This window comes from Aplidium turbinatum, chromosome 16, assembly GCF_918807975.1.
Source record: "Aplidium turbinatum chromosome 16, kaAplTurb1.1, whole genome shotgun sequence".
Lineage (NCBI taxonomy): Eukaryota > Metazoa > Chordata > Ascidiacea > Aplousobranchia > Polyclinidae > Aplidium > Aplidium turbinatum.
The window spans coordinates 8378914-8451002 of record NC_137487.1 but is presented as its reverse complement, the minus strand read 5'-3'; the positions used below and the strand labels follow the sequence as shown (position 1 = coordinate 8451002).

At 38.5% G+C, this 72089-nt stretch overlaps 2 protein-coding genes across 2 annotated transcripts; one reads left to right on the top strand and one right to left on the bottom strand.

Moving 5' to 3' along the window:
- Window positions 1–21877: 21877 nt before the first annotated feature.
- Window positions 21878–61577, top strand: LOC145785084 (tripeptidyl-peptidase 2-like). Its single transcript, XM_082596785.1, has 30 exons — window positions 21878–22069; window positions 22850–22981; window positions 31943–32038; window positions 34362–34466; window positions 35914–36038; window positions 36972–37135; window positions 37631–37785; window positions 38001–38077; window positions 45018–45145; window positions 46101–46200; window positions 46428–46576; window positions 46898–47013; window positions 48266–48356; window positions 48565–48648; window positions 49235–49350; window positions 49665–49783; window positions 49985–50091; window positions 50486–50640; window positions 51014–51130; window positions 51740–51934; window positions 52369–52506; window positions 52678–52922; window positions 55016–55094; window positions 56136–56299; window positions 56791–56887; window positions 57143–57273; window positions 57712–57872; window positions 58348–58469; window positions 59555–59674; window positions 60452–61577. Exons 1-30 carry the CDS (start codon window positions 21908–21910, stop codon window positions 60539–60541), a joined length of 3840 nt encoding a protein of 1279 aa, XP_082452911.1. The 5' UTR covers window positions 21878–21907; the 3' UTR covers window positions 60542–61577.
- A 684-nt stretch (window positions 61578–62261) lies between these two features.
- LOC145785085 (F-box only protein 36-like) lies at window positions 62262–65892 on the bottom strand. Its single transcript, XM_082596786.1, has 5 exons — window positions 65736–65892; window positions 65184–65298; window positions 64646–64818; window positions 63327–63428; window positions 62262–63108 (listed from the first exon to the last, which is right to left on the bottom strand). Exons 1-5 carry the CDS (start codon window positions 65832–65834, stop codon window positions 63028–63030), a joined length of 570 nt encoding a protein of 189 aa, XP_082452912.1. The 5' UTR covers window positions 65835–65892; the 3' UTR covers window positions 62262–63027.
- Between the last annotated feature and the right edge of the window lie 6197 nt (window positions 65893–72089).

The following is a 72089-nucleotide window of genomic DNA, read 5'->3' as shown; positions in this document are numbered from 1 at the left end:
ATTGTAAAAAATGAATTGCTGAGAATTGGTACAAAATAGTAAAGTTTAAGTTAGAAGTTAGCGCTACATAAATATAATGCATACTTTAGACTAGCAATTAATCCATTCGGGTAGATGAGGCATCATGCTTTCCAACGATGGTAAAATTGTTAGAATCCGAGCAGAAATGAGAAAGCTACAGCATATTTGGTGGAGGCACTATTTACCGATCACAGCAAACGAGGGGCGGCTTATGATGAACAATGATCGAATCGCTTTGGCAATTCATTCATTCGGGTAGATGAAGCATCGTGCTTTCCAACGATCTAAGCAGAAATGAGAAACCTGGAGGCACTATTCACCACAAACATTTAAAAATCAATAGCCATTCCGCTTTCAATTCTATTCCGTGTTTTTGCACCCTTCTCAAAAGTAGTTGCGTTTTTTTTTGCATGACGTCACACTTTTGCATGACGTCATTGACCAAGGCGGCCGACAAGGTTGCCAGGTCCGCGGTTTTCCCGCGGAATTGTGCTAGTTTGGTTGAAGAGTTGCGGGAAAAATAGAGCAGTCGCGGGTTTTTGGGCTTGTTTTTGTTTTTTACTGCGGGTTTTTGGGCTTGTTTTTGGAGCAATATTAAGCATAAAATAGCAAAAAATTACAACACTTTTCCCTGAAATTCTATAAATTTCGCTTTACAGTGAATGAATAAGAGTGAATTTTAAGTGAACTTTTTTTCTGTTAAACTGGATAAGCGCATTTAGCGCCTTAGCGGAAAAGTGATGGAAACGTCACGTGAAGGAGGAATGGTATGGCTGCTTGTTTGATCTATTAATTATTACCTGCTCTCCTTTAGGGGCGCTGGAAGCGGGGGGGGGGAGAACGAATGCCTGCCTGCCTTCAATTTTTCTGTAGATGGGGGGCAGGGGAGCAGTTGTGCCCTTTTAAGGTCATGTAAGCTACTGCACAATTTGCAATATAACAATTTCTGCTATTTGCTTTCAGCCTAATTATAATCTTTCATTTTTGCTTCGAAATAATATTCACGACACAAAATTCGGGATCACAGTAAATTAGGTCCACCCACATCATTATAACATAGCATGATGCCCTTCCATGCCATTGTTCTTTGTATACCGGACACTTCTATCATTACTCGATAGATGAGCATTATCGCTATATCTTATCTTAAAACTTAAAAAATGGCATTTCAGCAATAAAAGAGCCCTTTTTCATAATCCTGCCCCCCCCCCAGTCAAAAATCGCTCCGGCGCCCCTGCTCCCAGTGCTCTGTCTTACTGTCTACTAAAGTGTCTAGTAGAGTTATATACCGTAGGGGTCATACTCATATTGTTCACTGGCTTCCCACTATGGCTAGCGATTTTCTGCCCTACCACGGTATACTATAGATTAATGCTGTAAACCAGGTAGAACGCTTAGTAAGTTAATAAGATCTTTAATGATTGATCGTGTTTCGTCAATTTGGACTGATTTTGTGAACGAACTTTTCTCATTTTGGGCTAGTTTGTACAAGCAACAATATTGGGCTATTTTGGGCTGGTTTGAAATTGCTTTTGGGCTGGAAATTTTGAAAATATTTGGCAACCCTGGCGGCCGATTCTATAGGAGTCTCGTCCTGTTGCTCAACACAACAAACCGGTCCCACGAATTACCCATAAGCAGAGGTGGGCAGTAACTAGTTACAAAAGTAACTAGTTACTGTAACTAGTTACTTTTTGAGTAACTGTAACGGTAACTTCGTTACTATTTTCCAAAAGTAACGAAACGCGGTAACTAGTTCCTATTTTAGCACTTTTTCAACAGTTACAGTTACAAGTTACTTTTGTATTGAAATTTCAGTTTTTAATTGCCGTTTATTTCTCTGCACGTGTTTGTGTCTTGCTTAGTGCGTGTTTGCTGCGTTTTGCGCAATAATGCATTTTTCTCGCAGATGTATCGGCGCAGCACTGCGCATGCGCGGTTCTATTTTGTTTTGTGGTCTGGTGGAGAAGGGTTGCCATATTGGCGAATTTATCGCCAAAGTCCAGAAATCTGGCGATATTTTAAGACGTTTAGCTTCATATTTATGATTTGGCTCTTTTTTGGCGATTTTTGATAACTGATTTGGCTAAATTAATTGTTTTTGGCGATTAATCAATATGTACCAAAGACAGGCAAGACACAACAATACAACAGGGTTGAGCATTATAATAATATATTTTACATACTGTATTTACAAATGAGTTTAACAGTCAAACGTTTTCGGTTTAACTTAAGCCCTCATCAGGAACCTGAAAATATTTATAAAAATGCAGTAAATTTCAACTTCTTGAAGGTAACTAACTAACTGACTATAAGCATCAAGAAACACGCAGCGATTAAAAGCAATTTGTTGATGCTTATAGTCAGTTAGTTAGTTACCTTCAAGAAGTTGAAATTTATTGCATTTAGTGTAACGCTTGCAATGCCTCTGAAAAGATTGTCTGACATTAAAACCAGCAACAGCATTGCTGTTTGCTTGCCGTTGGTGGACGTTCTTGTGGAAGCAATACAAACCAGATTTGGTCCTTGGTTCGAGGACAGCGACTTTCAGCTTGCGACTGCATTCCACCCACAATTTAGACTTATCTGTGTTTAATGCCTGATCATTAGGCGACACTGCTGAATTGAAGACCAAAATAAAACAGAACATGCTTCAAGCAATTGAAGAAGCAAACTGCTCTGCTGAAGAGGGGAGTAGCAGCGACACTGAAGTGGATGGTGGTAGGTAGAGCCACGGAGGACTTTTTGCACCACTTTACGAAAAAACCAAGAAAAGAAAGCAATGCGCGTTGAATCTGTTACAGGAGTATTTGGAAGCGGAGCCCTGAGGACAAGTTAAGCGGATCCAGATTCACAATTGGACCGATGAAAAAACTGTTTTAAAAACATAACACTCCCATTCCGTCAAGTGCTGCAGTAAAAATATTGTTTTCATTGCAGCACTTGTTCATCACCAGACTTTATTCGTTCATCCCCGACGCCGACACACGTTCCATCGACCTGACACTACCAAGACAGGCATGGATGCGCCTCAACCGTCTCCATGCGGGCGTCGGGCTTTTCCGCTCAACCATGCACCAATGGGAAATGGCCTCTTCCTCCTCCTGTGAATGTGGTGCTGAGGAACAGACCGCAGACCACATCATTGATTGATTAACTGATTAAATCTTTATCCTCGGACTGGGAAAGCTTCTTGCAGAACTTAATCCTGGCAGTTTCGCATACTTGTAATTTTATGTTCAGATTTGTGAGTAACTGAAAGTAACTAGTAACTGTAACTAGTAACGGTAACTAGTTACTTTTTAAAATCGGTAACTGTAACGGTAACTCAGTTACTATTTTGGCCAAGTAACTGTAACTGTAACTCAGTTACTTTTGAAAGTAACTTTGCCCACCTATGCCCATAAGTACCCATAAGCCCCATAAGTCGCTGTACACTGGTACACTGTTTGTTGTGTTGAGCAACAGGACGAGACTAAAGATTAGAGACAGTCAACCGCTTCAAGTGGACAGTTTGCTGGGTGGTTCACTAAAAACAGAAAAGTTTTATTAGTCGATTCTTTAGGAGCACCGACTTTTGTAGTTAATAGTATATTTTTCGTCCGGACGCGTTAATGACGACAAATAAAACGATTGAATGATTGATGGTACGTTCAGACAGAAGCAACCCCTATTGGCTTTGAGTGCTTTATGAAATACAACATTTCATTCTATCTGGGGGGAAGAACAAGCACCTTCTCGTGGTCCCTCCCGTCAGTACCATATCTTTAAGAAAAAAGATATGCGAAGCGAAGCTTGTCACACTCGAGCAAACCAGGCCAAGGTTCAGCCCAGGGTGGATAGGGAAACGCCCTTCTCAAGGCGCGGCAGCTCCTCTGTCGAAAAGTACCGACGACCCACCGTACTGCAGCTGTACACAGAGGGCATTACGGCCAGCAAGCTCAGCATCATCGAGTATCTGGCTACAAAACATCAGGCCCTCGTTATTCTCTTCCAGGAGACCCACTGCACATCTGTGGATAAGTTGGTATTACCCAACTTCACACTCGCAGGCGCAACCATCAGCACGAAACACGGCCTCGCCACGTTTGTCCATGAGCAACTGTGCTGGACGCCAATAGACCAGTCCAGTGCCCAATCGGAGATAGAGTGGTTATGCATAGACATATCAGGCTATCATCATCATCAATGTCTATAAGCAGTGATGGGCATTATCGCCGATAATTTTCGGCGATAATTATTGGCGATAAATTTTTATCGCTTATCGTTATCGCTCAATTATTTTTTCAGTTATCGTTTATCGTTATCGCCAAAGGCAATATTTAATTATCGCCGATAATTAATCGCCGATAAATTTTATTTCGGATCAATACACAAGTGGAAAGACCATGAAAAGTAATATTTTTACTATAGCCACCTAGTTAATGAAACTAAAATTAAAACCAGTTCTTCTTCAGTGCCTGAAGTGTGTGTGCACAGGTCGTTGTCAGGGGAGGGGGCACGCCCCCCTGCAGCGACGGCCCTGACAACACAATAATTTTTAGAGTTGCAAATTGCAATGCAATGAAATGCATGCAACAACCCAGCAAACATTGATTGCTGGGCCAGCATTGGCTATATGCTGGGTATGTTGGCACAAGGTCGGCAATTTCGTCCAACATTTTGCCAACATTGCCAACAATACGCCAACAATTTCAATACTTCTTATTGAACGTTGAAAAAGGTCTCAAAGATTTTATTTCAGGTTTATTTGTTTTAAACTTGAAAAATACTAACACAAACCTCTTTTCATGTGGTATTGCTGCAAAACACTGTTGTGTGATTGGCCAACCTCGGTCAGAAGCATTGCCAACGTTGTGCCAATTCATAACAATTTTGGTGTTTTCTTTCAAATTAAGCAAATGTATACCATCATTTTGCTATGATTGTAATAATAGGCTATCAATGCTGTTATTCTTTTTATGATACCGTACAAATATAACTTACCGGTACTATGAATATTTAGGACCAGCGTTTTAGTTGGTTTATGTCAAACGAAGCAGAGATCTTGAAAATGGTAGGAGCAACAAAACGCGAGCGTGATAACGTGCTTGATGCCGAAACAGTTTAAAGTTTCCATTAGCCTACACGTTTCCACAAAATAAACAATTGTAAGGTTGGTTATTATATGCTTGATGTGTTAGCACTTCATTTCAGCACTTGTTTTATAATTTAAAAATACCAATAGCCTAAATGACTCTTTCATGTGGTTTAGTAGAAAAACATAGTTTTTCCAGCATATTCTGGCACCAACAACATTATGATATAAATCGTTTGTTCATATTCAATTGCTTCAGATAATTTAGTGCAAGAGATATCTTGTGATTCAGAGGGCACTTCCAGGAAGTTTACGCTTTGGCGCCACCAATATATTGTTAGCAACAGCTAACAAATAATAAAAATAAAAACGTGGTTGCAAATTCAAGTTGCCAGGTCTTCATTTTTTTTCCTGGAGTCAACAACAGCTTTATTAACTTTCACGTTTAACAATACTATAATGTGTTTTAATATTTTGTCAGGAGCAGTCATGTTGCGTCGAAATCTCTCCTCAATTTCTTGAAGCGAGATTTCACAAAACGATCGCTACTTTTACTTTCAACGATCCGGCAAATCGTTTTTTCTTCTCTCGCGGTGCATAGAACAATACTGCAGGCACAATAATTGTTGTGAAAACTCCATTATGACGTCACTACTTAAACTTTGACTGGGCAATATGACGCGTTGAAGTGAAATAGGCAACAAAGCTTTAGAATGCGGCGATGTGTTATATCAACGTGAGGAGACGCAATTTAGAAGAAGAACTTGTTTTTTTTTATGAAGGAAGACAAAGGCCATGACTTAATCCTTTGCTAAAGGGATTATGACGTCACTCGATTCACTTCGACTGTTCAAGCATGGCGGTTGTGCGCAATACACAATTACGTGGAGAGCCGAAAGCACAATGTTTATGTGAACAGCGCTAAGAGGAATTTTCGCTTCTTGCATCGAAAATATAAAAAAATCGAATTCAATTGAAATATTACGGCCGAAAGGAGTTTTAGAAATGATCAAAATGAAACTATAGGAATGACTTACTACAATGTTTATGAAAACCTGGTAAGTGAATGTCTTTTATTCATTGAACCTGAAATAATTGTGTAAAGTCGTTTTTGTCACTAGGCTACGTTTACTCAGTTTAAAGAAAGTTATAAAACTCAATGACCAATGGAAAACTTTCATATGAAATATTCTCGTGACAAATTTAGTGCCAGTGCTCTTAGATGAGTGCTAAGAGCATATCAGCAAAGTAGCAGAGCTTGTGATGCCCCACAACATGTGTTGTGTAGGGTTTTACTCAATCTTTGATTTTGCTGCTCCGGCGGTGTTTGCCTGACTGCTTGAATGTGTTCGTATTTTTATGTCGTGTGGATAGGTTTGTGATGGTTGTAGAGTATTTGCAAATGTAGCTTTCATTGCAGTCAGCTGAATAATAATAATAATAATATGTTTTATTTTGCGCCCATTGCGACAACATATAGACTACAGTAGCCTACACTGCGACCTACATACGCAACACAACAGACGACTGGAATCCCAAAATAAACTTTAAACGTTGATTGTCATTTGTAACAGTCGAAAATGTCTGTAACAAGTGCTGAAGCTTTTTAATATGATGGATGAAACCCCTGTCATTACATTCGATTTACATTTTGCAGGTCGCAAATTTAAGTCAAGTTGTTGGCAAAAATGCAAGCGATTGTATCAGTGAACTTATGTCAACTATTATTATCGAACACAACACAGTTCAAGTCATGTCGAGAACAAAGAAAGAAAAGAAAAAAACATCGTGAAGTCTAAGCACTCGTTTGATTGTTTAAAAAAGAATCTGAAAAAAGTTGTTCTTGGTGAGTACGGATAAATGTTTCTACTACGACTAAATGATTATGTCATAACTATGCCATTTTGCTCTTTTGATTAATGTATGATGTAATTGTGAAGAGTATTGAGTAATGTATGAAAATGTTTTAGTGGTGTACTCGCATTGATGTGAACAACGAACATGGTGGTTAGTAGGCTATGTCGGCATTTATACACTGATTTAACACTTCTTTTTTTACTTTCATGATTAGACATGGTGATGGCGCACGACAAAGCTGCTGCCGTGCAGCAAATTGATGAAGAGTTTCAGAGTGATTTCGAAATTGCAAGGACAGGCAATTGGTGGCCGAAAAGGGCAAAAACTAACTTTTGGTGAGCTTGTTATATGTTTGAAAGACAACAGCGAATGTGTTGCTTTAGTTGTTGAATAACTACTGTACACGCAATTAGAATGTATTGGAACTTGATTATTGCTCTGCGTGGCGCAGAATCGAATGATAAGTTTTTTGTCACGCACGTTGGAGAGAGGGATATTACATTGATATTGCAGATTGTCAATTAACTTCGTATTATCCTGGACGACAACTGATCAAAATCCTACACTGTTGCCAAACAGCCCTCTTGAATTAAATATTTTTGTTTCATTTGCAGGAATTCAGAATGATAAAGATACACAAGAAAAAGCTGCTGATGTGCAATGAATCTCCATCTATCAATACGATTTGATGTGGCTTGTTTCTAATAAATGTGAAAATATACGAAGCTCGGCTGTTACTTTGCTTTGTCACAAAGGGAGTAGTGTTGCTTATAAATCCCTGTTGCTGCTGTTCTTTCGCCCAAGGATTAGCTAGGTTCAACAATAAACTTTTGGTGATGAGCGAGGTTTAGGTACAGAGACGTTTGGCAAATGTAGATGCCAATGCTGTTCAGATGTTTTATGCACCAGCTTGCTTCGCATGTCCAACCTTGGTCAAAGCGCGGGCATCACAATAGTCAATAGGTCAGAAGCAGCATCATGGTGCATAAAAGTCAACCAGAATTTAGGCGCCAGATGAAGCAAAATGGTGCACAAGCCATCTTGCCAACGTTGGCCAGACACAGATGCCAACGTTGGCAAGATGAAGCAAAATGGTGCATAAAACATTTTGCCAACGTTGGCAAGATACAGAAGCCAACGTTGGCTAGATGCAGAAGTCGACGTTGGCTAAATGCAGACGCCAACGGTGGCAAGATGCAGACGCCAACGCTGGTCAGATGCATCCAAATGGTGCATAAAACATTTTGCCAATGTTGGCAAGATGCAGAAGCCAATGTTGGCAAGATGCAGAAGCCAACGTTGGCAAGATGCAGAAGCCAGCGTTGGCAAGATGCAGACGCCAACGCTGGCCAGATGCATCCAAATGGTGCATAAAACATTTTGCCAACGTTGGCAAGATGCAGAAGCCAACGTTGGCAAGATGCAAATGCCAGCGTTGGCAAGATGCATAATCCAATGTTGGCAAGATGCAGAAGCCAACGGCGGCAAGATGCAGACGCCAACGCTGGCCAGATGCATCCAAATGGTGCATAAAACATCTTGCCAGCGTTGGCGTCTGCATCTTGCCAATGTTGCGGCCAACTTCTTGCCAATGTTGCCCCAACAATCAATGTTTACTGGGAAGTCTCTTGTTGTTTTGCTGCAATCAGCAATCGCGAGGGAATTTTACAATTAAAATGTAAGCGCACAGGCGGTACAGATTCCTTTGAAGCGAAGCGAAAGAAATTGGCAAGTGGTTTGTGAAAGTGTCGCAATACGAGACCGCTTTTACATAGGAAACATGGTCTTTCGCGGCACCTCACGATCAACTATTTTATTCTTGTGTTTTCTTTTTTCGTTGGAAGTTTTAGTTTTTAGTAATTGTAGTAAAAAAATAAAATCTCTCTCGTCAAAACATGAAACTTACTGTTTTAAGCGCATTAAATCTTTTATAGATGAGTAGATTAACTAAAATTGCAAGAACTTGCCTTGAGACGTGCGGTTACGTCACAAACTCAGTTTAAAAGACAAAATTCACACACAATAACAACACAAGATCGGTTATAGACTGTAAGATCGATTTTTTTCTAGCTTGGCGATATAACTTTAATCCAAAAATAATAACCGAATGCATAAGTGCCATTTAACTTAAAAAGTTAACCCATTTGTGCCGAAAGTGAAAATAGGGCCTACTTAAAAAAAATTTCGGAAAATTTAAATATTGCATAATTATGACCTAAAAAATATATCACACTTATTTTTTTCCTAGTTATGTTTGTACTTTTTGAGAAAAAAGCCGTCCTATATAATAAGACGCTAGGCAAATCCGTTATCAAATTTCACAAGTTTCTTGTGCGTAATGCTTAAGCGTTATTACATTTTACTTATCAGTCAAAGTGATATATGGGAAATGTCTTGTCATGTCATTATTGTCATCAAGCATTTTATTGAAATGAAAGTTCAAAAAATATGAAGATGAAAATTAGCAAAGTAACACAACATCACTGAAACAAGTCATTGCGGAATATGATATTGCCTGAAGCATTTGACATGCAGACCGACATCACAGTTTTTGCATTTTGTAGTAGTTTTTGCATGACAATAGGCGCATCGAGTTGCGTGGTAAAATTATGCTAAATACAGTGTAACCTTTCTCATTTACCTATGCAACATAGCCTACCGGCTACCTCAATCATATATTTTTATTCTCACTAATACAGTGCCTATTCTTATCTCAACAACTCAGCGTTCTGCCATTGCTTTAATGGTGGTGTTCACAAAGAAAACAAAACAAAAATTATCTGAAATTATCAGTAAATTACGATAATTATGTTATTGTTCTTGAACAAACACGACTAATTTGACAAGCTTGATGGATTTCACAGTATGCACATTTTTACTACCAATCACGCTTAAGATTACTGATAAATTTTCAAGCATTTTGCGTTGTTTGGAATTTTTTCAATTATGGCTGACTTTGTTGTAAACAGCCCTTTAAGCAGAAAGCAAAATACAAATAAGTTTGGAATTTTTATGGTATTTTTATTTTGATAAAAACATCCAACTGGTATCTGAAGGTATAGGCTAATTATAAGCACGGCGGTTACCTCAGTAGTTTGATTCTGGATCAAGAGGTTGAAGATTCGATACCTACTGCCGCTGTTGCGATTCTATTCATAACTACAAAAAGTTTTGTCCCTTTACAATATATTATGTTCGATTTTTCGTCATGTTGATGAAAACAGTTCGTGCTGCATGGAATTGGACAATGGACAGCGCTAATCAAGAAAAAAAAAATTATTGTTATCGGACATTATCGGCGATAATTTATCGTTTATCGTTATCGCTTAACTTTTTTTTGATTTATCGTTTATCGTTATCGCTTTAGGCATTTTTCGTTTATCGATTATCGTCATCGCTTAACTGAAAAATGAGTTATCGCGCCCAACACTGTCTATAAGCCACCACCCTCACGCTTAACACCAACAGCCATCCCAGTGTTCCCCCAACGCAGCCTCTATGCTGGCAATTTTAATTGCCACCACGTTGACTGGGGCTACAACACCACCAACACCGACAGAGAAAGCCTGGCCTCATGGTCAGCCAATAATAACCTCACCCTACTGCACAATCCCAAGGGTGCAGCAAGCTTCTTCTCCAGACGCTGGAACACTGGTACAAACCCCGATCTGGCTTTCGCAAGTGATGACCCCGATAATTGCCAACCGGACAGACGTGTGCTAGAGAAGTTCCCCAGGTCCAAACATCGACCCTCGATTATCACGGCTCCAACGCTCATAATGCCTGTCCCGAGCAAGCCTGTTAATCGATGGAACTTCAGAATGGCTAACTGGGAGTACTATAGCCTCGTCACCAATGAAGCCACACAGTATCTCCCATCCCCTCACACCAACAACGTGGAAGAAGCCTACCAGGACTTTTGTGATGCAATAACATCAGCGGCAAAACAATCCATCTCCTGCGGCCGACGAAAGACCTACATACCGTGCTGGGATAAGGAGTGCGAAAGCCTCTACTCCGACTTCCTCCACGCCCCTCAGGGCAATGACACCAACAGCTCAGCCACAGCTCTGCTGGCAAGGCTGGACTTAAAGAGGAAGGAGCGCTGGACAGAAGCCGTTAAATCAATCGACTTCACGCACTCCAGTCGCATAGCATGGAGTACACTGAACAACCTAACTGGCAGATCACGTGCCTCTCGTCAACAATGTCCCGTTTCAGCAAATTCCATCGCCTCACAACTTGTGGAGAACGGGAAATACAAATCGAGAGACCGTGAATCAGATAGATCCGTCTTGCAAGAAATGACGGACCTCTGGAGGGTAACAACCCCAGACGGGGACAACATCTCGGGTGAGTTCACCCCGGAAGAATTTTCCGCCGCCCTCCAGCATATAAAGCCAGGTAAAGCCCCGGGCCCTGACCACATATGCCCAGAGTTGATACTCCATGCTGCTGCCTCTTTGAAGTCCTGGTTAAAAGACTTCCTTTCCTGCTGTTTGCGCCACCTGAGAATTCCCAGAATCTGGAGAAGAGCCCTTGTGGTTGCAGTCCCTAAGCCGAAGAAGCCCTCAGGGGACCCGAAGAGTTACCGTCCAATCTCACTGCTCTGCATCCCCTTCAAGATCCTCGAGAGACTCATCTACGCCCGTGTCGAACCAATAATAGATCCGCAGTTCCCCCGTGAACAAGCTGGTTTCCGACACGGACGATCAACCGTAGATCAGGTCACACTTATGACCCAAGACATTGAGGACAGCTTCTCGGCTAAGAAGAAGGCTGGCGCCGTGTTTGTTGATCACACGGCTGCCTATGACACCGTATGGCATAGCGGCCTTACCTGCAAATTACTCCGTCTGCTCCCTGACAGACACATGGTCCATATGATGATGGAACTTGTGCAAAACCGCAGTTTTACCCTCATAACCGGTAGCGGTCGTCGAAGCAGACTACGCCGACTTAAAAACGGCGTCCCACAGGGCTCAGTCTTGGCTCCTCTCCTGTTCAACATATACACCTACGACTTGCCTCCCCACCATCTCCAGGAAATATGCTTACGCTGACGACCTGGCACTCCTGCACTCAGCAGGAAACTGGCAGTCAGTGGAGAGGAACCTCAGCCAAGACATGCAAACACTATCAGCATACCTCCAGAAATGGAAGCTACAGCTCAGCAAGTCATAGACAGTGTCGGCGGCTTTCCACCTTAACAATCGGGAGGCACGGCGTGAGATAAACATCAAGATTGATGGGGAACGCCTGCCCTACTGTGCCGAACCTACATACCTCGGCACAACCCTGAACAGGTCACTCACGTACCGCCGGCACTTGAAGTCACTGCGCAAAAAACTATCTACACGCGTCGCACTTTTGAGGCGATTGGCGGGTTCCGGCTGGGGAACTGGTGCTAAAACTCTTCGTACAGCTACCCTAGCCCTTGTTCATTCTAGCGCTGAGTAGCCTACTGCGCGCCGGTCTGGTGTCGTAGTTCTCACACCCACCAGATTGATACCGCCATCAACGACGCACTGCATACTGTGACTGGATGCCTGCGTCCCACTCCAACGGACTGCCTACCCATCTTAGCAGGCATACAACCCGCTGAGCTACGTCGTAAAGAAGCCACGATTTCTCTCGCTCGCCGTGCTTTGGACCCGGACCATCTCCTCCATGCAACATTCAAGAGACCACCACCTATAAAGCAGCGGCTGAAATCAAGACGCCCCTTTGTGCCTGCCGCACAACAACTACTTAAGAACGCAGAAGAACTTGGTTTAAGTGCGCACACTGGACGAACCACATGTGGAACACGGAGTGGCAAAATCACACCTCCACGCTCCGTGACTTCATACTCGACGCCGATCCCCGTCCACCAGGAATGTCCCTCGCAAGGCTTGCGTGGGTCAGGCTTAACCGCCTGCGAACTGGCGTCGGCCGCTTTCGTTCGGACATGCACAAGTGGGGTCTGGCTCCTTCATCAGAATGCGAGTGTGGTGCCACGGAACAGACCGCAGACCGCAGACCATGTCATCCACCACTGCCTAACCCACCGGCCTCCACACGGTGCGCATGGTCTGAGAATCCTGGACAACGAGACTGCTGAGTGGCTGAAGATTTCCTGCCCTCCAATCTAGCCTGGAAAGATCGCTCATACGCCATCATCATCATTCCTTCTAGTGCTGCCATGGACAGATTTTTCTGTGTTAGAAATGACGTGATAAAGCGGCAAAACAAACCGATTCGCATTTTAAGTTTCTCATAATTTTGAAAGATGCGTAAATTGCCTGCCAAACATATTAAAAAAAAAACGCCAAAATTCTCGAATTTGTCGTTTTTTTTAATACGTTAATAGTTAAAAATGCTAATATGGCAACTCTGCAATCAATATGGTAACTTTGAGTAATTTGACCAAAATTGCCGGATGTTTTTAAAATTTCCGGCTTAATTGTTACTGAAAAGTAGCCCAATTGTCACACGTGATGAGGCAAGTCCAAAAGTAGCTCAAAATATGACAAATTTGCACAAAATATAGTAGAAATTCAAAAAAATTGTTAAAAAGGAAACGAAAATAACCTCGACTGCAAAAAATTTCTGGCGACTGTTAAAACTCTCTGAACTCCAAACAAAAACTAGCCCAATCCGCAAGAAAACCGAGGAACTGGCAACTCTTCATTTGAGTCTGAATGAGCATCAGTGTTGCCAGATATTTGAGAGTTGCCAGATTTTTATTTAATTTTTGTGTTTTTTAATTTCCAATAAATTTATTTTCACTTCTTGTGATTGAAATCTAAAGGCGACTTTCACAAAAACTGACAAGAACAAATAATTCTATTTTTAGTGAAGTTTTAGACCGCAATGCGTAGAACAAGAATCAATCAATCCTTTTATTTTTTTGTCATTAACGCGTCCGGAAAAAAAAGATAGGCTACTACAAAAGTCAAATACTCAAAATACCAGCATGTCAATGAACAGGAAAAAGTGGCAAAACCTTGAAAGATTTAAGACAGTGGTTCTTAACCTTTACTAACCTGCCGAACCCTTACGCTAATCTGCAAGGTTTCGTTGAACCCCAAATTTTTGCTGAATCAGAACAACAAGAATCTACCATATTTAGTAATAAGACTTCTGTTGTTGTTTTCCTGAGACCAATTCAATTAAATTTATTTTTTGCTGCTGGCGCAAACATGTACAAAACGGCAAAATAAACATACGAGTTTGACACCAACAAAAGGGAAAGATGGCAAAACCCTATGGCAAAACCCAAAAGTTTAAAATACACATTGATAAAACAGTGTTGCCACTATCTTAAAATTGCACAGCCACCAAACCTAGAAGCGAAATAGAAAAAAAAACTTAACTTTTTGGGAAAATAGTCCTACAATTACAATTAACACTTACAAGTGCGATTAATAGTGACCAATAGTGAGATTCGAGGCTTGTCTCGGAAACAGCAATTCTCATGTCACTTTCGTATGCAAGCCGGTTTCGTTTTTCTGTTTTAACATCCACAAGAATAGAAAACGCAAGCTCGCATAAATAAGTGGTTACGAATGGCATAAGAACTTCAAGGGCAACTTTTGTAATAAGAGGATAACTTTCAATTTGTTGTATTGAAGTTTCTTTTTTGCACCTGGCTTTCTTGAAGCTTGATAATGTCAACCAAGTATGGACTGTTTATATCTGCTGTTGCAGTATCATAAGCAAATGTTTGACGTAGGCTTATCCAGTACCCATGCTGGATATTGCGTTTGTTCAGGACAGTACCGGTAGTAGGCTACTGAGTTCCATCAATCAATCATTTTATTTTTTGTCATTAACGCGTCCGGGACGGAAACGATACTAACAACACGTTGATAAATGAGAAAAGGTGGCAAAACCTTGAAAGTTAGCAAAGCCGTACAGCACATAATTCTCTGACCACTTTCTTTTTTTGGCAGGCATGTTAGGCTAAAGTTAAACAACAGATGAACATAACATTAATAAACAACATATGCCTGGCGCATGAAATGAATACTGTTAGAAGTGTGCTGTCTTCGTGCTTACTTTTATCATTCTTTGTTATTAAATAATATGTTAAAGGACTAACTCGTATGTTTACTTTGCCGTTTTGTACATGTTTGCGCCAGCAGCAAAAAATAAATTTAATTGAATTGGTCTCAGGAAAACAACAACAGAAGTCTTATTACTAAATATGGTAGATTCTTGTTGTTCTGATTCAGCAAAAATTTGGGGTTCAACGAAACCTTGCAGATTAGCATAAGGGTTCGGCAGGTTAGTAAAGGTTAAGAACCACTGTCTTAAATCTTTCAAGGTTTTGCCACTTTTTCCTGTTCATTGACATGCTGGTATTTTGAGTATTTGACTTTTGTAGTAGCCTATCTTTTTTTTCCGGACGCGTTAATGACAAAAAAATAAAAGGATAAATAGCATTGCAGGCCGCACAAAGTATATCGGAGCTGTGTGCGGCCTGCAATGCTATATGGTAGCGAGACATGGGTATTGAGAGAGAGTGAACTGGCAATCCTGAGAAGAACGGAAAGGTCAATGGTGAGAGCAATGTGTGGGGTGAAAACGAGAAGGGAAAAAAGGACTGAAGAATTGTTGGATATGCTAGAGATGAGGGAGACCATAGACCAACTGGCAAGGGCAAATGGAGTAAGATGGTATGGACATGTGATAAGGAGGGAGGAAGGAAGTTTTCTTAGAAAGGCACTAGATCTAAAGGTGGATGGGAAGAGGAAACGCGGTCGTCCAAGAAGAACGTGGAAACAACAAGTGAAGGATGAATTTAAAAAAGTCGGACTGAAGGAGGAAGATGCAAGGGACAGGGTGAAATGGAGAGAAGGGATTAGAACAATTGCTGCGCGAAAACAATCGGCCACCCCCACTAGTGGGGAACAAACCGACGATGGATTATGATGATGATGATGATGTTACATTAAAAAAGGTTGCATTTAAAAAGGTGTGGCAATCATGAGCCCTTCTTTTTTCTAGCATAAATATCTGTGTCTTAATACAGTGAAGAAAAAAATGTAGGCCTACCGGTCCGATACTGACTGATGGCTGACTACTGAACACTACCGCCACTCCGCCAGTCAATACAAAGCCTTAACCAAACCTGCTTACAAAAAAGTACAAATACAATAAAGTAAGCGTAGGCTAAAACCTTTTCTTCGATTTCCTTACAAAAAAGAATTTCCTGAAAAATTGAAAATAGAACTAATATGCAAAAAGCAAACGTAAGGAAATTCATGTTTTGAGAAAATCAAGTTTTTCTTACCGATCGTTTTTACAAGGTTACGTAATGAGATTTACATGCAGATGGCACCATTACATCATGCGTCAAATACACAGATGTTCATTGTTCATTAACCATCACGCATGCCGCAATTAAGTTTCGGCTGGACAATATTTTCCAAAAAGATTCGCTGATATATCATTCAGTAGGACATGTGTTAATGTTTCAGAGGACGTTCGCGCCGAACCTCTGAAATAGCTTCGTTGAACCCCAGGGGTTCGATTGAACCCTGGTTAAGAACCACTGATTTAAGACATCTCTGAATAGTAGTATAGGTATGGTATGCGGTACGGTATGTCTGTAGCTAGCACGGCCACAACCCCCCCCAAAAAAAAAAATGTCATAATTGGTGCCTTAGTAATTTTTTGAAAACCATCTCTAATCAAAACTTTATTTTTCTGTACGATTATTAGTTGAAAAAGTCTCATGATGTTGTTTGGTTCAAGGCTAGTACGGTATCAGCACAAAATGACAATAGAAGCACTGGTAGTAAAACAAAAGTACAGCTAAGATTCCATCTGCACAAAACATGTTTAAAGATCTGAGAAGAATGTCCAAACATTATTATACGCCAAATGAGGAAATACCTATTTGTTAATATGTCGTTTTTGAAGTAATCACTGAAAAATTGATAAGGATAATAATTCTTCTAGTCTGGCTAGGTTGACATAGTTTTAATATGATTCTGCGCTTTCAAATTGTTTGTTGATTTTGAGCCGATGATCTATTCATGTTTTTATGCAATACATCTATGTGCTTTAATGATATGGACTAGGGTGGCCAAAAAAAATTGAAATTTTTTATTTTTGTTTGCACACCCTCTCATTTGAGGAGGATTCATGAAAAAATGACACTGTGAAAATTTGAAGTGAATCCGACAAGAGGAAGTGCTCTCCCACCGACCTCAAAATTTGCTTTCTTTGGCATAATTTGTCAAAATTCCTTGAATATGTGACGTAATTCTTTTTTGACTTATCTACATTGCAGTTGCAGCATTTTTGTGTTAACCATTGTTTTACTTTGAATTTATGATACAAGTGTTTCCACATGCAGAAAAACAGAAATAATACACAAAATAAATCACATTAACAAGCGTTTGGTATGAAATTAAATGCACTAAACTTTAGCGAAAACCGCATATAAGTATGTTCACCAGTCACGATCGCAACGCTTCATGTGACAACACATTGCCCAGAAATTGCAAGAGAAATGTTTGTAAAGAGTCAAGCTATTGGTTGACTTTATTGCACTTGTTGGAAGCAGCTTTCTGTGGTGCTTGACCACTTGATAGAGGAGCTGGCGCTGTTGTTCACTTTTTGTAAGGACTTCATTGAAGTCAGTAGCTAATTTGACTGCCCGCTCTGCACAATCATTGACAGCTTTGAGATGACCCCAAACTTTGCATGCTTCTTTATAATCATCACGATCACGCCATGTGTCGACAGAAGCAGTGACTCGAAAAGGTTAAGTGAACGCTGTGTTACAAACTGTGCCAAAGAGAGACATTGAAACTTGACAATTTTGTTAGGGGCAATACGACGAACATCTTCGGGAAATGGGTCTTTCTTAAGAGCATTAACGATTGCCTTCTTTTCATCATCTGTTTTATTATCACTGAATAAAGGCAGTGCAGCAAGATCCTCACTGATGTACCACAAGCGCAACCTCAGCTTTTTTCTGCCACTTGGGAAATTGCATTGTCAACCTCTTTATAATCCTCTGTGAGCTGTAACATTGCTAGGTCATTGGTAGGGGCAGATATTGATGAAGGTGCTGCAAACCAAAAAGTGGCATAGATGGTAGTAGTTAATATTACTTCATCTGCAACTGTACTGCACGCAAGTGGCAGTGTAATCTTATTGACCTTCATCTCGTAGTAGAGACAGCGAAGAACCACACCCCATATAGGCAGCTGACATGGCCCTCAAGACAGTCAACAAATGGACACCCACTCTCTAGTGTTGACTCTCTTGAGGGGCCATATCAGCTGCCTGTATGGGGTGTGGTTCTTCACCACCTCTACTACGAGATGAAGATCTATAAGGTTACACTGCCACTTGCTTGCAGTACAGTTCTTGTGAGTGAAAGCTAATATCGCTACCACTGCAAAGACTCACGTTGTTACCAAACTAAAACGCATCCATCAAGAGCATATAGGAGAATCAAAGCACAAAGGGAGGCGAAATTCTGCTTCCCAGCTGACCTCAGAAGCTGACTTCACCCAGAAAGTGCATTATTTGATATTGCACATGCTAACTGGGAATGCCGCACAACAATACCAGAAGACGGCCAGTTTTTGATAGACCAATGTGGTGCATGACAGATACTGATGGCAACAGAGGACCCAATGCATCGGCAAGCTGCTGCAAAGTATAGAAAGCGCAAAGATGATGAACAGAGACGCAACAGAAATCGCATTGATCCAGTACCATCAGGTGCTGCTGCTTTCTCATCTGAAAATGATCAGCAGATGATGAAGATTCTTCCAGTGACCCACTGTTTGCACCGTAAATCCAAATAACACCAAAACAAAAGAAAACCTACTAGGAGCAGCCATTACCAAAACGCTGCATTATCGATAATCCACTGTTTAATGCAGCACTGAACAGAACTATAACATCAAATTGTCAAGCATTGATGATCGTCACTCCTGCTCTTGCTGCAGCTGGAATTGATATAAATGAATTGACAATGTCACATTCCTCTGTCATGAATGCTCGAAACACCTCACGTGAAAGCCTGGCAGCTGCAGTGTGGCAAAAATTTAAACCAACAGTTCCACTTGTTGCTCATTTTCATGGTAAACATTTGACTAATGCTAATGGCACAAAGTGCAACTCTTTGGCCATTGTAGTTTCTGGTATGCATGTTGTTGAGATACTGCTTGGCATTCCGAAGCTGCCTGTTGGAACGGGATCACTAATGGGCCAAAAAGTAGTGGAATTCATACACGAGTTGTAGCAGAGCATTTAGCTGCACTTTGTTTTGACACGACATCACGCAATACTGGAATCCACACTGGAGCTATCACTGTCGTGCAGCAGGCATTTAATCGAAGGCTGCTATTTCTTGCATGCCATGATCTCAAAGTCGTCAATGATTGTGCAGAGCGGGCACTGGGCAGTCAAATTAGCTACTGACTTCAATGAAGTCCTTATGAAAAATGAACAACAGCGCCAGCTCCTCTATCAGGTGGTCGAGCACCACAAAAAGCTGCTTCCAACAAGTGCAAGTAAAAGCCAACATGCCAACAGCTCCATTAAATAAAATCAATGGCTTGACTCTTTACAAACATTTCTTTTGCTTTTTCTGGGCAATGTGTTGTCACATGAAGCGTTGCGATCGTGACTGGTGAACATACTTTTATGCGGTTTTCGCTAAAGTTTAGTGCATTTAATTTCATACCAAACGCTTGTTAATGTGATCTATTTTGTGCAGTATTTCTGTTTTTCTGCATGTGGAAACACTTATTATATCATAAATTCAGAGTAAAACAATGGTTAACACAAAAATGCTGCAACTGCAATGTAGATAAGTCAAAAAAGAATTACGTCACATATTCAAGGAATTTTGACGAATTATGCCACATAAAGCAAACTTTGAGGTCGGTGGGAGAGCACTTCCTCTTGTCGGATTCACTTCAAATTTTCACAGTGTTATTTTTTCATGAATCCTCTTCAAATGAGAGGGTGTGCAAACAAAAATAAAAAATTTCAATTTTTTTTGGCCACCCTAATATGGACAGTAATGTTTTGATTGTGTTTTTGAGCTGGGTACAGTAGCCTACCATAGTAATTGCAAAATAATTAAAAACAATTTTTTATTATAAACTTCTTGTGTTTCACTTTGAAGTCTGGGTAGGCTATTAATTAAAAACTGTATATATAAGTCTAGTGCACTCCTGTGTGACATCACTTAACATTTAAGCAAATGGCGAATTTATTTTAAATCGCCTATGTTTTTAGGCTGTGGCTATATTTACACTATTATAATGTAATAATAGCTTCAATAGTGTTGCCAGATAAGGAATTCTGTCTTATTTGAGAAAAGTTTAAAGCTGTTGAAAATAAAAACTTGTATTTTGGAAATTTTTTTTAGTCCTGGGCAAAGATCAAAACCCTAATCTTATTCCTAGCTCTAATCCTTCCCTTAACCCTTCCTAACTTTAATCCTAACTCTGGCAACACCTGATTGTAACCATGGCATTAAGTGTGGAAAAATAACTACTTCCATGTTTTTAAGCAATTAGGTGGTGACAGAAAATCAACTTCCTTTCTAAGGTACCGGTAGGCTAAATAACCTAACGGAAAACCAAAAGAGCAAACCTAAAGCCATGCAGTTTGAGCTTTCAGTGCTTTTCGTCACGCTGTGTAAATTAGCAGTTTTACCTCTACAGTTTTGAAAAGCATTGAAATCTATTGATAAGAAATTAGATTTATGTTGTCATTATGAATAAAGTCAGTGGCTATATTTCCTGCAGTAGTGTTGCCAAATAAGGAATTCTACTTAACTTGGGAAAAAATGCTGTTGAACATGAAATTGTGTGATTTAGAAAATTTTGAAATTCTGGGCAGGTGCAATTTCAAGAAGCACTAGATAAGCATGCACCACTTAGAAATATGCCGAGAACTGAAATTAAGCTCTCGAACAAACCATGGACAACAAAAGGCATTTATAAATTTATTTTCAACTAAAAACAGACTATTTATATGTTAGATTGAAAATGAATCAGCAAAGAGGAAATGCAAAACATATTGCAATATGCTGAATAATTTGAAGCAATTATTGAAAAATCAACATTATAAAAAAGTTTGAAGAAACAAAAAGTGACTCCAAGAAAACATGGAAGATCATTCAGGTGATGATAGAGAGGAAAATTAACTCAACAATGAAAAGCTTCCTTCACCTATGACTATGATAAAAGATAGAAAACAGATTCTGTTGAATTTATTGATTTATCAAATAATTACTTCACAGATGTTGGTACTTCAATGGCAGCTAAAATTCCAAATTCAAACGCAAAGTTTGAATGATTCATGTTAAACAGCAAGTGTTCTTTATTCAGCTTTCCTGGGAGCTGGTATACAAGTCCCCCCCACCCTGGCAACTCATGACAAAGAGGAATTTACCAAAACATGTGGATTGAAGTGTGTGAACAGTAAAGCAAAGGTAAAGTAGTTTCACCCTATATGTTTGGTTGAGTCCTGTCTTTGTCATGAGTTACCAAGGAGGGGGGGGGACTTGTATACCAGCTCCCTTTCTTGATATAAATGAGATACCGGAGCAGTATGTGATGGTATAATGAGTCTCAAAGAAAATAAAGGTTCAGGCATTTTTGAAATACGGTAGCCCACCTTCCAAATTTATCAAAATTGAGGCCAAAAGTTTAACTGTGCAAAAATTTCATCATACTTTTTGAAATCTTTTTGTTGACAAACTATGGTAACAGGAAAGCTTGAAAAAAAAAACTACAAAAAATTCTGCTTTTATATAGACAACTGTTAGACATTTTTTTACACTTACTTTCTTCAGTTGAGTGATTGAGTCATATAATACATGGTCGATAATCAAATTTAATGTCACACACTTGTTTTTTTCAGTTTTTAGTAATACATTTAGTTGAATAGTAGGTTTTGCACATTAGGAGCAAAATAATGTCTGAGTATATTAATTCCGAGTTTCCCCATCAAAGTATGGTCCCAAAACTTGAGACGGGTGCAGCAAACTTTCTAAAAAAATATCCTGAATATAATGGAAGAGGAATAACCATTGCTATCATGGACACTGGTGTTGATCCAGGGGCACCTGGACTTCAGGTAATTGTTCAGTTTTAGATGAAAGCAATTAACATTAAATGAATAGCATAAAAATGTTTTGCTTAATAGCCATGGTTTCATACTATATAACTGCAGACAGGACATCACTGTTTTTACCTTAAAATCTCATCAGTGCAGTAAACGTACACTAGACTTGAACAATTTATTACTATTTATATAAGTAATTCAGCATGGTGACTGGCTCAGACATTGAAGATTGACGACGCAAAGAAAATGCAGTAGTAGCATATTTACACAACATGTGGCATCATACTTTGTCATCAAATTTAAAACCCAAGCAATACTAAACACTTGTTTTTCATGTTTTACTTATGCCTGTGAAACATAGAACCCAAGGTTAAAACATCAAAATACCATTGGCACATTCCACAGTCCACACGCAAGCATTAAGAAGAATTTTTAAAATTTCATGGACTGAACGTATTCACAATGACTTGTTATATGGTGCTGCTGAAGAAATTTCTCTGCTTCAACAAGTTAGCAAATGTCATTTCTCTGGTTAGGACATAGAATATGACATCCAATAAACTCAGTTTATAATGAAACACTCCTGTTAGCAAAATTGATCAAAGGCAAACGAAATCAAGGAAGACAAGCAGAAACATTCATGCAAAGGGTTCGATCTCTTACAAGCACAGGCCAGAAGAACTGCGACAGTTGGCTTAAAATCGCCAATTGTGGAGACTTTATTGATGCTATTTTGCACCCAACTGGTGTGAAATAAATTATTATTGTTTGGAAAAAAATTGTTTTCAACAGGTGACACCAGATGGAAGACCAAAAATCGTTGATTTGATTGATACAACAGGAAGTGGTGATGTGAATATGAGCTGCATTGTTACTGCAGACTCTGATGGATGCATCACTGGATTTACTGGAAGAAAATTGCATGTATATAACTTAATGTTGTATTAACATGGAAATGTTCATTTCTTTTGTTTTTTACATGCCTGGAATGAAAAACAAAAAAAAATTCAGAAATGTAGAAAAACTTTTCAAGATTTAAACTGTCTGTTTGTATTGTGTGGGCAGGTCAATTCATGCACGTCCTATAGATAGCATGTCCATTGTTTATCAAAAGCCAAAAAACTACAATTCTTCTTCAGAAAGAATAGGTTGCAAGCAACCACACTAACCGCCAGTGGGACACCAAGAAGTTTATTAACTGTTTTCATACTTTGGAAGTATTTAATACTTCAAGGTTCAAGGTTATTAAGAAGCATCATAGTCCAGTCAATCCGGCTCAAAATAGGGCTTGACCCACCACTAATTGCAAATGTTTTGACCCATACATTTTCTGAAAGCTTACATCATACAGAATAACATACTAAAAATCTGCTGCAAAAAATTTAGTGGAACACCCCTTTTTGGGGGTAAAAACAAAATGGCCGCCATGTGTCCCAAAAATCTTCATTTTAACGTATCTTTTCACCAAATTCATGTAATTTAGTTCTGTAAAAGAGCTCGTTCTATATTTCTGGTACAAGGAATTTATAAACAGACACTGGAAAGTTGAAAAATGAGATAAAAATGTGTCTTAATAAAATTTTATAACAAAGTTTAAAAATAAAATGGCCGCTGTGAGTCTCAAAAATCTTTGTTTTTCCTTATCGTTTAACCTAATTCGCACAATTTAGTTCTGTAAAAAACCTAATTTTATCAAACAATTAATAGTTCAAACCAAGGCATCATCATCAGAGTCAATGTCTTCCATTAGGCCTAATGACAAATTTGAACATGACCCATGACATTCACCACATGCAACTGTACATTCTAAACCAGATTTCCGGCATGTGCATCGAAGTGTAGAACAGCCGGTCTTGCAGTTGCAGACAATCATTTCCAGGAACTGAGATGGAGCTGGAGGTTTATTTGTCATCACAGACATCATCATCATCATCATAATCCATCGTCGGTTTGTTCCCCACTAGTGGGGGTGGCCGATTGTTTCCGCGCAGCAATTGTTTTAATCCCTTTTCTCCATTTCACCCTGTCCCTTGCATCTTCCTCCTTCAGTCCGACTTTTTTAAATTCATCCTTCACTTGTTGTTTCCACGTTCTTCTTGGACGACCGCGTTTCCTCTTCCCATCCACCTTTAGATCTAGTGCCTTTCTAAGAAAACTTCCTTCCTCCCTCCTTATCACATGTCCATACCATCTTACTCCATTTGCCCTTGCCAGTTGGTCTATGGTCTCTCTCATCTCTAGCATATCCAACAATTCTTCAGTCCTTTTTTCCCTTCTCGTTTTCACCCCACACATTGCTCTCACCATTGACCTTTCCGTTCTTCTCAGGATTGCCAGTTCACTCTCTCTCAATATCCATGTCTCGCTACCATATAGCATTGCAGGCCGCACACAGCTCCGATATACTTTCCCTTTCATCCTTAGTGAGAATTTTCTGCCATACAACATTTCCCCAACATCAGACATCAGACTGCCTTTACTAAAACGCCAAACCCACTGTTCCGGTGGCACATCTGTCTCATGACCCAGCCACACCTGCACTTGATGATATACCCTGAGACTGTGAAACCTCGCTGCTGATGACGTGGGAGGAAGAGAACATGGGTCTACTGCAGTCGTACTTCTTGCTGTCTTTCCACAGAAAATTTGATATCTTAGATCGTCAAGATTGTCATCTTGCCTTCCATAGAGCCGACTTCCCTGCTTTTACAACATCATTTGCATTTGCAGAGAATGACATGAAAGTTGCTGCAGCTGTTCTGAAGTTTTCATCAGTTCTTAGTTTTGTAACAGCTTTCTGTTTGCCTATTCCAAATACCCTTGAAGTGGTATCACATCCCAACAGTGCATGGGCAAAGAAAAGATTATTTGACACAGTGTCTCCAAGAAGTTCTCTGGTGACTGAAATTGATGTTTTTTAGTGCCCTTTTTAGATGCTGTTTGCAACCAGATGTGTGTGGTATTACTCTTCTTGTAATGTATGAGCAAAGTCAGAATGTCAGTATCACTTGCTAAAACTACAGTGTCTTGTTGCTGTGCAGATGACATCGCGGTTTCTACTATCAGGACATCTGCATCTCCTCTGGCATAGTGGACAACACATCCTGCTCTTTCGAGTCTGTCCCCTATCATATGGATTAGTCGCTGTCTATTTTTATGGTTAGCAAGAAAGTCTTCCTTTTTGGTTTGGAGCTTCATTGTTGGATCGAAGATTACTTCAGCCCCAATCCTACCAACAGTTCTTCGGAAGTGAGCACCATTTTTTGTGGAAGGTGAATCTGTGTAACCATCAAACACAACAATACAGGCTCCATATTTGGACATCGCATAATCAGTGTAGGCTACATCTGCATGATTTCATCCCATGCAGCTCCTTTTGTCCAAGGAAGTTTATGGAGCAGGGCACCTCCATCTAGTACATGCTGGACTAAGGGCTTAGATGGTTTTGGAGCAGACTCAATTGATGAAGACCACAAGAAGTCAACCAAGGAGGCCTTGTTGGCTGGTCTAATGATGGACTTTGATTCAAACAAGGCTGGTGGAAATTGACAAAGTTCATACTGGAATACCTAGTGGTAGCTGATTCGTTGTTGTGCCAGCACAGACTAAACGTTGAAATAGGAGGATGGAATCAACACTCACTTTCCTGTCCTTGACTTTGACGGATTCTTTTGCACCCATGGTGATGGCTTGGTGTTTCTTTTTGAAGGAATGCTCAGTCACCTTTACTCCAGGCATTAGTGCAATGTTCTCTGACTGCGCGACTCACTGCTTTTTCGGACAGCATGTGGACCACTGAATTAGGTGCATAAACTATTTCCAAGAGTTGTTGAAGTCCAGTTCCGTTCATCAAATGTCCAATGCTGCCTAGCATTGGCGTAATTTTTTTTTTAAATTTGTCGAAATTAGGGGTGCTCTAAGTTATCTTATGAAAATTGTCAATATAGGCTAATCAATTGAAAATCTGACCGATGGAAAATGTTAAAACAAATGACTCAATCTAATAGTAAATTCAACCATGTTTAGCCTACGTCATGAAACGTCGAATCAACATAAAAGATAATTTTGTTGTATGTGTAATCGAATAGACTGCAGCGGTGTGTCAAACGATCAGATAGAAATGAAAACAAGTATTACATGCGAGGCGAAAGTGATCTTACATTGAATATTGAAATATATTCGACTTTAATTTGTTCACGTCTGCCTTATAATGCGGCTTGCTATAAATTAATCACATCCAAATTTGTTTCTGCGGGTCGTTGTCTTGGAAACAAACTCCGTGACAAGTTCTTCCATGTTTAATTTCTCCGCCAATTCGCGATAACTACCTATAACGGCCAAATTGTTCAGTCGTTGTTGCGTTTGAGTGCTGCGAAGGTAGGTCTTCAAGCGTCGTAATAACGAAAAGGAACGTTCGGCTTCACAGGAAGAAGTCGGCATAACAATGTAAGTTACCAAAGCTGCATATATATTTGGCATTATATCGACCATTGACGGCTGTGCAATGAAATTCTGACGTAGCGTATTCACTGTCACAACATCACCGTCACGTTTGCAACAAGCGAACCACTGTTTGCGTTCACGCAGCAAATCCTTGCGTTCCCAATCACCATCATAAAATTGGCTTACTTTCGTAACATCGGCTTCTTTCATTGTGGGATTCTCTAGCAGCTCTCGTAGCAAGTCTGCCATTCGGTATGATGAAGAAGGGAAACGGCTAACGATTGCATCTGACGCCGTTTGCAGAATGTTTTTGTAGACGTTTGAGTAGAAAACAGCAATTTCGTCGTCTTTCATTGTGGGATTCTCTAGCAGCTCTCGTAGCAAGTCTGCCATTCGGTATGATGAACAAGGGAAACGGCTAACAATTGCACCTGACGCCGTTTGCAGAATGTTTTTGTAGACGTTTGAGTAGAAAACAGCAATTTTCTTCGAGCCAGACAAATTGTTTTCTCTCGAACGGCACTTCTTGACGCAGTGCGCGTGTTTGTGCTTAATTGTTACGCAATAGTACAATCATGTCTGCCCTTGATATGTGTGGCGCTGCGTGCCACACACAAATGTAAAACACTGAAAATATTGCGCTTTGGTGAAACGACTTTCAAGAAAGAAAAAAAAAACGTTATTTAGCAATGCAAATTTCCATTTGAATCGGTGTATTTTGTATGCAAACCAGGACCCAGGGGTGCTCTCGCATTTATGTTGTTACCTCAGATTTTCATTTTGGGGTGCTCAAGCACCCTTCGCACCCCTGAAATGACGCCTATGCTGCCTAGGTAGCTCATGGTGTCAAATCCTCCGAGTCTTATCACAGATGGTTGAAGTTCTGGCTGACTTTCAACCATGCTAAATGCCTTTAGCCACAATGGTTGATCAAGTGTGATGACAGGACACACTTTGCATCTGGTTGCACGAGACGAAATGAATTTCAGGGTAGAATAGATGCATGAGAGATCACTGGGGTCCATGGCAATCATGGGTAGGAACAAGACGGAAATTTTGCCTCCTTGGTGGATAAGTTGCATGAAGCCAGACCATTGAGGACGTGGTACCTTAAGAACCAAAGACGATTCCCATAATAGATGTGCCATTGCGTATGGTTCTTCTACACCAGGATCATTCAAGTTTCCATACTGCCTTTGATGTAAATTCTCTTTGTCTTGGTGGAAGTACTTAATAGAAATTCTGCCAACGTTAATAATGTCATCTGCTGTCACTTTGACTCTTGGTAGGCTATAACTAATGAGTGCTTTGCTGCCGGTGTCATCATGGAAACAATGCCCATTTCATGAAATGTTCCATAACCATCAATGCTATGCAGATTGTGGTCAACATTATCTGCTGAATATTGAAGAAATGTGCCCTCACTCATATCTTCTACAATGTCAGTATTTTGTGTTACTGCTGCACTTCTCTCAAACATTTGAATGTCACTGTAGGAGCTGCAAAATCCATGCTTGCTTAAAGAGTCAACAAGCATTTTTGACTGGAACAGATGATGCATCTGCACGCCTAAGCCTAACTGTAGGGGAGCAGTAATAGCATTTGGTCTTGCTGCTTGCATAATAGCTTGTCCAATAGAAGCTATTTTAGGGTCAGCATTCTTGCTACAAACCATAGTCTGAAGAAATTGAAGTAGGGACTGAGGTATGAATTGCAGTGCCGTCTCTGTTGACAAGTCTTCAAAGTCTGGGTAGGTGTCTTTTAACTGTTCGACTTGTTTTATGTCTTGCTTTATTAACTTTGCTGCTGTTTCTATTATGTGACTCTTTTCCTCATCTCTGTCTTGCTTTGATTCTTGATGAAAGTTGCCGATAATCTGTGAGGCAGTTGCATGCAGAGTGACTATATTCTTTTTTCCTTGCATGTCTGTAATTATTACCTTCTCATTGAAGTGCTGCTGCATCTCATTTTTCATATGAGTGAATCCATATGGTTCCATGTCGGTGCCCTCCAAAAATTCTTGCATTTTATCTCTCAAATCTTGAATTGACAATGTCTCATCATCATTGTTTGTGAAGTATTCCATTGTCATCAGGAATGCCTCGTGTCGTTTAACATCTTTGGCTCTTCCACTTCTAACAACTTTCTTTCGCTTCCCTGTAGTAGATAATGGGCAGGGTTGAGGAAAACCCGGGTTTTTTTGGGTTTTATTGGGTTTTTTTAAAAAAGATGCAAAAAAAGGTAGATTCATGCTTATTTCACCACAAAACTACTTTTTACGAATGAAGTGCCTTTCACTCACAGTACATGCTTGCATAACTCAATAAAATAATGCACTAAGGTTGTTGTTGCTTGAATGTTGCATCATCCATTAATTTCAAGATCAAGTTGGATGTTGCATATCCACTGATTTCTATACCAAGTTGATGCTACCGTGGACCGTGGTAGAAATCACATTATTGCATCATTTGCTTTAGATTTGAAGGCAAGGAGCATTTATGCCATCATGTTTAAATATTTTTTATCATTTATATATATATACATACTAACTGCAGACAGTGCACACCGTTTCGACCTCCCGGTCTCATCAGTGCAGTAGTTACACTGGAATAATGGCCATGGAGATATATATACCTCCATGTGACATTTTCCCATTTGTGGTACCTTATCAGTAACCAAAAATGGTACTACTGCCAACCTTGCCAAAGTGCTCAAACTGCAAGCAGTGAGCTTTGCGCAATGCATAGCAAGGTGCCTCCAGTAAAGTGCTCAATTGGCGTAAACCAAGAGCGTCAATAACTGCAGACAGTGCACACCGTTTCGACCTCCCGGTCTCATCAGTGCAGTAGTTACACTGGAATAATGGCCATGGAGATATATATACCTCCATGTGACATTTTCCCATTTGTGGTATCTTATCAGTAACCAAAAATGGTACTACTGCCAACCTTGCCAAAGTGCTCAAACTGCAAGCAGTGAGCTTTGCAATGCATAGCAAGGTGCCTCCAGTAAAGTGCTCAATTGGCGTAAACCAAGAGCGTCAATAACTGCAGACAGTGCACACCGTTTCGACCTCCCGGTCTCATCAGTGCAGTAGTTACACTGGAATAATGGCCATGGAGATATATATACCTCCATGTGACATTTTCCCATTTGTGGTACCTTATCAGTAACCAAAAATGGTACTACTGCCAACCTTGCCAAAGTGCTCAAACTGCAAGCAGTGAGCTTTGCGCAATGCATAGCAAGGTGCCTCCAGTAAAGTGCTCAATTGGCGTAAACCAAGAGCGTCAATAACTGCAGACAGTGCACACCGTTTCGACCTCCCGGTCTCATCAGTGCAGTAGTTACACTGGAATAATGGCCATGGAGATATATATACCTCCATGTGACATTTTCCCATTTGTGGTACCTTATCAGTAACCAAAAATGGTACTACTGCCAACCTTGCCAAAGTGCTCAAACTGCAAGCAGTGAGCTTTGCGCAATGCATAGCAAGGTGCCTCCAGTAAAGTGCTCAATTGGCGTAAACCAAGAGCGTCAATATATATATACACATACTATGTACCTTATCAGTAACCAAAAATGGTACTACTGCCAACCTTGCCAAAGTGCTCAAACTGCAAGCAGTGAGCTTTGCGCAATGCATAGCAAGGTGCCTCCAGTAAAGTGCTCAATTGGCGTAAACCAAGAGCGTCAATATATATATACACATACTATATATACATACTATATATAGTAATGGATGAGCAATTGAGCGATTGCGTGGCCAATGGCCATTTAGGCAAATGCTCTGAAACAGCCAAGCGTTAGAATCCAGAATCTGCGGTCCACGACATTAAGGCGCGAACAAAACGGCGCAGAGGCAAAACGGCGCAGACAAAACGGCGCCAAAGTCAACGTAACCAGCTCAGAACCTTTTCCTCATTTTGTTAACATTTTTTGGTCAATTCCTCTTTGTCATGAGTTGCCAAGGGTGGTGGGGGGGGGGACTTGTATACCAGCTCCAAAAATCCTTATTCACACATAAACTTTCGTTATGGTTGCAGAGTATTATCGTTCTATAAATTGAACTTGTTGCATTGACTTTGGCGCCGTTATGTCTGCGCCATTTTGTTCGCGCCTTAATGTCCTGCTTCGCAGAATCTGTAATTGGTAAATAGCCTCCTAAATTGCATTTCACATCATATATACAGACTACAGTAGAGTAGTACTTTCAGCAGTTTAACTATAAGGCCTTCTTGCATAAATGAGTTTTAGTGTAGTATACACAAAGGGGCATTACTTGATTTCTGTGTACTGTACAATATCCACTGCGTTTTCAGTTTATTCTTGGAAATTTACTTCACAATCACATCCTTAAGTCCTAATTTAAAGTTTGTTTTAAGTGCCTTGTAGTGTTTTTGTTCATTTTTTCAATTTTCTAATAAAAACTGGACAAATATGATGCTCTGGGTTTTTTTATGGGTTTTTTTGGGTTTTTTTGAAAAAACCCACCCGGGTTTTTTTGGGTCGGGTAAAATACCGACAACCCTGATAATGGGTAATCACCATCAAAAACTTTTGGAATGCTGCGGCCAGTGCGAAAGTTGACATTACAAGCAGTATGGTAGACTGCATCTGCAGCTGGCAAATCGTGTACATAGAGGACTCTCCCCTTGACAGCATCAGCCCAGGTTCCAGGAAAAGCATCACATGCTTGAAGTAGGGTCTATGTTCGATTTACAGTGAGTTATTAACATAGGTCTTTTGCAGAACTAAATTAGATGAAAAGATATAAAAAAATTAAAGATTTTTGGGACTTGTGGAGGTCATTTTATTTTTAAATTTTATAAATTTTAGAAAGACACGTTTTTGTCTGATATTGCAACTTTCCAATGTCTGTTTTTGGATTCCTGTACCAGAAATATAGAATGAGCTCGTTTACAGACCTAAATTATATGAATTAGGTGAAAAAATATGGAAAAATGAAGATTTTTAGGACACATGGCGGCCATTTTGTTTTTACCCCTAAAAAGGGGGTTCCACTAAATTTTTCGTGGCAGATTTTTATTATGTTATTCTGTATGATGTAAGCTTTCAGAAAATGTATGGGTCGAAACATTTGCAATTAGTGGTGGGTCAAACCCTATTTTGACTGGACTATCAGTCCAATGAATGTTCTTGTAATGTAATAAAGCAGAAATCTGAGTCATGTCACTGGTGTGATGGGTAGAATACCGTCCTATGTTCAATCAATAGTCTGTGGGTCACAAGTGACAATGAACTTATTATAACTATGGAGGGGAGATTTGCTTTATTAAAGTTTGCTGAATATTGAAGGAATCACTATTGAGTGAATGTATCTACTCTGTCAATTATTTCTTTGGATTATAGCTTTGATAAAAGCCTGTACTACTGTTATTCAATTGTTTGCGTTCAACTGTTTAAATATTTACTTAGATACCTTCCTCTTGGTCTAACCCTAGTGGGAAGTTCAACATTGGATTGAAAGATCTTTCCCAAATATTTCCAAAGGGATTAAAAGATCGCCTTCAAGTAAGTGTTCGTTTGCATTAACACATGGCATTGGCAATTTTATAAAGCTGCACCACTTGTGTATTTGCCAGGAAAAATTATAGCCACTTTGAAGTTTGGCTAACTATAAACACCATTTATGCAGTAGACCAGCACCCTTCAGGCGGTTCATCATAATCAAACACAAGGGTGCATGATTATAAAAGACTGCATGGGGGGGTTACGAAAAAGATTTGTGCATGGCAATGAGAAAGCTTGCAAACATGTGTCATGTCTATTGCCTACGCTTGGGTGTATGAACTGAAATCATTCCATTTATGATCACAAGAGTCCTTTCAAAGACCACAGCTCACATTAAACATAATCACAATTTATAAGGATATATGAAAAGAAAAACCGGTTGAAGAGCACTGCATTACATCAATCACTTCTGCTTGGAATTCTAGAAAGCTCGTCTAAATTGCGGTACAAAAACTGATCAGTCTTTTTTTTTATTATTTGGACCAACAACAAAAAGGTAGTTCGTTTTGTATATAAACGGTTTTCTCAAATGCATAGTTTACACAATGCTTTGATATTTGTCTTATCACATGGGTATAAGTCATGGAGACCAAAAAAGAATAGTGGCACGAGCCAATATCTACTTGATTGAAAAGATTTTCTAGGGCAGATGAGTAGCGGAGTGGCCAGAAAAAATTTTTTGATATAGCCTATAGGAAAAATGCTTAAGTGCTCCCTGCTTAACAACGACGGAAACCACGTCCTGCCAAGAAAAAGTGGAACCATGGATGCAATTAGCCAATATTTTTTTTCATTGTAGAAACAATACAATCAACAACCATACTCGTGGCAACAATGCAGAAGGGAAATTTTACTGCTTGTTTAACTTTTACAGCAGGTACACAAAGACAAAGTGTCTTTCGTTGTGTTCATAGCCATGGTTCATACTGGTGAAGCATGCATGATAGCCACGAAACGTTTATTGATACAGGATCACGCCAGAAAAAGTGCTATGGCACTAAAGTAGGCTACTTGCTTTGATGTTTTTCACTTTCTTGTTCTCAATATTCCAACAAATTCAATCACAATGCGTCACCAATGATTTTGACCACCGCCAGTGTAACAAACAGGTGACATACCATATGTCATTATTGAATGTCCAACTTCCAGTTGCACTCCCTGTTGTGACATAACAAAGATAGTGACACAGAAAGTGGAACAGTGGAAATTCCCACACCCTGCATGTGAATGATTTGAAAAACTGAAACCAAATCCAGGCCTTAAAACTCGTGTTTTTTTCCGGCAGCCATCGTGGCCTACCGAGAGCTCCTTCTCGGCGGCCAAATCTGCGTGCTTGGAGGCCAAAATACAATAACGATAGCACAAGTAAATAGCATTAAACTTGCAACAATGTTAAAATGATCACTTAGCGTTGTTGAAGTCTGGGCGACGTCTTGCAATAGAATCGTTGTACCACGCATTAAATGCTTTATCGGGATTGTAATCCGGTATTGCGGGACCATCTAACGACCTTAAATTGTTTTAACTGCTCGCAGCTCAGTAAATTGTTTCAACTGCATACCGCCTTTCATAAAACCTGACCATTTATTCCGTTATGATGTCACCATTGAGGGAGTGAAGTCACTAACCCACAGCGTTCTCAACTATGAAGACACTTGTTTTACCCACGGATGTCAACTAACCTAGTTCTCCTTTTTAACAACGATTCAATGTCCGACAAAACATTGAATCGATATAAAAATGACAATATTGCCAGCTGATGTAAATTAGCACTTCGGATTAACACTTCATTAAAATAAACATCGGGAATTGCAAACAAGACTTACAGCGCTGGTGATCGCAGCTGGATATATTCAATACAACAGTAGTGACTATGATGCGCTGACCTAATTCTGCGTCACTCTTTGATACTACATATTTTCGACATTTAATCCACGATCATTCTATTGTGAAATTAAATAATTGGCTAGAAGAAACCGGCGGCCAAACTTGGCCGACAGAGAAGGTAGCACCGGCGGTCATTCAAGCACTACTTAGCGGCCATGGCCGCGATGGCCGCCGGCTGCTTTAAGGCCTGCAAATCATCATTTTCCGACTTTTTAGCCAAAATGGACAAATAAAAATGAAACAACTTGAATAATTATGTATATCTGGATTGAGGCGATTGCTAAATTTATGCTCAATTTATTGGCGTTTTAGGCAAAAACCGAAAATGTATTGTAGCTTAGAGGTTTGACATGTTAGAAAAGGCAATGAACTTCTACACAGCCACACTATAGATTGACAAGTGCACATTTGTTCAATTAAAACTTTTTTTTTTCAGAAAGAAAATAAAGAAACGCTGTGGGATCATCATCACAAGAAAACGACGGCCCTGGCGTTAGCGAAAATTCACGATTATAATAAGAATGACCCTGACCTCTCTTACGTGAGTAGTACTACATTAATATTGTAGAAAACCGTGGAGTGATTACACTAAAGTGTTGTCGGCTGAGTGATAATTAAGAGCTTTGGTACAACGCTTGAAAAGAAGCCTGTTCGACACCACTCAAGAGCATGTGGCTGTATCTATGGTAAGACACTCAAAGCCATGTCTGCAGGTGGACACGAAGATTGGTCCCCTTGCTTTCCCGTCCACTTAATCTAAATATTCAACCACTGGGTGTAAGTTTGGATAAAAAAAAAAGCAAAGTGAAGGGAAACAAAAGTAACAGATGTCATTTCAATATAAAATAGATTGTCAGAACTTGTTGTAGGTGCCTGGGTAGTAGTTGCCATTGCAAGAACAAAGGTGTGGTAAAAACATGCATCTAATTGTTCATATTTAAACTTTACCTAACTGTATAGTGTATACATACTCTAAATTTTACAAATACCGGTAATAATAAACACCTTCATGCATCAACCCCAATCTCTGGGACTGGGTCGCTACAGCACTGAATAAAAATGACCGTCAAGTGCGTGACATAGTTGAAAATTGGTATGTCTAGCTCATAAATAGTTCATTACAGTGAAAATAATTGCAGTCACCTTTAGTTGTTGGTCCACCACATGAATCTGTTTAACTATGGATCAAAGTTGCTGACTAACGTTGAAATTGTTCTGGCATTGTGCGCTTTGAAAACAATTTGCTGTACAATCTCTTGATGCTGCATCGCAAATACTGCTTTTCGTTAACAATAAAAAGAACATTATATCTGACGTCAACTCCAATGGAGAGCCGGGACATCATGGAGCGAAAACTTCCTCACTTCAGGCCATGCAGAATATTTCATTACGGTCCGAAAATCGGTGTATATTTTAATTTCAAAAGCCAAGCTGATGGGCTATTTGAAGGGTGTTTTATCCCCAATTGAATAAATCCAGGCCCAGGCGACAATCCTCATGTAAAACTGATCCGTGTGAAGAGTGTGATCGGTCGGAGGAGTCTGCTACTATTCGGTGAGTCCGATTCGGTGAGAGCCTTTTTCGGTGAGAGCCCTATTCGGTGATTTTTTTGAATTTTTTTTTTTAAATTATCGGGTACCGTAGCCTAATTATCATTGCCGCTTTTACATCGTTTTAATGTCGCTAAACGTTGAAATAAGACCCTTAACCCCTAACCTTAACCCTAACCCCTAACCATATAACGGCAATGATAATTAGGCTACGGCACCCAATAATTTAAAAAAAAATCACCGAATAGGGCTCTCACCGAAAAAGGCTCTCACCGAATAGGGAACTCACCGAATCAGACCCACCGAATCGGACTCACCGAAACGGGCCATTCCGCGGTCGGAGAGCCTTGCTCAATGATTAGAATAAGGTTTTATATATAACACGAGCACAACCTTACTTTCGTCACGAGCATTTTTTAAAACCTTTTATGCTTGCAGGAAGAAAAACTATGCAAAAGTGATCTTCAAGCGCAAGTAGATATTCTTGATTCCCTCAATAAGTCTTATAAAGAAGGCGGGCCTGTGGTGGATTGCATTGTCTTTCACAATGGCGTCACATTTCAGTAGGTTTCAGTTGAAAATCAACATCACATACGAGATGACTTGTGTTTTAAAACTATGAACGCTGGTTTTCTAATCATGTTAGTGTACGACCTTGGAATTTCAACATTAAGTGCTGCGATATTTTTTATAGTTGAATCGACTTTTGTTGCCATTGGATATAATATTTATTTGAAAATTGCAGCTTATAAAACCACACGGAAAAGCGAAACATATTTTCAGTTAGAGTTCAAAGAAAGTTGAAGGAAATTTTGCTGTTGCCAAATTGTTGGTAGTAATGTCGTAAGGTTGTATGTTTGTTAAATGATCACATAACCTTTTCTATAGGCAGTAGGCACTGATCACTTTGGTTGAACTGCACGTCACTGTGATGTTTATTGTTATTTTGTTAGTAAAAATGTACAGCGTCTTGTTCTGGATCAGTCGTGTGAGGACATAAAGTTTTATGGAAATAAAGTCCACTTAAATTTAATAGAATCCAAAACTCACGGGATAAACATGGTTCAGATTCAGAAAAGGTTTCGGCAACTTGAACTCTATTCATCTTCAGCTTTAAAATTCAATTGATTTTTCAGATAAACCAACTTTTGCAATCACTTCACACTTTTCCACTATTGCTAATTTTCTAACATTAAACACAAAGCTAATCAAAAAATAAAGAGCCCAAAATGTAGACAGTAGATACCAAACTCATGTTCAGCAAACAAACGTTTCGAAAACTATACTGTCTTCATCTTCAGTGTTATAAATGTTTATAACACTGAAGATGAAGACAGTATAGTTTTCGAAACGTTTGTTTGCTGAACATGAGTTTGGTATCTACATTTTGGGCTCTTTATTTTTTGATTAGATTAACCAGGCGTTCCAACCATTTTGCTCCTAAACACAAAGCTTTTCTGAGCAAACCGATCTCGAAATTAATTTTCTGTTCTCAGAGCTTGTCTTGATCTAAGCTTGTGCGGCGATCTCCAATCTTGTGATCTCCTTACAAGCTACAAAGAATCCCAACAGCACGCCACTTTTCGAGGCACCGCCATGCTTAATTATTCTGTAAATATTTATGAGGATGGACAGGTCTTGTCTATTGTTGCCAATGGAGGTAGATGAAAATTTTACTTGTAATTTAATAATTGCGTCATGTCAATGTGTGAATGTTTATGTCTAGTTGTAGACGATTGGTCTTGACTTATTTTCGCATTGTTGTTTAGTTAATGTAGGTTTGCATCTAAAAATAAGATTGACACAATGAAAAATTCGCCTCTTTGAGATGAGAACTGTCCCTTGCCGCTATAACGTTAAACTAACTTTAGTAGCAGTATTTTTTCATTACATTTTTATAAATGTTTTGATGGTGTCAGTAAAGAGAATTATGAGCTGATGGTGTCGGTAAAAGAAAACCGTAGGTTGATGTGTTGTCTCTTCACACGCACTATTAACATTTTTTGCCATAATAATGTATCAAAGACAAAACAATGGTTTCACCACGTGAGCAACGTCTTTTCGTGATTAGTAGCTTGGTTTCACGAATCACTGCTCATCCATTTGTGACGCAATGTGGGCGTGGCATGCTCTGAATCTTTGTCCAATCAAAAAGGTTCCCACGGCACTCACGTTGCTGCGATCGCCGCCGGATACTTTGAGGATGAGCCGGATCGAAACGGAGTCGCGCCCGGCGCTCAGATAGTCGCTCTAAAGATCGGGGATTCCCGGCTCGCTACCATGGAAACGGGAACCGGTCTGATTCGCGGGGTAAGTGGAAATAACCGCGCTTCAGGTCGAGAAGCGCATTGTATTGCTTCTTGGATTTAACTTCCCCTGCTCTGTGGGTTTTATTTACTGAACACAGTTCGTGCACTTGCACTCACATAGCAAAATGTGACTTAATTGTTACGTGGGTAAAAAAGACAACTTTTGACAGCTGGGTACATCCAATAGGAAAAAATTTTCGTATCTTTTGCGTTCAGATAAACGAAGTTGTGAAGCATAACTGTCAACTTGCCAACCTGAGCTACGGGGAAGCAAGTCATTGGCCTGGTAGCGGGTAAGTAGAATGCTTCCATTTGATAGGGCTATGCCACTACACGTCGTGGAAGACTCTACTGGTTAAATATTTTAAAAGACTTTTTTTCATGAGTTTAGTTCATAATTGCTGAGGATTCTTTTTGTGCTCTTATCATTGCCTAATGCCTTAGGGTCGAATGCACCAACAGTGATTAACTTAAACAATGATTAAAGTTAATCATTGATTAACTAAACAGTGATTAAAGTTAATTCGTTGTTGGTATGCACCAACAAAATTTTGTGCATGATTAGCTAATCAATGATTTAATCAGACTGTTGATGGTTTTTGCTGAGTCATAACTCTAGCAATGAGTATTTGTTTGGGGTTCAGTACAGTTCAGTGGTAGAAAAAGGTACCTACGTCCTACATACATTATTTGTTCATAGCAATGGCAAAAAGCGTTATATTTGCTGATAAATTATTTGGTAGAAACGTAAGCTGGACCGGTATTCACAAATTTGCTCGAAATGATATCTGCTGTAATATGTACTGAGCCAGGTAGCCTACTAAGCAGCCCTTTTGTCAGGTGCCAATGAAACACCTTTTTAAAGTGCTCCCTGGTTTTAACTACTGAAGTTGGGGTGCCGTAACTTTCACTACATTGCAGAAGCAGCCTGAAATCAGCTGAATTTAGCAGATGCAGTTAGGCTACAAGGTTGTTCATCAGAAATTTGAAAGTGAATCTTTGAGACAATTCCACTTAGAACAGTGTTTCCTAACCTGGGATGGGAGAGGTGTTATGACAGTCTAATATCAAGAAACCATTTCTCATGCTTTTTAAGAAGTTTTGAAAGGGCATTTCAAGGGTCAGCGACGGTTGTGCAAGGTCGCTTTGCAAGTTGCTTTGCTTTTCAAAGCTTTGGGGGCCTGGATTTTTGCTTGGTACCGGGCCCGAAATGTTCTCTCAATGGCCCTGATAGAAACCGTTGCATTTTGAAAGAGGTTTATCTTGTTTTTGACCATTTTGTGCTCGAAATACTCAGAATGAACTAAATATAATGTAATTTTTTCAAAATTCTCTGAGGGAGGCCTTCACCTGTTACTGGGGTTGCCTAAGTCAACACACTGGAGGGGGTCCATCTATATGGATTGACTCCTTGCTGTTTAAACTCCTGGCAATGCCACTACAAGACTACAGGGTGCTAAACTGTCCAGACCAGTTTACAGTACGGTACTGCTCAGGCTATGTTAAAAACAACATGTTTTATTTTACACCCATTACGACAACATACAGTACACTGCAATTACACATGCAACACAACAGACGACTGGAAGCAGCGAAGGAACCATACAGTTATCGAGCAGACGCTCTCACCAGTCAGGCGGCTAGATGTTAAGGTGGATGTAATGGAATGCATTTCATCAAGACACAACTGCCAACTAGAAATTTATTTTCATAAACATTGGGCTAATATAAATTTTTCTGAAATGATTTGACTACATTATTTTACTGTTTTGTACTTCAGTGTAGAACAAATATTTCAACATTTTTTCTTGACTGTTAAATTTATATAATTCATTTATAAAATGTCAAAACAACGTTCGCAAAAGTTTTCTCCACACGAAAAAGATCTGTTTCTCACTTGCATTGCAACATATCGCAATATTATTGAATGCAAGAAGACTGATGGTGTGACTATACACAACAAAAATGATGCCTGGCGGGAACTCACCAAAGATTTTAATGGTGCCTCAACCTTGACAGTTAAAGAAGAGGGTACGCTTTGAAGGTTGTGGACAAACATGAAGGCCCAAGCAAAACAAGAACGCTTCACCACTGGCGGTGGTCCACCCCAAAAGAGTAATGACACCGAAAAAGAAAATTTGAATTAGCTGAACAACTGATACAGGCACAAATCGAGCAATGTAAAAAATAACAAATTTGAGCTTTGCTACTCTGTTTAAGTATTTATGTGATAACTAGGGTGATTTTTCGTAACCAAAGTTAATTTTTTATAGTTGTACCAATTAACAAAAGAAATGTATAACCAAAATTTCATGGTTGTGGGGGGTCAATGTTTAAGATGTTATAAAGTTACCAAAAGTCACTTTTTGTGTTTTTAGATTACTTTTTATTTGTTAGGTCACTTTATTTTGCATACTTTTTTGCCTAATTCCCCTATTTGTTTATCTTTTATTGCTACTGGAGAGATGAATTTACATTTTATGTACAGTAATGCCAAGACTTTTAATATATCTTCTACTATGGTATGGATTTTAGGTATGCACGAGCCCATGCTTGTTTGTATCACGTGTATTACCGAAAACTCGTTAATAAATTTTTGTGATCAAACAAATTGTGTTAACTATATTTAACCAATTGTTTTCCCTGCAACAGCTAAAGTGTTTGTTTTTTCCTGCAACAGCTAACTTGTATAAAGTGTTCGATTGACAGAAACTTCTTCCCAGAGAATGTAAAACATTACATTGTGTAATTTGAATGTGTAATTCTGATTTGAGTACAAATTGAAACTAATTTAGATGCTTTTTTATGCGGAATTGTTGCCATTTCTTTCGCTTTCTTGTTTTCGTTGAATAAAGTTACTTTTTGGTTACTTTTTGCAAAATTGAAGTCATTTTGGTTACAAAAAATCGCCCTAGTGATAACATTTTGTATATGTACAATTGAATGGTTGTAACTTTTCGCTGTTCGTAATTGTTATTCATACAGAACAATTTAGAAATAAACACACCAGGTAGCTGTAGCCATGGTTTCATAACTTCATTAAAACAGACAGAAAAAACTACTACCTTGCCAGCAAATCAACCACTATTTACATTGATTCAACGTCTGTAAACGTTAAATCAATGTAAAAAAAATGATTTGCTGGCTGTGTATTTATTCACAGATCCCTCATCAGGTGTACAATGAAAGAAAACAGCAACCGGCTCATTTACTGCACTGGGTGAAAATCAATCAATTACGTTAAAAATATTACTTTAGTTTAAAAATATTGACAACCCATGTCCTCCTGGTGACAAGATTGGTGTATGAGTTCCAAGACCGGATTACTTTAGAAGTATTGAGTGATAACTTGCCGTCTCATTGCGTTTCCACCAACTGTGGGCATGGGTTGCTGTTGGCTCTTTATGCTGGAGTTGGCGTGAGATGAAGATTCTTCAAAATTCACCACGGCGAACAGCAAAATTATGCAAACAAGCAGTTGCGACTATAATGGGAAGGGTGTTATCCAGTTTAGTTCGGAGAGGAATTCGCAAGCACCGAAACCTTTGCTTCCAAACTTCGCTTTGTGAGGTCTTCAGCATCAAGTTTAGCAGAATCCACTACATTCACTGCATCAACCATGTTGTTATTACTATTTTGTATCTAATTGTACACACTGGTACACATGAATTCCATACATGTAATGAAAATACAAAGTGATAGGTGTGCATGGTCACTGTGATTAGGTAAACATTAATGACAAGCAAAGGGGTTAGGGATGGACAATGTAGTATGAGTATCAAGTATGTACGGTATGTTGTACAACAACTCCTACCATAAAAATAGTTCTATATATATATATATTATATAAATCAAATGTAGTTATTACTATCTGAAGCCTTTACAAATTGTTTCACCTAACGGATCATCAGAAGGTCTGCAAAAAACATGTAAACAGTAAAGAATCGATAATTCTGAAAAGATATTAAATATTACAACTGTAAATTAATCTGCAAAAAAAATCTCTAAACCTGTACTTCCTGAGGAGATATTAAATATTACAACTGTAATTTAATCTGCAAAAAAACCTCTAAACCTGAATTCCTGAAAAGATATTAAATATTATAACCGTAATCCAATCTGTAGAAAAAAAACTCCAGAATTACTAAGGACAGCCTCCATCCGCCACGATAAAGTTTCAATCAATTTGTCCCAATGGAAACCAAGCAACAATAATGGCAACATCTATGACATCACAAAGAAGCAAAATGCTTGTTATGATCGGCGAATCCTGTAGTAATCTGAACAGAATGAACAAAAATTGTTTTTAAACCTGTAAAAATTAAATGAGTTTTACAACCTGTAAAAATGAAATGAAATTCAATTTTTTCAAAATTATAACCTGTAAAAATCCCAAGGAATTGTGATGATGTAACCTGTAGTGTCCTGAACAAATGAAATAAAATCTGTTTATAAACCTGTAAAAATTAAATGAGATTTATAGCCTGTAAAAATCAAATGAAATTTTAAAAACCTGTGAAAATCAAAAGGAATTTATTTTATTTTGAAGTACTTGAGTTTAAATTTGTTTCTATGACGACATTTGCCGACCAGTTCCGAACGCTTGTTCAAAAGGTGGCCACTATCAGCCTTCAGAATGGCCAGCTTTTCAGCCAAACATAGGCCACAATTGTTACGACCACCACCACTATAAGGCCGAGCACAGCTGTGGATGGACCAAGTTATTTTAGGATCAACACCCTTGTCCTTAAGGTCCCAAACTGCCTTAGATAGTTCGGTACTGTTTCGTTTAGACCTATCCATGAAGGTACATCATTGGGACCTTAAGGACAAGGGTGTTGATCCTAAAATAACTTGGTCCATCCACAGCTGTGCTCGGCCTTATAGTGGTGGTGGTCGTAACAATTGTGGCCTATGTTTGGCTGAAAAGCTGGCCATTCTGAAGGCTGATAGTGGCCACCTTTTGAACAAGCGTTCGGAACTGGTCGGCAAATGTCGTCATAGAAACAAATTTAAACTCAAGTACTTCAAAATAAAATAAATTCCTTTTGATTTTCACAGGTTTTTAAAATTTCATTTGATTTTTACAGGCTATAAATCTCATTTAATTTTTACAGGTTTATAAACAGATTTTATTTCATTTGTTCAGGACACTACAGGTTACATCATCACAATTCCTTGGGATTTTTACAGGTTATAATTTTGAAAAAATTGAATTTCATTTCATTTTTACAGGTTGTAAAACTCATTTAATTTTTACAGGTTTAAAAACAATTTTTGTTCATTCTGTTCAGATTACTACAGGATTCGCCGATCATAACAAGCATTTTGCTTCTTTGTGATGTCATAGATGTTGCCATTATTGTTGCTTGGTTTCCATTGGGACAAATTGATTGAAACTTTATCGTGGCGGATGGAGGCTGTCCTTAGTAATTCTGGAGTTTTTTTTCTACAGATTGGATTACGGTTATAATATTTAATATCTTTTCAGGAATTCAGGTTTAGAGGTTTTTTTGCAGATTAAATTACAGTTGTAATATTTAATATCTCCTCAGGAAGTACAGGTTTAGAGATTTTTTTTGCAGATTAATTTACAGTTGTAATATTTAATATCTTTTCAGAATTATCGATTCTTTACTGTTTACATGTTTTTTGCAGACCTTCTGATGATCCGTTAGGTGAAACAATTTGTAAAGGCTTCAGATAGTAATAACTACATTTGATTTAATTCGCTCTGCTTTGCCTTTTTGCTTGGCATTGAGCACTTTTTGTAGTATTAATAGTTTTCATTGTTTTTATATATTATATATATGTCATGAAATGCCAAAATATGAAGTCACATATATAAATATATATGTTCAAACAGCTTGTCAAACAATTTTTAATAGGCCTGGGACAATGTATTTTGGGACATCCCTAGAAAGGGGTCTAAAATAGTATGTATATCTATGTTATACAACAACTCCTACCATAGAAATAGTTCTATATAACATATCATTGAATTCTAAAATATGGACAGCCACATGCATATAATATATCAAATATAGTTATTACGGTATCATACATACTCCCTAAAACCTCTACAGCCTGTTTCATCCTAAAAGAAGGATCAGCAGAAGGTCCTTATTCGAAAACAGCTTGTTAAACAATTTTTTATAGGCCTGGGACAGTGTATTACAGGTATAAAGCCACACCAAGCTATCAGTAATAGAGCATATGCTACAATCAGGGGGGCCGGTAAGCTACTGCACATATTGCAATAACAATTTCTGCTATTCGCTTTTAGCCTAATTATAATCTTTTATTTTTGCCTCAAAATAATATTCACGGCACAAAATTCTGCAACACAGTAGTCAGTAGTTTACATCATTATAACAAAGCATGATGCCTTTCTTTGTATACCGGACACTTGTTCATTACTCAATTTAGTGAGCTGATAGATGAGCATTATCGCTATATCTTATCTTAAAACTTTTAAAAGAATTGGCCTTTCAGCAACAAAAATGCCCTTTTTTCATAATCCTGCACCCCCCTGTCGAAAATTGTTCCGGCACCCCTGGCTACAATAGCCAAATTTTGGTAAGCAACCCATAACCTCAGCTCAATCAGTTGTTGTCCATGAAAAGTGAAGAACCTTTACAATTACATTTTGGTCATTCTAATCCTATCACACATCACACCTTCCATACCGTAGTTCAAAAGGTGCAGCCTGATGTTGCAATTACCAAGAACTAATACAATACCAGTACTAGAAACCTTTGCTGGAAAGTTAATCAAGCTTTAAACCTACTCTAGAGCTGTATTAACTCTTTTACTTAACTTCCTAGTTAATCACAGTTTAATCATGGTTTAAATAGCCCTTGGTGTTGGTGCATACCAAAGTCTCACTTAATTGTAGTTTAATTTAAGATTAAGTTAAATACAGTTTAATCACTGTTGGTGCATTCGACCCTAAGACTGCTCAAATTTTCTTACTAGAGTATTATGTAGTTTTTTTTTTACAGATAAATCTGAGTTAAGCAAATAAAATGTACTTAATAAGAGCAAACATGACAAAATTTTCAACGTTATTTTGATATTGTTCTAAATCTTTAAAAAAAACAACGCCGAGTTGAACCATAAGTGCAATTTAATCGTCGTTTGTTGCTGCAATTCATAATGTTTGCTGAAGTCTTGTTGCTCAACATTAAGTTGCTGACTCTGCATCGCAATCATTGGCGATTTTCTGTGCAGAAAGATCTGCACAGCTATTCAAGATGCGGTGACCAAGTACAACTTGATTTTCGTGTCCAGTGCGGGAAACAACGGGCCGTGCTTATCAACCGTTGGCTCTCCGGGCGGTACAACGCAGCATGTCATTGGTATTGTTCTTAATCAACTTGCTTCGTAAATTAGCATGATGACCAAATAGTTGGTATACCGGCACGACACACATTTTGCAAACGCAACACATTCTGAAGAAATTCCAGACAGCAAAAACCGTCATTTTTACATTGATTCAACGTCTGCATACGTTAAATCAATGTAAAAATGACGGTTGTTGCTGTCTGGGAGTTCTTCAAAATGTGCTGCTTTTTTCTTGGCTATAGGGTAGAAGAGTGGTTGTAGTTTCGCTGGACAGTTTCATACGCGCGTGTTGTGATTTTTGTTTTTAAAGGTATTTCCGCGTTGGTGGACTGTATTATAGCCGCCAGGTAATGCTGAAAACTGGTAGTGGTCGTATAATGTAATAATTATGTTATGATTTTATTTATTGTCCCTCTACAACAGCTAAGGTCTTTTAGCGACAGGGCTCATTTTTAATTTTATATCAGGTTTACGTTGTCATCAAATTATTACTCGGTTTATTCTCACTGCGTTATGTAAGAAAGAACACAATCGGTACCGTTTTTAAAGTCTTCGGTTTGACCCGAACTGGAATCGATCTCAGATCTATAGATCTATCAGCACCAGAGCGTAAGACGAAACCACTCGGCCACTGAGCTGGTTGGCGTATAATGTGTTGATTTTCGTTCTGAGTATTGTCGGTGGTGGGGCAACGTAGCAAGCAAATCAGTCGTTTTTATATTGATTTAACATCTGCAGACGTTAAGTCAATGCAAATAAAAAAAAAACTGATTTGCTGGCCGCGATAATACTCTTTGTTCAGTTGCGCTGCAGAGACAAATTTGTCTGCGAAAAGTTTTGCTGATTAAACATTTCTGAGTTTCTTTCTTTTAACTTAACAAACTTTGTTATTTTCTAAGTCATTTGTGTCGTGCCACAAGCGTATAGCTGCTTTCCCTTAAACTCCAACACTCTGCTTCTATTCGCCAGGTGTTGGGGCGTGGGTGTCATCCGACATGATGGCTGCTGAATATTCTTTAACAGAGAAGCTTCCATCCAACCAATACACTTGGTCGTCACGTGGACCTTGGTAAGAGCCAGCATATATGCTGTGACCATGAGCAATATGCTGTGATCACTATAGTGATGTTAAAATTTGTCGAATTTTCTTTCATCTTCCAAGACTTAATAAAACACCAATCACTAATTGTAATTCTGACGACAGAATGAAGCCGAATGGTTTGAAACGAAATCAATTTCTAACATGTCTGCGTTCTTCCTTTTAGCTTTTTGCGCTTCAATGTATTTCTTTTGTAGTTCAAATGGAGCACTGGGCGTTTGCATAACCGCGCCCGGTGGGGCTATCACTTCCGTGCCCAATTGGACCCTTCAAGGTTCACAACTCATGAATGGAACTTCCATGTCCTCACCCAATGCATGTGGGGCTATAGCTCTCATCTTGTCAGGTGCGTTAACAGCAACGGTTGTTAAAAATATATAGTGACTGAATATTTTTGAAGGCAACGATTTCATATCTCAATGAGGAATTGGAGCTATTTTGGAGTGAACGCTATTCTAATGAAGATATTAAATTGACAATTTGACATGTTTTATTTCAAGCGCTTTTTCAATGATTTTAAAACAGTTCTATTGGAGAAAAAGACGAAGGGGTCATTTGAGATTATATTTTTTAGTTAGCCTCGAGCTATAAAATACCGTCTGGTCCGAATAACACATTTTGACGGAAAATAGCAAGTATATCATCGTGTGTGTTTGATTTCTTGTAGGTTTAAAGGCGCAAGGCATCCCTTACACACCATACAGCATCAAACGAGCTTTGGAAAACTCCGCGCTAAGCCAAGCTAACATCGAATCTTTTGCCCAAGGACAGGGTTTAATTCAGGTTGGGTAAATACTGTAATGTAAAAAGTTAACTTGTTTGTTGCCCGTCAAATTAAGGGGACACTCGTGATAGAAATAATTTTTTTATCAAATTTTTTGTATGTAAAAAGTAGTAAATTTTATTAGGACTCTGAATATGGTAAAATTTTGACTCTACTCAATGTCTTTGTGTGTCAAAACTTACAATGATAACTGTGAGTAATGTAGCTTGTGTTTTAACTAGTGTTTTTCAAATGCTGTTTTCTTCGAAAGTCATTTGTTAATGTTTTTAACTACTTATTTATTTCTTGTCAGAATGGCATGAAATTTTACAGGCATAATCAATATATACTGGAGAAGTGATCTAAGAGAGAATTTTGCTATTTCTGTGTAGTTTCACTTAAAATTAAACAACAATTGCAAATACAACAAGTTTTTCTAATTAGAAAAGAGCATGGAAATAACGTACTCAAGAAGGATCGCTCTTACGTCAACTGTTTCAAAACGATAGAAAAAGAATCAAGTTTTTCTAGTACATAAATTCAAAATTTATTTGTTCTTTAAATATGCACCTGTGGAAGAAAATCTCAAATGAATAAGCGATGGCGGCAATGCCAGCAAGAAGTTAGGAATGATATAAGTTCTCCCTTGAGACTTATTAATTTTTTTACCGGTGGTAAAAATTAAAAAAAAAATGGAAAAAACTTTTGCATTTACTTAAGTGCCATATTTTGATTGCAATTTTCATACTCTTTCCAAAGAAATATAATATGTAGAGTTTTCCACAAGTTAAGCACGTTTTTCGACCAATTTATTAAGGGCGGTTCTGAAATTGATATTCCATCAGGAGTGTTCCTTTGTTTATTGGCCCCAGTGTTTGATATTGTTTTCTTTTGCAATTTCTCCTTAATATTGCTTTTCGAAAATAGAACTGCTCCAGTCAGCAAATCAGCACTTTTCACGTTGATTGTTTTACAATTCAGTAATTTTTGGGTTTGCAGTCGTTGAGCCAATGCAAAAACGGACGGTTTGCTGGCTAGGGTAAAATAAATCGTTGCAACAAAAGCTTTCAACAGACGGAAACCTTGTCTTAATTTTTGCTTTACCGTTATCTTCGTTGAATTTTCACAACTGTCCAATTCCAAGAATATAAAAACTTCATTTTTGAAAAGCTGAACTGGTGGAAACAGGCCTTTTCTTTGGCAAGCGTGTCATTTTTAGGAGAAAACAAATTCTCGAGTTGAAAATGCTATGGCGAACTTTCATTTTTGCAGGTACCCGAATGCTTTGAATATTTAAACAAATACCACGAGCAGCCAGACAACAAAGTTAACTTTGATATTTCCCTTCCCAATGGAATGAAAGGTACGTTTTAGTTTTTGCTGTTTTGTTATCAGACATATTCAATTTTTTTAATTCTGGAGACGTTAAATTAACGTATAGAAAGACTAATTTGCTGTTTCGGTAAAAACTTTATTCCATTTTGCCTGTTTCTTTTAGATTCTTGCAACGAAAAAGTTAAAGCATTATTTTGCAATAACTCGCTGCGGTATTCATCCGCCATTTTTTGTAGGCGTGTACTTGCGCTCTGCTGACGACGTTTCTACGCCATGCACTCGTCTCGTAACCATCGAACCGAAGCATCACTCATCCTCAAGTAGGTGCTTTATCATACAACGCTTCTCGTCTTTTCTTTTTATTTATATATAAAACAGCACTATTTTCCAGTATTTGAAATTTTTATCTTGCGTAGTTTCATTGCTATTTCGGAACATCAATGGTGAGAACACAGTTATTCAACGGGGCGATATCCCTCCCTTGATTTTGTATATATGTCATGAGGACGGCTATATTGAGAATAGGTTGTTTCAAACCAACTATTTGTCCAGAATCATGCAGAACTGTATTGTATGTGCAGTAGCGTTGACAAGGGTATCCAGAGGGTACTTTTGGACCCGGCCCGGGATGATTTTAGAGACCCTGGAACTTAAAAAAACATCTTGTACTCATTAGATATGGTGCGTTTTTCTTAAGTGTCTGAGTTTGGGGCCGAAAGTCTCAATGGTACTGGGCCCAAAACTTTCATTGGTACCGAGTCCAAAATATCTTTTCAGCGGCCGCGTAATGGAACGATGAATCGATTATGCAAAAAAGTTGAAGGCCACCGGGTTTGAATAAGACTTTTCATTGTTTTCTTTGCGTTCAATAACTTGTGAAGAATATCACAGTATTTCCTTATTCAGGTCCTCAGGAGAAGATCCGATTTTCTTGCCACATGGCGATCTGTAGCTCTAAACCATGGATAGAGTGTCCTGTGCATTTTGAACTGATGAACACCGCCCGGTCCTTTAACATCAAGGTGACCCCTTGAGATTATATTTTTGGGCTGAGCAAACACTGAAGCGGTGATTACAGCGATTTTGACTCCAGGCAAATTATGATCTACGGCTGAACACAGCAAAAATGGTATTTTGACATCGATTCAACGTCTGAAGACATGAAATTTCGGTTTGAAGATTAACTGCCTTGTCTTCATATTCAGTTCACCACCGGATGCCTTGCTCTGATGACGCCATTTTGTTTTGAAGTGTATTGGTCGGACACAACGGAAAACTGCTTCAACTTCACTGGTTTTAAAATACTTTTTAAGCAAGGCAACCTATTGCTTTTTAGATTGACCCTCGCGGCTTACCCACTGGAGTCCACTACGCTCAAGTCCAAGGGTTCGATACTCAATCCCCGCAGAGGGGCGCATTGTTTACCATCCCTGTAACTGTTGTGGTACCGGAAATGTAAGAATCGATATAGAGATGATTTATTGTTTTTAGTAAAAGTCGCAGTTTTGTGGTTGTTTTTTACTTAAAAAAGTGATCACTCTTGCTGCTAATTTCTACAAATTTGGAACAATACTGTACAAAGGTTGCTTCTCATTATTTTTGCTGTTTTTAACACGAACATGAGATAACTGTTCACAGTCACCTACTTTTCTACAGAATTGATGAAGCAAGTGATTACACAAAGAACGTATCAGTCTCGTCATTCAAACCAGGCCAACTTTCTAGAAAATTTCTTCATGTTCCTGCTGGCGCTACCTGGGCAGGTAAGATTGCTGCTTCTTCAAGAAAAGAAACTTATTTTAAACCTCTTCATCAAGTTTCAAACCATGTTATTCTTTAAAAATTGTTATTTTTTGTCGCCAAACATGTATCATTATTGCTATATTAACGTTGTGCGAAAAAGCCAATTCCCAATCAAAAGTCTTGTTTTTATTAGAAAAACTAGATTGACGTTTTACACTTTCTTGAAATTCTTATTAGGAATGGAACTAATCAGTTCGACAGAAACTACCGCATTAGAGCAGCTAACTGATCTCGACAGTTAGTCCGATTCTGATTTTTCTGCATTCACGGAGATAACTTGCCCATTCACAAGACCAATAGTGTTGTCATGATTCGCTTTGTATAATGACAACTCCATTCTCTTTCTTTTCGCAGAGCTGAAAGTTGAGAATCATTCCACTGACCAATCCGCGCGTTTCGTCTTGCACGTGATCCAACTTCTTCCGCAACGCGCATTCCGAGAAACCCAATTTTACAAATTCGTTCATTTGGCTCCCTCGCAATCCACCGAAGTCTCCTTTCCACTTGTTGTGAGTGAAACTGCAGAAACGAAATGCGCCTTTTTCACGATAGAAAGTCGCTAAGCAGAACTGTGCTAATATTTTTCCCGAATAATGTGCAACAGAATTCTAAAGTAATCTTGTAATGTGATAGACACTTTTGGTTTTGACATTCCAAACAGCAAAAATCGTCATTTTTACATTGATTCAACGTCGGTAGACGTTGTAAAAATGACGGATTTTGTTGTCAAAGTTTGGATAAGTCAAGCACAACAGTTGTGACCAACATGCAGCTTCAGGCAACGTTGTTTTTGCTAATTAATAACGTTAAGTTAATGTAGAAAGAGCGTCATTTGCCAAACAAGCCTTTTCAGCACTTAACCATCCCCATATCCCCAACCAGGGCGGTACATGCATGGAGCTGTGCGTTGCGCGTTGGTGGTCCAACCCTGGTGTAGTTGAAGTCTCATACAATCTCCAATTCCACGGCGTCAAGCCGTCCAGTGACGTCACTACTATGGTAGGTATATATTTGCTTATTGTTTTTAGAAGTACACATGTTGAATTTTTAATTTACAGTAGTAATTTTGAAACTGTTATGAATAGTTTAAGAAAAATGTGAACACTATAATATAAACGACGACCTTTTAGAGTACATGCATAAAAGTGAGACAAAGTCCAATTTGAAATTCTTTTGTTGCATTTTTCCAGTTAGAAATTCTTATGTTGCATATCGCGCGATAAATATAAAAAATAAAAAAATAGAAAAAAAATAAAACTAAATGTTATGAATAGACTTGCGTATTTTTACAAAGCCGCTTGGCAGAAAATCGAACCGTTTGTCTTCACCGCGGCAAAGTGCAGTTGTGCACATATTTTTTACGATGCTTTTGTTAAACAACGAGCGTAGTGTAAAAGCTCAATATCGTATCAATCAAGTCACCAGCTGCAAGCACAGAACTGTAAACTACACCACCTTATAAGCACATAACTTAAGAAAGACCAGGTTTAAATCAGCCTACAGCCAGTCGTGTCGTGACACGAAGAAACAGGCTGTCAAGGGTTTAGAGACTAATAACTATATTTGATTTAAGCTCCATTGAAATGCGTTGCTCTACCTTTTCCATAGCATGCTGTGAACGGCATCTATCGTATGGAGATGCAGAGCCTTTTGCGTGAAGAAGTTTCACCTGCGATCACTTTCAAACATTTTGTTGTCCCACTCCGGCCCAGCGAACACAAAATCCGTCCGTTGACACCCCGGGACACGCTGTTTGGAGAGCGGCCGTTGTATGAGCTAGTGAACACTTACAACGTGCACATTGTGAGTATATTGTTACGTATTGGAAGATTAGGTTTATATGTTTCTTAAAAACTTTTAACTTAAACTGTCTTTGTTTTGTTGTGGACATAATTCTTACGCAAATTTGATGTTGGATAATTCGATGGTGGAGATTCACAATCTGACATTAACAAAGCTTCTTTTGAACTTTGAACGGCAACTTTCGATCTGGATAGGATTTGAACCTCTGACTCCCGTTCAGGCACCGAGGTTGAAAAGTTTGGAGTGTCTTTAAATGACGTCATCGAGACGGATACAGCAAGATGAAAAGTTATTTTGTAGCGCAACAGTTTACTCCGCATGCTACATTTTGAACTACTGTGTTATGGACTTCGTTGGTTTACAGCCCCGGCTGTCATCCTAGAGATCTGTGGGGTGTGTGGTTTTTTAACAAGGTCCGTTATTATTGTTTGCAGTCGAAATCGACAGAGGTCGTCGTTTCATTTCCCATCCTGTCGGACTTGCTTTATGAAAACGAATACAACAGCCAGTTATGGATGCTGTACGATAGCAACAAAGCCTTGGTCAACGCCGGAGACGCATATCCCAACCAGGTAGTTCATACACCCATCCAGAAAATCAGTCTTATTGATGTTGATTATAAAAAAAAGTCTGATTTTCTGATTGGTTAGCATCAGTTAAGGTTTGTATTTCAAAGGCTGTGTTCTAGTTTCTCCATTGACTTTTGAATAGAAAGATGACAGCTTTTTTACGTTGCTTTTTAGTATCCAATCCAACTAGAAAAAGGAAACTACGTCATTCGTCTACAAGTGACGCAGGAATCCAGAGATTCTTTGCAAAGACTGAAAGATTCTCCTATCTCTGTGAAACACAAACTCTCCTCCAACGTCTCACTGGACATCCACACCAACCACAAGGACGCCCTGATGGGCACCAATCGTATGTCCTCCACATTCATGAAGACCGGTCAAGTCCTCCCCATGTACATAGCTCCTCTAGCCGACGACAAGTAAGACCTATTTCATAACGTTGTTTAAGTTGTTTAGAGTCAATCTTTGTTGGAGTCTCCAACCAGCCAATGTCTTTTTTGCTTGTCTCTTTGCAACGTCTTGTTTACAATGTCCGCAAACGCTGAGTCAGTGTTTAAAAGGTTGAATTTGCTGGCCGGGTCGTTATTATAGCTTGTCGGCATGCTATTGCTTAATTTCTGCAGTATTGCATATTTATGAGCATTCGGCCAAGTTGGCGTCTTAAAAGGAAGTGAAATAGGAAGTTTTTAATTGACATTTCACGAACTAAATTTATTAGAATATATTTTATGCTGAATCTATGATAGTACGATCAGTTCTCCTGAAGACGTGGATTGCCGTTTTACACAAAAACTTCCTGACAAAATTTTGTTAAATTTTTTGTATATAATATGAAACCAAGGAAGTTTCCTGAAATATTTAATAAAACTACCATTTAACGTTTTATAGGCAGAGATGGTAGTTTTATTAAATATTTTTTGTATATCTTCAGATAAACACCTTATCGAAGCATATAATTTGTATGCGTTTAACATACATCAAATGTATTTACAGTACTAATCACCTAAACACCTTGACAGCCTTTTCCACCCTTATTGGGATCTTGAGAAGGTTCTTATTTAAATAGAATGTTATGTTTAACATATTGTGCACCATAATGCATTCTGCTGATATATGCTACAAAGGTAACGTCTACGTTAGTACATGACGATTGGTTACCAGAGATTGCAGCGTCTGCTTTCTAATGGTTGTCCCAGTGAAAGAGATTAACTCAGTGCTGGCTCAATAGCTAAACCAGGGGTCACCAACTGGCCGCATGCGGCCCGCCACGCTGATTATGTGCGGCCCGAGGAAGGTATCAGCGTACAAGTATAACCAAAAATACTTTTCTTGAGGAGTTAAAGAGCATGAAGGCAAAAAATACTTTCCGGGAAGCATATTTTCGCTTTGCATACGATTCCACCGACCGACCAATCATATTTTAGTTCTAGGTAGGGGTCGTTTAAAGTTATTCCAATGCGATGTCCAGCCACACTGTCCCAGTGGTTGCTTTAAACGTCTGTTTTCGAATTTCGAAAATGTCTGTGAGCATAGGGTTGCTTATTTTAAGTTTGTAAACGTCCTGTAAACACTAGTGTGCGTTTCACCGTTATTGTGTTTCACGAGCAGTGTTCCCTTTATGCAAGTTTTTATTAGCAAAATAGGTCTGTGTGCCAACTCAGTTTATAATAAATTGGAATAATATTATATATAAATTTAAAGACTTTTTCTGGTATTATGAAAATATTTAGCTTAGTAGCTGCAAAATGTTGTTAATCAACAATTCTTGCCATGCTGATAAGCACCGCAAGTGACACTTGTCTAATAATCAAGGAAAGACAGTTTTATAGACTCTCACAAAAAGGATGAAAAACCAACTCAATGCTTTTTTAGAGGGAACACTGCTCATGAGTTACGATAGAAACGTTTTTTCGGTGATTTCCACAAGCGTTTGTTTCATGGTGCCTGGTTTCTTTCTCCCTGTTATTGGAGCCTATTTTTCGCTGATATGTTTGCAGGTCACTATTGTTGCCTGTATTGCGGTGTGTCAAACATTTTCTTGTTTACTGAAATTGTTAATTGCAAGATATCTTTTGTGAAGCGAAGTGACAACACCACTCCTCTTGCTTGGCGATGAATATTGTGATGAAACCGCTCGCCTAGCTATTAGTGCGCAAAACAAGTGGCCTCGTTTATTAGGCATTGTTAAAGAAGTCAAAAGTGTTGTTAAAGGAGCTTGGCCTTGCAGTAGCGTTGTTTGACTAATTTTGTTGCTGCGGTACTCTAAGATAAATGTTAACAACATGTAACGCTGGATACTGGGTACGAAATGCGTTCTTTTCTAGCATAAGAGTCAACCTACCTAAAATTTTATTAGTGTGGCCCGCCACAGCTCTCCTAAGTGCCAAAGTGGCCCGCGTGCAAAAAAGGTTGGTGACCCCTGAGCTGAACTATTCTGTATCGTTCACAACAGCCATCGGTGTACCATTGTCTTCACATTTTGCGCTGTCATGGTTTTCTTTGTTTTTATCAGAGTTTCCAAACACGTAACGGCTGGTAACTACTTGACTGGCAGTCTCAACATGGCGAAAAGCGAACTAGGAAAACAGGCAGTACGTATGTCTTATCATTGCCACACTACACTGTTCATTGCTATTAGCTTGTCGTGCGAAACTGCATCTAGTGCGTGTTATTCTGGACAACCCAGTATTTTCACATCGATTGGTCCCTTATTTGAACTGTGTTAAATTTATTGTGATTGAAGTTCTGTGAAGCGTCTTCTGTCGTGCAAATTTATGGCTTTGGCTCGCTCTAGTGAATTCACTCATGCGGTATCAAATATTTAACAATAGTTGGCCAGTGGTTTTTTTGTGATAACTTTCATTTCATAAAAGCAAACCATTGTTAATTATGTTTCTGAAATTTGTATTGAAGAAAATAAGTAAAACTTGTTTGTGTGCTGTAATTTCGCTTTTCCAGTTTTCTAGCAATATGTGACGATGAAATCTGAATTTAAAGCCAGTTTTAATTGGGTAAAATTTCGTGAACAAATTATTGGCTTACTAAATACTTAGTTTTTGCATTTTTTGATTTTTGTATCTTTCTTGTAAACTCCATGTGTTCTTAATACCAGGAGAAAGTAAATTGGAAAAAATCAGGGAAGTTCTACCAGGTATTTTTGTTCATCTCTTTCAGTCTCTTACCTTTTGTCTAAGCCAAACTACATCCTAACACCCTTTGTGTGTCTCAATTGCGTTGTTTCATTTTCTGCACCGCTGTCGACTTTGCATGTTCGAAAATTTCAGAAAAACTCAGATTTTAATTGAATGCAAAAATGGAACAAAACCCGATTTTGTTCAGTTTATACTTCCGCCTAAAAATAAGTTAGATTTGCGTTTTTTTCCATATTTGCTTTCTCTTGGTTTTTTTGTTTGTGTTGCATGACTTGGTTAGTACAAATTTCTTGCTGTTAAATTTACATTGTATAAGTGTCAAATCTACTTTTGCTATGTTTTCAATACAGACATGCACGAAACTGCACGGTCGCGCAATGAGACAAAGTGTTCTTCATGTCAGGAACCTCAAACTGGCCACGATTGTATAGTGGTGTACCATGTGTTTGCCATTGCAAACATGCATTCATCTTTTCACAGAATGTCTACAAGTTCAACTACGTATTAATGGACCAACCCAGCAAGTCGAAGCCGAACAGTCGATCCGGCTCCAGGAGTAAGCGAAGTAGTTCAGCTACGTCACTGACTGATGACGAAAAAGCAAACGAGGAAATAAGAGACCTTCACATTTCTTGGATAACCAAGTAGGCGGCAACGGTGGTGCAAATGCAAAGTTTATTTACGTGCCTACAAGTTATTCGTGACCAAATATTCCCCAAACGTTTATTTAACAGTTATTTATGCCCACTCACACATCACTTACCACAATGATGTAAGTAGACCTTTTGGAAATTAAATACAAAATGTAACTAATTCAAGTGTATACCTAGCTAGCTAAACTTGACGTATATCCCCACAACTGTATAGGGCTACAAGCCATACTCTAATTCATTTTCCACGATGGTTTACTTCATGACTTTTTTAATACTGTACCAATCCTGCCATGGTCAGAGGAAATTTTGTTTCCACCCATCCCTGCCGTTGTTAAATGAATTCTTGCCTTGCTGTCTTAATGGTAAATCAGACGACGCATTATTATTGTTTTCAATGCTCCTTAATAGTGATGAAGCTATGTATCCAAGTCTCAACCACACAAGTACAAAACAAAACGAACAAAATCATTGTTTCCACTCAGGTATGAACGTTTTGACATGTTTGACACTTTGAAAGAAGATTGGCCAGACCACATTCCGCTTTATATGGCCAAGCTGCAGGCGTTGGATGCTTCTAAGGTTCGTCTGCCAAGAACCAAACGATGTGCTATTTTGAAAATTAAGATATTAACAATTAATCAGCAATAAATTGTTTACTGTTTATTCTTAGTTGCAACCATAACGTAATTATGTAAGCATGGAAGTTACATATCACATTCTTTCACGTATTTTTACTGGGCCATCGCCAAATAAATTTTACCACTTTGTTCTAAAATCTAAATGCTTGCGATCCAACCTGAGCTGAAAAGTTATAGTCACAATTTTCTTCCACAGACGAGAGAAAATCATTTGGATGAAATCGTAGACACCGCTGGCGAGATCATTTCACGGATCAACGTCCACAAGCTCTCCGCGAACCTTGGTTTGAAGTACGATCCCAGGCCCGATAGTGCTTTGCAAAAAAGGTGAAATGTTTGTTTTCCTGAAGAAACTGAAATGAAATTACTAACTACACTTAGTGTTGGGTCCAACATCAGCGGGTTATTTACCGATTAAGGCAATCTGTTGATTAGTGATCAGTATAACTAGGTAGGATACAACCAGTTCGTGCGAACCTGCTATTAGATCTTGCTGTTGACTTTTCGCAAATCGGCTATCAACAAGCATACATATCAGTATATGCGTCACTATATCTATATCGGGTCAATATGACATGCTACAAGTGAGAGAACGTTGTATCAAAATCTTTACTTGACAAACTCGCTTTGACAGTTTCAATTTTGTTTTCATTTGTGACCATCGCAGCAACACGTAGCAGATTTCCAGAAGAAGGTAGAAGCAACGAAACGCGAACGTTATAACGTGCTTGAGACCCTAAGGATAATAAGTTTCAAATTAAACAGTGAAACGGACAAGAACAAAAGCCATTTGATCAGCGCACTGGTGTTGAAAGGAATCGCCCTCGCCGATCAGATCATCAGCCACCAACGCGCCACCGCCGAATCCTGCACCACAAGGTCACCAGACGGCGCTTCTGATGGAGAGACATCACCTGAACAGAAAGGTAACAGTTTGCGATTGCTTTAAATTTGAGATGTGGTTTGTGCTACCAAATTAGCTTAGTTATCTCATGGCTTTCTCACAAACCCTTTCATCGAACCCCATAACTTGTTGTATGTCTGCACTGCAAGAGTTATTTGTATGAGTTAGATAGACGCATAAAAAATGTGTAAAATCTCAATTTGGCAAACTCGTTAAGTCTATGAATGAAGTCTTATTATTCGATTGCTGAACGATGCTCAATGGCAACTTATTTTCACCCTCTTTTGATTCACCATTTTCATCTAACCTTTACGATTTCAACCTTTATTGTTGATTCTTATTCACTGCAAGCTCTCATTCCAGCCAGGCGATTTTGTGTTGTTCCTCCACTGTTGAACGAACCAGGATCGAAACGCGCTCATTTTAAAGTACAAAAGAGTTGAAAGACAAGTTTTGCTGAGCTATGATTGCATAACAAGATTCTTTGCCTTTTTCAGACGATTTGCAATCATCTGCAGACAAGCCTGTTGGTTTTGATACCGATCGCGACCACAATCTTCACAAGTTAAAGGAGACCTATGAAACTCTTCAGATGTTTGTAGATATGACCGATTCCAAGGTGTGGGTTTATTTCCAGTTAGCTGAACTCATCCTTTTTACATTTGATTCAGCGCCTAAGCAACCAATAATTTTTGCGCCTTCAGTTGATTAACGTATGTCCTCCTAGCACCGGTTTAAACTGACAACGAAATAACAAGGATTTCTAGCATACTGAATACTGATGCTGGTAGGGGTCCAAGTTGTGAGTTGATTTGATGATAAAGTATCCAGCTAATTATTTGACTACTTTACGCAAACACTGGTATTAAGAACACATGGAGTTTACAAGAAAGATACAAAAAATGCAAAAACTAAGTATTTAGTAAGCCAATAATTTGTTCACGAAATTTTACCCATGGCGCAGCGGATAAGGCACTCGCTTTCCAATCTTGCAATCCTGGTTCGACTCCTGGCTTAAGCTAGTTGTTGAAAATCACCGCTCACCTCTACCCAGGGTGTAATAAATTGGGTGGGCGTAGTTGCTGAAGTAAAGGCGGCCGAGAGAAAGGAACTGGCCACCCTACTCTCGTTAGTGCCGAAGGCTTAGTATAATGAGAACCTTATCTTCTCATCCCCCGATGCTTGGATCAAGTATGGAACTCACCTTTACCTTTTTTACGCAAACACTGGGCTCCTTTTAGCATCAGTATGTTAGAAATGCTTCACTTTGCACCGTCAGTTTAAACTGACCCAGGAGGATACGGGTTAAATCTACTTTAAATAACCTCCTACAAGCCGCTGTAATATCTCAGACTGCAATGAAAGTAGCTTTATTTATTGATTTCAAAATAAGGGAACGTTCAAATATTACGTAACGCTTTTTTTCCGAATTTTTGACCCCCCCCCCTCCCCCATGTAACACCAACGTAACGCTTTTTTCAATCCCCCCCTCCCCCATGTAACGCTTTTTCACTACAAATTCAGCACAAAAAACTACCATTCCGTACTCGAAAGCGTTACGTAACGTTTTGCTTGAAGCCCCTCCCCCCCGATGTGACGCTAACGTAACGCTTTGCATAAACCCCCCCTCCCCCTCGAAGGCGTTACGTAATATTTGAACGTTCCCTAATTCAACAATTATTTTTGTTAAAGTTGTGTGTTCAGGTACTGCCTTTCACGTACAAGCATGCCTGTGCTATGGAATTGCATGGTCTAGCGTTGAAATCACTAATGAAGCAACAAGAAGATAAATGCAGCAAAGAGATTGAGAAGAAAATCGTTAAGGTACGTTTAGAATGATCAAGGCTACAAGCAACTCAGGTTGTTTCAAACTATTTATCGCTGTTGATCATCACATGAGAGTTCAAATGCTCTAACTGTGATTTTGTTACATTCTCTGACTACCACACTGTAGCCTACTTATGTGGCTCAACTGTCAAATAACCCATTTTGTATCACACAACACATACAAAAGCAACACAAAATCTCTGGTAAATCCAATAGAGATTGTTCATTTGTCCACTACCTTTGCTCAGTTGGGTTAAGCTTTCGACTTTGTGCATAAAGAAACGCCAAATCAAGTCGGCACTGGTTCGACTCCCTAACTGTACGTTTGAGCAACGTATTTTGAGGACATTTCCACATTCAGCGACACTGGTAGATAGAATTCACTGTTTACAGCATTTCAATCTGAATTACCAGACCTACATCATAGGTTTCAAACCTTTACAAGTATGCAAAACTGTCTTAACAAATCAAGCTTGCAAAGAAGCTTTCTCAGCCCGAGGATAAGCATTTCCAAAATCAACAAATATAAACATGGGTCACAAAATACAATAAACTTTACCATTTTATTCAAGTCCATGTGTTATTTCTTGTCAATCGACACTTTCTTATTAACCAGTTTTTTTCAAAGTCTGTTGTAAACTATTTCACAGTTGCAATAAACTGGCTATGGACATATTTTTATGTTTCAAAATAAGAATAAATGACATCGAGCAAAGGATGGGCTACCTATTGTGAAAGGAAACAGTTGCACCATCTCTTGATTTTTTATTTCAGCTTTTCCGTAGACTGGGGTGGGAGTACGCAGCGCTACACTACGAAAAGTATTTGCCAGTCAAATTTCCTCCTGCTTACTTACCGTTTTAAAGATGAGCATATTTCTATTCATTTTCTCGTTAGCATCTTGGAAAATCAAGGACATCACAGACGATGCCACATAATCTCGAACTTTACAGCTCGGTCTCAAAGAGCAAATCAGTGATTTTATACATTGATTCAACATCTGCAGACGTTGAATCAATGGAAAAAAAACAAATAATTTGCTCCTGGGTGATTCATGGATGTGATATTTGTTGGAGCTGAGGCCTTGAATTTCGCGTAGGCTTGGGACCTGCTTTTCGCTGACTGCGTATATAAGGTTAAAAAAAATTGAAAGTGATGCTGTTTCAACGTTCGCTAATGTAGAACCACTGCGATATTATTGCATTCACTCAGTTCTTTGAAAAGTTTAATCTGAGAATGTTTCGCACTGCCAGTTCATGAACATCCGAGCTTTGAAATGGCGTTCAACTTTGCGAATTAAGATCTAGAGTCAACTTGTGTTTTCATATAGGCTGTTTTCCCTATCTGTTGTTTCAGCTCCATCAGAATTGAATGTACAGTAGAATGTGGCAGCGATTTGCAACCAGCCTTAAGGTTAATTTGAATAGACAATTATAATGCGAAAATACATGTTGCTTTTTAATGCACTTGTTTTAACCATACCTTGATTCTGCTGTAGTAAATAATTGTGGTTCACTGCCGTTGTCATGATGCGTCAAGTCACTGTGAGTGCTAACCCATTGCCTGATTAAAAATAGCATAATTAATAATTATTATTCTACCTCTGAAAAACTCTTTCTACTAGCGGATTAATGAGGTTTGAGCGATAAGAATTCTAATTCTGTGCGTTTCAGCTGCGGTGAAATAATTTCTCGGATTCTTCACAACTACATAATAAATGAGGGCCTGCAAGATTTAACAATATTTATGCTGCTTGACTTTTACGTCATTGGTAGGCCTATGAAGTGACAATAGGGTAAGGACGATGGGTTTAGGGACTCAGATTGTCTGAATAGGCATTTCAGCTGAGATACTACAGTAGTTGACAAAAGCAAGCAAAAAAGTTTTTTTTCTACGGTGAGTTTACAGAAACAACCCAGCAATCATGAGAAAAACGGCCAAATTAAGCTCATTCAACAAAATGGTCCAGAATCTCAAATAAAGGAAAACAAATAAGCCACACATACTTTAGAACAGGGGTTCTTAACCTTTTTTGTCTCGTTTACCCCTTGCCGAATAAGACGAAAACTTACATCAAGCATAAATTTGAATCAAAATCGAGTGCAATAACTTACTACCAGTTTTTTAATAACTGAAAAAATGAAGTTTGCTTTAATTTGTGATTCTGTAAATTTACCCCCGGTTAAGAACCCCTGCTTTAGAACCAAAAAAATTTTGCATCAAGATAAGGGATTTCTAGAGGTTCTTAATTTCCCTAATCAAAATGAAGAAATAAACTGGTCTGTAGGCCTATCGCTATCATAGCCTACTCTACTAAATACTTGGCATATTTTCAATTCGTGTTTCGTTTTTTTTTTTCAAGTTTACAACAAAAAGAAATCCTTTTTGTTTAAGAGTCGAAACTAAACACTTAAAAACCTTTCATTATTTTCAAAATGCCATTGTTTCAAACAGTAGCCTACTAACCAAAAACTTTTCGAAAAAATATAAAAATTTGGCTACGCTGATGTGATTTCGTTACGATTAGCCCACGCCGTAAACCTTGTATTTTGGATATCCATTTGAACGGAGTTAACCCACGATGCAACCTGTAAGCCAAGTTTAATTTTATCGTAGGTTACACTGATGATCACACACGGAATTTCCACATTTTGTTTTTGAACAATACGGTACCAGAAAAAAGTAGTTTGTGATAAAACTGTTAGCCTATAGGCAAAATGATTCTGTTTGGAGATAATTATACAAAGTGAATTTAAAGATCACACACATGACTCCAAGAATAGCATAATATAATATATTTGAAGAGGCCTTAACAAGTAGATTAACGTTGTAATGTCAAAATTTAGCACCTTCTTGCAACTGCTTAGCCTACTTTAGACAGTGTAACAACCCAAAGTATTATTTCAAGAAATCACGTCAAAATTTATAACGTTTCAAGTTCAAACAAATCCGCAGTTGTAGCCTAAAATGACATGTAGTAAAAATTATTTCTTTAGCTCGAATGAGATCGTCTGACAACTTCCACAACGCATAAGGTTCGCTTATGCACACTTGTCATGCTGACTACTAGTGGTACGGTTTATAGAAAACCTAAGCCTACTACAAAATATAAAAATAAATAGGCCCACGCCTACTAAAAGTATTACAAATTCAAATAATACGCTACGTGGTAAAAAAAAACACTGGCGTACAGTAGCATACAATACATAGAGCATATGAGCAAATCATTTGAAAGAAAAAGCTGAAGAAAGGTGCTTTTGAAAGTACACTCTAATAGTCTATTGTGGGCGATTGTCTGAACAAAACAAACAAAATCCAAGTTGCGTAATTTAATCTGGTCGACGTTGATATCAATCTTTGGACGGATACACCGAACGCTTTTGGTGGCGTCGCATTTGCGCCTGTAGCTGTAACTTGTTGGTGAAGAATACCTGAAAAAAATGTATTAAAACGTTGTATCATCGTTTTATTTGTGAGCAGCTTGATTTATAAAGGACATAACAAAAGTAGCAACGCAAACGAAGAAAAAATGACATCGTGAACATGTACAAAAACACAGTGTCATTTTTTTGTAAAATTACAATAACAAATCGCATTCGATGTAATTTTCACATTTGGAAGCAATATATTAACATGGAGGAACACTCACATGTTTCCATCCCACTTCAGCGGCGTATTCCTTCATTTCTTCAGTCACTGTGTCACAATGAGTTTCCACAATATGCTCCCATAACTTCTCAGACTTGCAAAGCTGCCGAAGATCATCATTATAAGCCTAATGACACTAGGTAATTTTTTGTTAAATCATTCAGGCCATGTCATCCATGGTCACAGGTTTTGGTAAAATTTTTAATAAGTTGTAAAGTGTGCTTTTCTGACTGAAGTATGACCAATTTTAGAAAAATCGGATTTTTTTAAGTGACGCCCTTTGAAAATAGAATGTTTTGTGATCACTCAGGATGAAATTGTTTAAAAATTGTTAAAATAAATTTTCAAATATTTTGAAAAACTGTCAAATTGCAGAAATATACAGTACTTACTACTTAGCCTATTAATTTCGGTATTTTTAAGATCAATTAATCGTGACGCAATTTTGATGAACTATAGCAAAAATAGCCATTTGTGCTATTGGCTTGCTATTCTTCAAACAACGGCTCTTGTTTTTAAGAGTGTAGCTCATCAGTAGCTTACTGCGCAACAACAACGTTTGTAGCCTATTAAATCGAGGCAGTATGGGGGGAATACCTTTGTCGAAACACAATTTTATGGCAAGTTGTACCCATGCTCTCAACTTTTTCGAAATATTTAAAGCTAACTGTTTTGGTTCATACACTGCTGTTCGCTGTGATGATCAGAAAATAGAAATACAAACAAACTTAACTGACACGTTGTATGTTGGCCTACTAGCGTCTTTTACGGCTTCCTGCTATAAAAATGTACTGACCATCTTATAGTGATATGAATTCTATATCAGTTACAGTGCGGTACAATACTTGTGGCATCAAACAACAGAAAAGATAGGACGTTTCTCTGTTCTTGTTTTCAGCAGTAGAATAGCCTATATGTTTTTGCTGAAAGGATCCAGATGAAAAGAGAACAACTGCCAGCAATTCACGACCCCTGAGTCTTTCTGTTCGGCTTCAAGTTTATGCTACCAAAAATATATTTCATTTCAGTATAACTGTCCTCACCTAAGTAAGCGAAGTCCAAACATTGGGTAAAGGGAACCATTAATCAATATGGCACATTTTAAAAATGTGTTCACAACAATTTTTCAATTCTAAGATAGTTTACAGTGCATAAGGTAAAATTTGAACAGCGGCCCACTTCGGTACTCAGGTCAGTTGTTTTTTTATTTCTGACCATCACAGCAAAAACAGCCCTGAGCAGTGAGCATGCAATGCATGCTGACTAGCAAAGGTGCGGTACTGTAGCCAAAGATACTCTTGTAACATAACGTACACAAACCTCGTAAAAATGCTTGCTAGTCGTAGCAAGATGGGCAATATCTTCCAATTCCAAGAACGACATGATGTATATTTGAAGGTCGCTTGATATCCGCACAAAATAGTCAAAGTGTCCACTACAAAGCCCCTTCACATATTCCACCATGTTATTGCTAAAATAGCGTCGGACGTCGGCTAGATACAGAATGAACAACAATAAATTGGTAAAATTTTAACGTAAGACTCCATAAACGAAGGCAAAGCAATTTGCACCCAAGCATCAGGGCAGATAGAAAGCAATAGTTAAGTAAAAGAAAACGTTCATGTAAAAAGGCTTGAGTGATCCAAGTCTATATCATTGTTGCTTTTTAACAGGAAATGAAAACTACTTTGTTCATTGTGAAAAACGTATGTAGAAATTTCAAAGGCAAACAACTGAAAAATACCCTATAATTGTTTCACAGTAGGCTACAGTATGTTAATCTGTACAATATGTATTATGTAGTTACTCTACTTATGCAACAAGTTTTTAAAGAGTTTCATGCTTTGCAAAGACATACCTTGCATGTCAAGATCATGCAGAAAGTCCTGGTGGCTTTGCTTTTTTTCAACAGGTGCAACTCTAACATCCGGGTGCAAGCAATGGGGATTAATTTTCCATATTCTCCAATGGACCTACAGAAAATACCAAATAAAACTTTTTTCAAAAACTGCTTCATAAGAAATTTTGCTTATGCTGGGTAGTTCATATAAATATTCCATTGGCACGGAAGTAATCTTAGAAAAAAAATTATTGAAGTACGAAGAGAAATTGTAACAAAGTATGGAAAGAAAGAAACTTATCAGTACTTCTTCATATTATCTTCTATAAGTTAGTAATATTGACTTCATAATGTTAGAAGTTGTGCTGTGTCGATTTCTGATATTTAAAAATACAACATAAGACAATTAGCTTCACATTATGCAGTCTATTCTATGTGAAACATGGAAATTCTCTGTTGCGTGTCATCTCCTAGCCTAAGCAGTATCATTGTCTTTTTTATAGAAAATATACATCAAATACACTAAAAAAATAATTTTTGCACAAATTAACACAAAAAAATATGTCTTGCCTCTGTTTTGTTGACAAGTAAATTTACAAAGTCCTTGCTAGGAGCTGGAGCTTGTTCACTTGTGTCCAGAAGAATTCCCTCATGTTCAAGAGGAAGCATATTTCCAATAAAATATTTATTTTGGAATAGCACTTACGAAATAACTACAGAGTTTGCAGTAACTGTTAAAACAAGACAAATGTTACACCATGCTATTCAAGTAGAATATCAGAAAAAAAATTAGTTGATTGTAACTAATTATGTCAAGTTTAAAGCTGCATTAAATAATTCCTCAAACATAATTCATCCTCATCACCTGAAATCACCAAGCTAGGCTTGGTCACTAAGAAAAAGATTTAATTGTTATGATGATAATTGTGCCAATAGTTTATGAAACCAGTAATGATTCTTTTGTTCATTAAGTTTTGAAATAGAAAGCTGTTTTCTAAACAATTAGGCATGACATGAATTCAAAGACTAGTTAGGAATATTCACTTTGCAGAAGAAGTTAAAAATATCATTATCAACAGTTTTGTGCAATGTGCATTGACATGTAGGCTACAATTGTACATAGCTTCCAACTTGATCAAACTCCAATATAAGTGTATGGGGGCTTTATAGGTAGATATTTAGTTACCATCTCGTATATAACATTAAAAGTGTTCAAGGTTTTGCCAACCTTTTCCCGTTCGTTAACGTGCTGGTAGGTTTATATAGATTTTTGTAGTTAGTATCTTTTTCGTCCCGGACGCGTTAATGACGAAAAATAAAATGATTGATTGAAGTGGGGTTATTCAAATACCATATGGTGTCCTTAGGAAATTGCAACAACTGACCTATTATATCATGATAGTCGATCACACTATCACTGTCAATATGCAATCCATACTAGGCTACTTTGAAATTGTTGTCTTACAAAGCTGAGAGAAACGCACATCTGCAATGGCTTCAATGCTATATGAAAACATGGATTATGAAACAATGGCGGTAAAGAAAAGACAAACATGGAGTGATTGATATTTGAATAATAAATAACAATTCAGTGTGCTCAAAGGACATACCAAGAAAAGTTGGACATAAAAGAACAAAAGACCTGGACTGAAAAGAGTTGGGTGTCTAGGATAAAAACAAATAAACATACATACCCACTGACAATAAAAACAATAATTTTTCATTAACAAGTTAAAAAAGTAATATTAAAGTTTTAACAAAAATACAAATAGCGCAGTCACCTATTTACTAACATCAGAAAAAATACCATATGTCAGACTTAACAGATAAAACAGAGATGTTACAAGTGCAAAACAGTCAATGCTAAACCAATGCTTGAATGATTGTAAATGTCAATCGCAATGACTTACTGCAATTTCTTCACAATGCAATAAACTTGTTAATAACATTTATTAGCCTACAATCCATCCATCTGGACTATATTTTACAGTACAATCCACTGTCCATGATCTTGTACTGTGTGTTTTACAACCTGATGCAGGCCCAGTCACTGAGATTGGCAGAATAAAGTGTTCGCTTGTTGAAGCATTGCAATCGGAGAACTATTCCATCCACTAGGTTCCACTGAATGAAGAGCAATCCTAAAATGTGTTGCTTAAGCACACCCCGAGAGTCGAACCAGGGCTACTTGATTGAGTTGGGTGTGTAACCACTGAGCTACCAAGGAAAATTTATGAAGAAAGACTTTGTTCTCCATAGACAGGCCATACTTTCAATATGGGGATTAATTCATGGCCTTGAACATTATTAAATCTGAGATTTTGAGGCTGAACGTTTATTTATTTAATACCACGTGTTGACATTGTTTTCTGGACTAAACTGAGAGGTTATTAGAAAGCGGCCAGTCTTTGATTTCATCATCAAAGACATGCAAACCGGTTTCATGAGATACTACAATCGTTGATAACATGCTCTGCGGTTTGTTCCTCAGTAACATATTCACAAGAAGATGCCACTTCCTATTGGTGCAAGGTTAGGGAGAAAAACCGATGCCTATTTAAAGATGATTGAAGTGCACCCATGCCTGTCTTGGTACAAATGAACCAGTAAGGAAAGTGTATGCGATAAAAGAACGAAATCTGGTGATTAAGATTTTCATTTAGATTTTAATTAGCTGAAGAGATGTTTGTTTGTGAGCTTCATTAAGCAGAAGTTAAGAGTCTGAAACAAACTGATCTCTCAATTTCAATGAAGTTACTTATTTGTGTAACAGCAAAAACTTACAAAAGACAAAGCTCAGCGGGCTGAATGTCAGCAAAAATAAAAAGTTGGCAAATAGTAAGAGATGCAGATATCTGGTCAATGTATGTTGAATGATGTTAGTGGCAGTACGGTATTGATTTTGTAGCAGTGAGAACTGCGACACCATACATGATAGCACAGGGAGATCTGACAGTTCTTGCTTAATGGCATCAGGCAGTAGTGAGACGTGAACGTGAGTGATCTATTTAATGTTGCCTCAAGATACATGGGGGCAGAAAAACAGTAACTTTTCTTTGATTTTAACAATTAGCCTCCCGGTTAGTTGGAGGTCTGCTGTCATATACTGTATTTGGCTTCACTGAGTTTCAGCCCCAATTTATGGAGATAATTTGAAAATGAAATAAATTAATAGAATACACTCTGTTTGGCTACAAAAATAACAAAATGAAGGAAGTGTTAGAGTTAGTATTTTTTTATGACCTCTTTCCGTCTCAAAATAGGCTACGGTAACAACTGCACATCAACATGATATCATAACTAGGAAGCAAAAATCAATTCTGTTAACTATTCAAGCAGAAATATCTTATAGGTTATTGTCTTTTTCATAATTGTTGCTTCTTCACCATTCTTTGACAATACTTTCTACCTTAATCACTTTTTGAAATACAGTACAATATAAGACTGGGATTGAACTGTGCACCAGATCATACAACCGTTAAAAATGGCTTGTTGGTAACCAGGGATCGTCTTGAGGGCGCCATTCAACAGATCAGGACAAGAATTGTCAAACATTTTGCAAAAACTGAGAAACGTACTTTCCTGGAAAAGGTAAATCTTTCAAAAATATGGTTTGGGCCTTATTTTGTCAACTTTCCAAGTTTCCGATACGCAAAAGGCAGAAGCAAGATATGTGACTTCGAAAAAGTATGTGCGCATAAACAATGGCGTCGACAGAATTTTCTTGTGTGGGCAGTGGGCATTCCCCATTTTTTCAGAAAAACGCTTCAGTTTTGAGTTTGATGTCAATTAATTCTGCACTCTGTTGTTGGCTTAATTCCTAGGCATCAGACCGATCTTCTCTCCTTGTTCTGATGGTGTCAAGTTAAGTTGATTTTTGTTAGCATAATAAACTACTGCGCAAGAGTCTTCAGGTCATCCCCACCACTATCGTGCTCGGGGTGTTGCCGCACTAACCTCAGGGTTGTGAAAAACGCAAGGATGAACTATAAGCCCACAAAGATTGATATGTAATGTAGCAAAACTGTTTTTCCGCAGCCGATTGTAGCAAGAGTTGATAGCGATAGGCACCGCATTAGTTTTTGTTTGTTTTGAATTCCTTTGGCGCAGTTTGGCTCTGGCAACACTGATTTGAGATATTTTTCGCGTTGCCACCATTTTCTCGGTTTCGGATTCGGTTCGCGTCAGCGACCAGCGTAAATTTTACCCCAAAAACGAAGGTTTGGATTGTTTGTTTGCGTACAATATAACAACACGCATTCTAATGTAATGAACATAATGGTGAATAATAATGGCGCTTTAACTTTACAACAAACTGAAAGTAACAAGAAGTAAAACGCTTGTGGTGTCACTGTTAGATAGGTTGCCTTTCTTGAAGTCAGTTTTGTCCTATTGTCATAGCCATAGGTATCCCAGCCTATGTTGTAACTGCAGTGGTGGTTGTGGGGTGGCGACTGTGGAAAGGTAGGCATCATGGTTGTGTTGCTGTTCTAATCATTTTTTACTGTCTTTCTACAATCAAATGTACGGTACATATGTTAGTTGGTTGGTTTTGAATCTTTATTCTCGGATTGACAAAGCCTTGATAGTTCTTTCACATACTCCTATTGGCTTTAGACGCAGGCCAATCACCGAGATTGATAGAATAAAGTTTCCGATTGTTGAAGAGTTGTTGCTGGAGAGTTATTCATCCATTAGTTGTCGCTGAATAGAAAGCAATCCTGAAATGTGTTGCTCAAACGCACATCCCGAGAGCCAAACCAACACCGCAGGATCTTAAGTTGAGTGTGTAACCATTGAGCTAACAGTAAGGTTAAAGAAGATATTACATTACGCTAATAAAACTGTCTCTTCACTCTTAACGCTACTTTTTGGATTCAACCCTGAATTGCTCAGTGTAGCACCTAGCAGTGGCACTCTCTCTGACGTCATGCGCGATGGTTTCCACTTGATTTGTACAAATACCACAAACTTGTAGCTCAATCATGTGTCTCACTTAGAAATTTAGAGAATTACAAGCAATGAATTTTTGGAAGAATGCCTAATCATATTCTGGCTAGTGCTTCATGGACACATAGATTTGCTGTTATGTTGCATTGTGTGGTTGTGTACAGCGTTTGCAATGCTCACAGTTAGTGCTTTTCCAATCAAGACTAGGATCCTTCTTAAGCAACTACAGTATAAGCATGATTGCTGACTCACTTATTGTTACTTAGACTGACTTAACGGTATTCAGTTTTTCTCAGTATTACTCAGAAAAATTCTTAATTTTTGAAGTCAAGCTAACCATGTAGGACGACAGCGTATTGTAGCCTACTGAGTTCTGGTGGGGTAATCGTTGGTTGTTCTGGTGTTTTCATTTGGTGTTCTTGTTACATTCTGTCGTTCAGCACTACTCAGAAAGCTGTCGTTAAGTGCTACTCAGAAAAGTCAATAAACGAATCAATAGTGAAGACCTCATGTCCTGGTCACTCCTTGCTAATCAATGATGCCCAGGAGTGTGGCCGTCCTACGGACAGCTGTGTATGTCGGGCATGTTAATTGCTAAGAGCATTCATGTTTAATGCTCATTTGGGTGGCAAGCTTTTTATTTATGCAGTGGATATTTGACCGGCGCCAGTCTTTGAATTTGAAACACTATTTGACCGGTCATGACGTCACTATACAGTCACTTTTTTTCTTTTTCAAAGCAAAAGACGAGAAGCACGTATATAAGTTCTAAATTAGACAATTTTATTCAACTCGATCCGTGGCGCGTGCGATACTTCGCTGGCTCATATTCTAGAAGGTATGAGTTCGATACTACCCGGAAGAGTTTTTTTTTTTAACTACATTTTGACCCGAAGTGCATTTTTGTAGTCAATTTTTTATTTGAGTTGCATTACATTTACATACCTACCATTACCATTTTTTAAAAAGAAGCATTGTATATAACTAACTTGTTGAGAGCAAAAATGTAATGCTTTGTTCGGCAAACACGGTCACATCAATCAATCAATCATTTTATTTTTCGTCATTAACGCGTCCGGGAAGAAAAAGATACTAACTAGAAAAATCAATATATATAGACCTACCAGCACATTAATGAACGGGAAAAGGTGGCAAAACCTTGAAAGGTTTAAAACGTGCCTGAATGAAAAATTATGTAGTAGGCTATATATTAGGGTGGATCAAAAAAAACGAATTTTTGAGTTCAGCTTAGTGCATCTGCCAAAAGATGTAGTTTGGGCTATCTTTTACATTGGTACTTGAAAAAACATTTTTTGACCCTGTTTGACCCTTATCCAAGAGCGCTCTAGTGGCCGCCAAGGCAAAATTTCTTAAATTAGCCATAATACTTTTTCTAGTGGGTGCAGGCTAATGATTTTGGTGTCTAACCCCACTAAATCAAGTCTTAGGAAGTCACTTCTGCAGTCTAAAATGATGCATGGGCAGCCAAAATTGCATAATGACATTTTTGCTCTAAAAAAGGCATTTTATGGGAAAGAAATGGCATTTTTAGATATTTTGGGCAGTTTTATGGATGAAATACTAAAAAAAGTGTAACCTAGGTAAAACACACGAGGATCGAGGATGTGACCATTTGTGTGCAAACTGGCCTCTAGTCCAATGAGGTGGTTGAGGTGATATGAGGTCCAATAGACTACAGAAGCATACGATAGTGCAGCTGCATGCCGCATATATATTTATTTGATAGTGTAAACTTAACTATTGCATTTATCACAGCTTTAGATATTGTTTATTTCAATGTTTGTAAGTATCTGATCACACTTAACTTAATTGAGTTTATATAATGTTTAATAGAGGCAAAACTTGCATTTGGCTTCTGAATAAGCATCCCATTGAACACATCCTGGGTAGTGTGCACTCAACCCCCTTGTTTTTTACTGTTTTTTGTACTATTGACTTGTAGATTTGTGAGAT

What these genes read in the sequence shown, in the direction of transcription:
- LOC145785085 (XM_082596786.1), bottom strand. Translation starts at nt 65,834, where the DNA reads ATGCTTCCTCTTGAACATGAGGGAATTCTTCTGGACACAAGTGAACAA. An exon ending in CTAGCAAGCATTTTTACGAG is followed by an intron (nt 63,429 to 64,645) that starts GTTTGTGTACGT and finishes GATCTTCGGCAG; the next exon opens with CTTTGCAAGTCTGAGAAGTT. An exon ending in CTGAAGTGGGATGGAAACAT is followed by an intron (nt 63,109 to 63,326) that starts GTGAGTGTTCCT and finishes CATTTTTTTCAG; the next exon opens with GTATTCTTCACCAACAAGTT.
- LOC145785084 (XM_082596785.1), top strand. Translation starts at nt 21,908, where the DNA reads ATGTCTGAGTATATTAATTCCGAGTTTCCCCATCAAAGTATGGTCCCA. An exon ending in CAGGGGCACCTGGACTTCAG is followed by an intron (nt 22,070 to 22,849) that starts GTAATTGTTCAG and finishes TGTTTTCAACAG; the next exon opens with GTGACACCAGATGGAAGACC. An exon ending in ATGACCCTGACCTCTCTTAC is followed by an intron (nt 34,467 to 35,913) that starts GTGAGTAGTACT and finishes TTATGCTTGCAG; the next exon opens with GAAGAAAAACTATGCAAAAG.